The sequence below is a fragment of the Papaver somniferum genome, unplaced genomic scaffold (assembly GCF_003573695.1).
Source record: "Papaver somniferum cultivar HN1 unplaced genomic scaffold, ASM357369v1 unplaced-scaffold_137, whole genome shotgun sequence".
NCBI lineage: Eukaryota > Viridiplantae > Streptophyta > Magnoliopsida > Ranunculales > Papaveraceae > Papaver > Papaver somniferum.
Window position 1 is genome coordinate 13,120,692 of NW_020622934.1, and position 72,089 is coordinate 13,192,780.

Below are 72,089 nucleotides of genomic sequence, written 5' to 3' on the forward strand. Positions count from 1 at the left end.
TTGAATGTAAGCAGTTTACTGTTCCGTTGGATTCGAGAATCAAGCGTATGTGTAATGAATTCTTGTAATTAGTTTATCCATATGATGTAAGAGTTTTGTCACTAAAATTGACAAAGGGGGAAATTGTTAGAGCATTGCTCGGTTGAACCCACCAAGCGTTGGTATGTCAAGTTTGGTTGTCATATTTTAGTGAATCAAAACTCATGTTAAGAGTCGCTTGATTATGTACTAGAGTCGACTTCGTATAAGTTAGCTTGAAAGTATTAAGATATGAGACATTACAAGTATTGCGAAGACTTGAAGATGTGAAGAAGCAAGGAGCTACAACGACAACAATCATCCTTCCCCTTGAGGTTAGTGATATTTGACTTGAACTGTTTCATTCCCTAACGTATCTTTCAAGTCGTGCATATTGAAAACATAACTGCGAAGCATATTTGAACTCTAGATAGACATATTATTAAGGAATACAATACGAGGTTTATTGCTTAACTATTAAACTTTGTAGATAAGACATCGCCATAATCATTTGAATGCTATTGTGATTATGTATGGGTATAAGGTGAGGATTTCATCCTAGGGAACAATGTTTACATGTGTTATAAGAAAGTAAGTTCTTAAACTTTTTTGTGAACCGAAAAGGAAATTGCCAGGTGTTATTGGTTTTGTTATTCATTGCATATCTTATGAACAACCAATATGTGTGATTGAGCATAACCGCTCACAACTTGTCTGTGTTCTTGGTAGAACTATTCACAAAGGCATGACTTATGTATTGGTATGACTTTTATTAGTGAAACTGATCTTAAGTAATCACTTGAGATGGTATGATCGGGTTTGTGTTATGTATGACCAAATTTGGGAAAGGGGAACCGATTCTAGTAAGAGGTGCAGTACATCACAAAGGGGAACCGATCCTTGTATGAGGTGCATCAAGGTTTATAACAGAAAGAGGAACCGATCCTATGGACATGTGCAACACGTTTTTAGGCAAAGGGGAACCGATCCTATGGACATGTGCAACACATATAAGTTAGATACCATATATATGTGGGGAACCGATCCTAGACCTAGTTAACCGAATTTTGGAAAGCTAGTGTGACTATACACAGTACTCACATGGAGGTAGAACCGAAACTTGTTTTGGTAGAACCGTTAAACCCATGATTGTGATCGAATGTTTGTTTGATCAATCACATAGTTCTTGAAAGTCAGATGAACCAATTCTAAACTAATTTGGAAGTGTGGAAAATCGGTTTCAAGGTTGTAAGTGTGAAATAGAACTTACAAAGTAAGGATGTCGACATACTTCTAAACTTGTTTAGAAGTATGGCAAATCGGTTTCAAGGTTGTAAGTGTGAAATAGAACTTACAAAGTAAGGATGTCGACATACTTTGAACACGTGCTGTGAATGTTTTTTTCTTTAATTGTTCAAAGTTATTCCTTAATAGCTAAAGGAAAGAAATCCCAGGATCGAAACATAAGTAAGTTAAGAATCTTTTAATTAAGGCTATTAATTTTATTTTGTAGGGAAATATAAGAATTAGTAATGTGCATTTACTAATTAGATTTTCCGAGAGATTTCGATCATTATTTTTGGACAGAGCATTTCCAGGAATTATGGAAACCGAATTTGTGCTTTAATAATATCTTGAAATATTTTCGGTTTTGGAAATTCCTTGGTGTCCAAACTTCCTTGTCTATAAGTACTTGAAGTTTGCTTTTCTAGCAAACTAATCCTTCGTAACAACAGACTTCCTCTTTTGTTGTTGTTACTGGTGTAGCCGCCTATTCGGAGAGGAGAGTAACCTAATTAGGTGAAATCTCTTACGGCCGCTCAGTTTAAAGTCTTCTTTGGGATTGAGAAGCTCTAGCGTGTACCGTTGGTGGGAAACTAGATAATTGTGGTTTATCTTTTGTTTTTTATTGATTTGATTGACTAACGGTGGTTGAAATCTGATTGCACCTAGTTTGTTTATGCTTGAGGATCTTCTATTCTGATATAAGATTCACTCAAACTAGTTCAGAGTTTCGGCCGGGATCTTTAGACTGTTGTTAGTTCTAAAGACGATCTTGTGATAATCCATTGTTAACAGACTACGTTTTGTGCGTGATTGATCACGAGAGATTCAAGTGATTGTGTGCAAGTTTTTATTGAAGATTTAAGAAGATTTGAAGACAAAGAAGATATTGAAGATCTGACTTGGGTTTATAATCTTTGGTGTGCATAATACTTTTTTTGGTAAAAGAGGATCCAATTAAGAATCGGTTTATCCTTGTGGTAGATTGGATTGATTAATTGAGTAGATCGGCATCAACATAATTCTTTGGATTAAGAGTGTTGTTGGCTTAATCTTAAACGATTACTTCGGTAATTGAACATAAGATATATCTAAGGACCTGACGAAGGAGTTTATGTTAAGATAAACGGAAGAGCCTTTGTCCGACTCATATCACTTGGTTGAATAGAGTTGATACCAAACTGATTTGTTGTTCCTTTACTGTTTGGAATACGAACCAAAGGAATTTTTCCAAGTACGTGACTTATTTATAAATTGGACGCGTGGGAATACAGACGGAACTAGGTGAACTATAGGTTTAGTTGCTTGGTCTCAACTATACGAAGTTAGGTGTAATTTTTTGTAGCGGCTTAATCCTGAAAGTATTCAATTATGGACAAGGTCCCGGGGTTTTTATCCATTTGAGGTTTCCTCGTTAACAAAATCTTGATGTGTCATTTACTTTATATTTCCACATTATAATTCTTTTATTATAATTAAAGTAAATTACACAAATGTTAATTCCTATTTACTTGATAAGCAATCCTATTGTGTTTGGTTAAGTCCGAACCTTTGTATCAAGTAAACATACTTCGTTGTTGTATTGTCTCGATCTTGTATCCATAGACGATCACATGAAGTGTGAACCGATTAGTTGTATTGTCTCGACTCAATCCGTAGACAATCATTTTCAGAAAAAGGACTTATAGGTATGAAAAGTTTAAGCTTGTGGTATATTTGGGTACCCTCGCCTTTTCACGGTTGTATAAATTCCAACTAATATCCAACTGTATAACCGAAATCTTCATGAAACTCAATATTAGCTGGCACTAAACTAATATATATTTACAGACATATGTTTTGGTTGCTGATAAAACAAAACATATTAACTTCGAAAATCTCAAAAAGATTTTTTACTATTTTGGTTTGGGATCTCACCTTTAGTATCAAGGAATATCTTTGGACAATTAAGAAACAAGATTTCAGAACATGTTCAAATTACTCACTATGTCGACATATTTGCAAACACAGTTTCCAAATCACACAAACCCTAAAGTGTACGTGACTCATAGAAATTGGTTTTTCCTACTGGGACCAGTTCTACCATGATAAGTAAATCAAGTTAGGACTCGCTCTACCTTGACTCCCAATATAGGTAGGGATTGGTTCTACCTTGAATCCCAACCTAAGCTAGGATTGGTTCTACCTTGATTCCCTATATAGGTTAGGATCGTTCCATACTTAAGATCTTCAATAAAAACCGAACCATCAATCCTTTTGATTTCCTTTTGACTACGAAACAAGTTCTTATGTCTACTTCCTTAAACTTGTGTAATTAAACATAGTTTTCTAGTTATGAAATCAAACCTATGTTCATTACACAATCTAGTAACGAGTTACAAAGATTACAAAGTCCAAAAGATAAGCATTATACTTCTAAATCAATATACCAATGTAAAACACTTAACAATATTGATATATTATTCCTTGACACTTTGATCATAATATGATGATCAAGTCTATTATACTAGAGTTTCACATATATAATTTTTCATGTTATGTTCTCATTCAGAAGCATCTTGAAAGCTTATGGTATAGAAATGGAAACAAGTCAAGTCATGTATTACTAACCTCAGGAGGAAGGATGATGTTATCGTTGTTGTTGATACGTCGGAATCTTCAGGTCTTCAGAGTAATACTTGTATGTCTCAATACTTCTAGACTTCCTAGTCTAACCTGACGAAGTTGACTCTAGTAATGTAATTAACCGACTTATGAGTTTTGATACTAAAATAGGACAACTAACCTTGACATACCAACGCTTGGTGGGTTCCACTAAGCAATGCTCTAACAGGGTGGACACCTAATATGTCTCTCTGCGGATTGGACACATGTGTATTTTTAAAACACGCAGTATTAAAGGTTGGACGCGGGTGGGTTGGATACCCAACCCTAAGAATAACATATGAAGGTTATTGTACGAACTTGGTAGATAATATATATAGTTTTCAAATCGAGATGCATTGAAGGTTCTCAAGATTTCCAGAATTGAAATATCAATTTTGGATTGATCGGAGATCCTCATATCAATTTTTAATTTTGGTTGTTTAAAATGTTATACTACTCTTGTTATGTTGTAGTTAATAAGATTCCAAAAATATAAGTTTTGGAATATAATCAGACTATTCTTGATGTAGATAGATCATTTAACAATTTCAAACAAATCTTAAATGTTCCTTTGTACTATTTGAGAACTTCCTCATTTATTCGAGATTGAGCACATTTATGAGAAAGTCCCAATCAACAATGCTTGTTGTTGAAATGAGCTTTTAATAGATCAATATTGAAACGGAACAAGATCATCAAATCAATCAATAACTTTAACAAGATATGATTGATGTTTTCGAACATTCCCTTTTCTGGAGGGATTCCAAGAATAGGTTTCACAATCCTGTAGATTACAACTTGATGAATCTGGTTATTTATGTATGGGTATATTAATTATATGTCCCTACTTTTGACACCCAATAAATATATCCTTATACAACAATAAATATGTCCCTACTTTTTAATAACCTTGTCCATTTAAAATTTATTTCCCTTAATACCCTCACCCATATAATATTTTTCTTTATTTTAAAATGCAACAAATTTCTTCCTCTACCACTTCACCACCACCACTAGCACCACCACCACCAATATTCAATTACCATTCCACCACCACCGTTCAACAACCACCACCTACCAACCGCCACCACCACTAATATTCTACCACCACTCCTTCACCACCACCATTACAGCACCAGTTCGTCGTCGCCACCACCACTAGTACGCCGCCGCCGCCACCGCCGCCACTGGTTCAGATATTTTTATATCAACAACAGTAGCTGATCCAAATAAAAATAGAACCAACAGTAGAAGTTGATCCAATTTAGGGGGTCAATAATGGTAGTTGATCCAAAAAAAAAAGTATCAACAGTAGAAATTGATCCAATTTAGGGGATTAACAATGGTAGTTGATCCCCTAAATTGGATCAACAATGAAAGTTGATCCATGTAAATAGAGTGAACTTGGCGTGAGTCGAACACGCACCATCTGACATGGAGTCAGTCATGCTACCATTGCACCACAAGTTCAACATTGGAAGAAATTTACATGATTTAAACTACAAGCATGATTGTACTTATCCAAGGAATATTGTCAACAATAGGAGTTGAAAGGATCAACAACAGTAGTTGATCCCATAAAAAATTGGGTCAACAATAGAAGTTGATCCCATAGATGGATCAACAACCATAGTTGATCCCATAAAATGGATCAACAACAACAATTAATCCCATAAAAACATAAACACCATTCAAACAAACATTTATCACTGCCCTAACATCCACCACCACTGCCGCAAAACACAAACAACAACCACTAAAACTATACCTTCCACCACCATCAAAAACATCCAACACAAATACAAGTATAATACTGTCATTACGACCAACCTAAAAAAAGGCGTCAACAACAGTAGTTGATCTCATCTAGGGGATCAACAACAGTAGTTGATCCAATAAAAATTGGGTCAACAATAGGAGTTGATCCAATAAACGGGATCAACAACAGTAGTTGATCCACTAAAAACTGAAGTAATTAGGTTACTGAAAGGACAATTGCTATACCTGGAACACCATCAACATATTGAACTCGAACACAGATTCAAACCTCCATTAAAATAGCACCAATAGTTCTCATCACCAACTGTGACCCAAATCAAACAGAAACTTCATCTTCTTTGCTAATCTAACTCAATCTCAATCTTAATTTCATCTTATGAACCCTAATTTCACATTCTGTTCTTCAATCTCTCTGTTTAGATTTCACAACAGCAGAACATATTAACCTTAATAGATCTGTAGATAGCGGTTGCGGAGGTAACAGAGGTGATGGTGCTGGTTTGGTGGAGGAACTCGAGATTTTTCGTGACGGAAGTAGATGGAGATGGTGATAGCGTCGACAGAGATGATGGTGGTGGGTTTGGTTTGATTATCAATTGAAGATATCTCTCTCAATCTCGCATCTCTATTGAATCTCTTTTTCTGACTCTGAAATGATGGTGGCGGTGCTGGTTATGATATTGACGGCGGAGATAACGTTGGCGGTGATAGTGGTGGGATCGATGATGAAGACAATGGTGGTGGCGTTGTCTGGAAAGAGAGAACAAATAATAGTTTTGGATCTGGAATGAAAGGGAAGATATTGATATTTGATAGACAATAGGGTACGTTTGGAAGAAATAAAAGCTTTAATGGACCCCTGATGGGCTTGTGGTTAGAGAGGGATATATTTATTATGTGATAAGGATATTTGTGAAGTCCATCAAAACAAGGGACAATAATTCAATTTACGCTTTATGTATTTGTAGGTGTTTTAGGAGAAAATAACTTTTGCAGTAAAATTTGTTGGATAAGTGGTATCCAACCCCCCCACCCCCCACCCCCGGAGGCACATCGAAGAAATGTTAATGTTGAAAACATCCCAGAGAAATTACATACGGAACTCTCTATTTGGATAAGGGACACCTAAATTACTATTGGCACCTCAGTAGTTGATCAAAGGCACACTTCTTCTTCACTAATTCAAACCTGTTTTTTTGTGGGAAAAGTTAGCAGCAAAGGTTGAAATTTAGGGTTGGAGTTTTGAAGCTGTTTTAACAAGATTCAATCACAGATTTTGATTGCTTTGGGCATGTTAAGGCTAAACGGGACTGATAACACGTTTTGATTCAATCAACTTGGGTTGGATCATCGAGATGATGCAAAACAGGGGTGAGGATATTCCGTAATTTTCTGGATCGGATTTGGGAGTGATTCAACTGAATTTTTTCATGGGAAATGAGATTGAATGGCCATGTATTATTGAAACAGGAGTGGTAATGTTTCCGTAAAAAAAAAGATTCCATATATTTTCGAAACAGGGAAACAGAGCATTATTCTGCGAGTTTTACTAGATTTATTTCGTGGATCTGGACATATATGGGCCTATTATGGTAAACCAGGGTTGGTAATTGGTTTTAAGTCGAAAGAAAATGAAGTTTTCACGTAGTCTCTATGCAGGGAAGAGTTGCGGGATTTGTTTGCCAAGGCAGAGAATCTCGGGTATTTGAGATGAAAGGAGAAGTTACATAACGAAATTGAGAATAATATCTTCCCTGTTTTGTTCAACTATATCTTTGGAAAGGTTACCACAACTCAGCAGACGTGTTAAAAAGGATGAAAAGTCTGAGACTTTTGGTGGAGGAAAGTAGAAGATTTTATCAGTATTTTTGGTTGCTTTGTATAAATAGGACATTAGAATACCTAAACAAGGGATGTAGAGAGTCTAGGGGTTAGTTGGGAAGCTACGGAGCTAAGGAGGAAGTTACAGAGAAATCTCTCTATTGGTACAATGGAGAAGAAGAAGAACAATAAGTTGCAGAACAGTATGGTTGCAATAGGTTTCCAGCGACATGCATAATCTTTTAGCCACTATTAACCATATTTAGCGACTATTCCCTTGTAACAATCACGTCTGTAACACGAGTACATCGTTGCGAATTCCTGTATTATATTATTTCTTAAATAAAAACACCTATTGAGCCATGAGTTATTATTTTGAGCGTGTTTTCACCATGAAGAGCTAAACCCCAACACTGGGACGACGGAGGAAGCTGTGTGTCACATTTGATTGGTAACTATAATTGATTCTTTTGACTTTTTGCATTGTTTTTAATTGATTTATGATTTCTATTAATTAGTTATGATTTTGTTCGATGATGTATGCTTAGACTTAGAGCTTTTGATTTTCTATGCTTGTGATTTAATTAATGTTTTACAAAATCTATTTTTGGCAAGGAAATAGAGTATACAAAAAGTTATAATTGTTATCAATCATTATATGAATTAATTTATTTTGCTTAATGGTGGAACTCTTAGTCTCAGTATCGTGACAATCTTGTGTGTATATATATATATATATATATATATTTTTATTTTTAGCGTTTTCTATTTTTAAATCTTAAAATCAATTTTCACAAGTCCGGGTGAACGACAATCTTATTTACCACTATTACAACACATCACAAACAATTCTATTCGAAAATGAATAGAATATGATTAGTGGATTTGAAAACCTTTGATTAGTGGATCGGGTAGAACTCTCAGGTTGACCTTTTTTTTCTTGGAATATGATGACATCTTTTGATGAGATTGTTTCCTTGATCTTGAATTGGACATACGATGAACAACAAATCTTTAGAAATCATTAGTTTGCTTGTATTTAAGATGATCTTTGTCTCTTCCAGATACATAATCCTTTGTGCTACTGTTAAAACTAATTTTAATTAACTGTGTATCAATCAATAGATTACGTTTTGAAACAAAACTCTTTTGATTCTTGTAGGTGGTTAAGCAGTTTGAATCGGGATGTCGTCTATTAGTCAAGAGATCCTGGATACTAGGATTGCACACCCTTGTCTTACTCTTAGATGTCTTGACTAATAAATCTTTTCTGATATTTGAACAGTTATCAAAATTCTTAGACTCAGACTCAAAAAGAGACATACGTGAAAGCTCATCTTGAAATTGACCAGTTTAGATAGATGAGATTATCATCCTTTCAGAAGGTTCATGAATTTCAAGAATTTCTTAAAGCACAGTTTTTTCATGAGACATGGATTTTATCAATGAATCTTTGATAAACTTCTTGAAAAATGGATTCTTAGATTATATTTTCAGCAAGTTTTATGAAAAATTTAATCTCGTCAATGTCATCTGTATCTGAATTGTGCACCACACGTGTTTGTTTTCTTATTAACTCATCATATGGTTAATATTCCCTGAGTTGTGTTCAATGGATGAACTAACAATACCAATCTGTTTATCAGGGTTTGAAAACAGATCGGCTCTCTGCAGAGTATACTGTGAATATAGTATATCAACTTCTTATGGTATGTTATTAATTGAATTATTCATTTGATTCAAATCTAATAGGTCGGATCGCACCAAACACAGATTGTTGGATCTTTTCGTGTTTGCCTGATATGATACCAATCGAAATGACGAGGGTACCCAAGTATACCAAAATCTTTTCATTTCAACCTATAAGTCTGATACCAAGTGTGATCGTCTATGGAAATATTCGAGAGAATACAAAAACAAGGTATTCGCTTGATAAAAGTTACGGTCCTAAACCTATTAACGTACAAGTATATTTACTTTTAATTATAATAAAATATTATAATTGCGGAATGTAAAAGTAAATAACACAACAAGATTTTGTTAACGAGGAAACCGCAAATGCAGAAAACCCCGGGATCTAGTACAGTTCTGAATACTCTCAGATATAAGACGATATACAAAGAACAAAACAAACTTCGTATATTTGAGACCAAGTAATATACCCATAGTTACCTAGCTCCCTCAGTATCCACGCGTCTACGACCGTCTGGTCACGCATGTGAATCCCAAGAAAGAAATCACTATCTTGAGTTGCTTCACCGATGTAAAGTCTAAAGCAATCAACTCCTTTTGATCATCTTCCAAACAATAAAGGAACAAAGTTGTTTGATTACTACTCCAATAATCTTTTAAGAAAAGATTCATTGAGTTTTGATAAAGGCTCTTCCGTTTAAACTAGTAAACTCTTTTGGGCAAGATCAATCCAATTCAATAACTTAGATTTAGATTCACAACTATCATATTCGGATATTGAAGAATGCCACCAAATGATAGTTTCCGATATGAACGACTATATGATCAAATATATAAAAGATAAATCATATGTAAGTGAGATCCCAGTCGATCAATATGTGTGCACAAATCACGAGATACGAAAACCAATAAGAAAAGTCTTCTTGTCTTTAAATATTCAGTTTCCTTATATTGTACCTGCACACACAAACTTGAATCCACGTATAATCAATCACACACGCGAAGAAGTCTATTAACAGTGGATGATCACAAGTTGTATTTAGATCTAAAAACAATTCTAAAGATCCTGTCAATACTTTGATCTAGTTTGAGTGACCCTTATGTCAAAAGAGAAGGTTATCAAGAATTATCAAACTAGGTGCAAGCAAAGTTCCAACAAATGTTAGCCAATCATATCAATTATCGAAAACTAAAATAACAATGCAATTATCTAGTTTCCCACCAGAGGTACTCGTGGAGATTCTTGATGCCACCGAAGTCTCTTTAAACGAGTGGTCGTAAGAGATTTCGCCTAATTAGGGTATTTTTCTCTCTAGATAGACGGCTCCACCAGAAACAACATGAATGAAGTTTCCCTGGATCTTAGGATAGTTTGCAAGAAATGCAAACTCAACTATTTATAGACCAAGGTTGTTTGGACAACAAGGAAATAGCAAAACCGAAAATATTCACAAGATAAGCAAGAAGTACCTAATTTTGGTCTTCATATTTCCAACTAATATCCAACCTGTAATTCTGAAATCTCTCATTAGAAAATTTCTAATATTAGTTTAGCACTTGACTATTATAACTTTCTAAGAGATACGTTTTGATTGCTGGAAAATCAAAAACACATAATCGAAAATCTTATTTAAAATATTCTTAATATTTCGGTTTGGGATCATCTTGAGTATCAAGGAATATCTTTAAACAATAAAATATAAAAATTATACACATGTTCAAATTATGTCGATATTTGGAACTTCCTATTTTAGCAAACCCTAATTCCAAACTCACACAAAACCGTAAGTAATATGTGAGTTTTGGAAATCGGTTTTGCTCTTGGGACCGGTTCTACCATGACTCCTAACATGGGTTAAGATCGGTTCTACCAAGTTTCAAAATAAAGGTAGGGATCGGTTTGAATAAAGGTAAGGATCGGTTCTACCAAGACTACCAACAAAAGCTAGGATTGGTTCTACCATGTATCCGAGTATATGTAAGGATTGGTTCTACCAAGACTCTGAACATAAGTTAAGGTCAGTTTTACCATATATCCCAAACTAGGTAAAGATCGGTTCTACCATAACTCTCAGCATAAGTCAGGATCGGTTCTACCGAAGTTCTTACCTAGGTTCGAATTGGTCATCCAATAGATCTTCACTGAAAAGTGGACCAAAATGCTTATTCATTTCTTTTTGATTAAGAAACAAGTTTCGTATATGTATATCCTTTAAACATATGTGATCAAATATAATTTCCTAGGATAAAATCAAACCTATATCCAATACACATTCAAGTAACGAGTTACATAGATTATGTCGACGTCGCATTTACGAAGTTCAAAAGATAAACGTTATACTTCGTAATCAAATTCTTCCTTGACACTTTGATAATAATAAAATGACCAAGTCTAATACTAGAGTATTAAATATAACCTCGCATGTTATGTTTTCAATCTTAAACGACTTGAAAGTAACGATAGGAATGGAAACAAGTTAAGTCTGTATCACTAACCTCAAGTTGAAGGATGATGTTTTCATTATAGTCGATACGTCTTCACGATCTTCAGGTATTTAAGGTAATACTTGTATGTCTCAACATTCCTAGACTTTTTAGTCTAAGCAAAACGAAGTTGGTCTCTAGTACATTTAATCAAGAGATCACTCTAATTAAGTTTTGATACTAAAATATGACAACCAAACTTGACATACCAACGCTTGGTGGGTTTAACCGAGCAATACTCTAACAGGTATAAAAAAAATCTTCACTTCAGCTGAAGCAACTCTTTGGCTGTAAAGGACGTCAGCTAAGGGAATGATAATTCTGAGAAGAGGAAGGTGTTAACATGGTGGATGTAATCCCATCAAATGAGGAAGACATGGTTCCAGAATCCAGGAAAAGAGTATATAATAACCAATAGCAGATTTTTTGCCTATTTCTAAGGGGTCTAAGACTCTTGAAAAACCTCCAGAAATTCAATCAGTTATACATACAAAAAATTCTTTTGATGTCTTAATGAAGGCCACTAATGCTACTTAGGAAATCAAGAAGAATATGAGACAGTCTGGTATTAACTCCAAGTCGCTGAAAATATTGATCCCAATTTGGAAAGTAACGATAAATATGTTTTTTCTGTTATTGGAGGGAGCACTACTAGGACTAAATCAATTGCGTAGAGCCTTCCGAGGTTCAAGAGACGTAAGGAACATGACTGTAACTGAATCGCTTGAAGAAAGGATTCGGTCTCAACTACATTACAGTCTGAATCCTGATAGTAGGATAATGCATGTAGCGGCTTAATACAGTTTGGTTTTCAAATCTGGACGAGGTCCCGGGGTTTTTCTACAGTTGGTTTGCTCATTAACACAACTTATGGTGTCTTGTTTTTTTCCTTTTCCGCATTACATTATTTATCTTTATCGTTGGATTTATGTAAGTTGTACGTATTCAATCTTAGTAGATACGTCCGTCTAATTGTAATTGATTACGAGACTCGTCGTTGTAGAATTCGTATCTTGAAAGATACATAACAAGTTAAATTACTTGGAAAAATTTCGATTGGATTATTTGGATATGACAAGATTGATCTTGGATATTGGTTTTTGAGATCTTCCAAGTACTTTTCTTAACAATCAGGTTCATAGACTCTTTGTTTAAATACATATTGATTGGGAAGAGGTAGAGATATAAACTTTGTATAATGTTTTCAAGAATCATTCAGTTGGTCTACTTGCGATTGTATTAAGTTTTGTTATACAGATTGTCGAACGAAAAAATTGGTGGTGTACTTGGTACCCCTGCGTTTGCATTCTTCATAAATAAAATCTCTCATAATTGGAGTGATTTGCATTCTCCACTAAAAGATTTCTTCGTCAGAAATATCATTGATGAAGATTTTAATAAAGACACTTACATTGTTGGAAAGTATATCCAAGAACAACCATTAAAGCCGAGATAAACATCTTTAATAAATAAATAAAAACAAAAGGATATTTTGATTTTGGGTCTCATAAAAACGACCAGATTTGTATTTGGATCACGAGAAAATTTTAATTCGAGTTTGGGTCACAGAACCACGGTTGACCGTGTTGACAGTTATGAAATTGGTTAAGTGAGTAAATGATCAATATAATATTAAAGTTTGATTTATTTACTAACCTATCCCGTCCTCTTATGTTAGTCCTGGTCGCTTCAATCCAACCAAACTGTCAAGTCTTTCTGCGCCTCTTTTTCTATCAATCTTCCTTATACTTCTCAATTCCATAGGTACCAGATTCAATTTAGTAGAAACCTTCAGTAACTTTGTTAGGAAACCCCGATTGGAAGCATAATCAGAGCTCAAGAAAAAAAGAGCAACATGATTTTTTATATATCAACATCATATTTGGAAGAAGAAAACAATGAATGGATGACTCATGTTGGTTTGAATTTACAAATTCTTTCAATTTTACGAAAGGTTTTGTGTTAATTAATTTGATGCAGGTTGGTTTGAACTTAATTGTTCAATTAAAGTTTTTCTATGTTAATTTGGGGATGATTTCTTCTAATTAGAGTTCTTAAGAAATTTGGTGGTTTTATCATATTCCATTTCTTTTGCTAATTCAAGAAGTGGGCTGTTGTTTATTCATCGGTTTTGACGATTCCTCAGCCGGTAAAATTGAACGGTATCAACCATGTGTTCTTCACTGTGTACGGCAAACAACAACATGTCTTCACTTATATACTCTTCTTTGTTCTTAGTTTCTGTAGTGTTTGTCCTAACCCTACCTTTTCAATGCACCTGTTCATCTTACCAACAACATGATCAGATCAAGATAAAATTTTGGAGTTTAGTTGGATTGAAGCAACGACATCTTTCCCTTCTTCGTTCTCCTGATATGTGTGTTCTTGAGTTCATGAATGATTTATGATTAGGAGTGTTGGATAGTTGTTGAATGTTGAAATTCTTACAGGGAAGGAGGTGGAGGAGGGTGGTGGTGGTGTTGCTGCTAGAAGTGAAGAAGGTCGAGGTTGTACCGGTTATACTGGTGGCGATGATTATGTTAGCGGCGACTAACGGAGTTAAATAAATTGAAATTGGTTTTGAAAAATAAATAATTAGCTAACTGCCAAGTCGGTCAACTACGGTCCTATGATCCACACTCTAATTAAAAAAAATTTGTGACCGAAAGGTAAATTTGGTCACTTTTGAGTGACCCAAAATCAAAATATCCCAAAAAAAAAACCCACCATAATGGTGTACAAAATATATCAAATTGCCAGAGAAAAACATAACTAAACCTAGGTAAAATTAAGAACAAGTAAAAACGTGGGGATACCAAAATTCACCACCAACTTTTCTTAGGCAACATGTATGGACTAAACCGAATACGTGAATCCCAATCAGGAATTATATGAAGAGCTTATATCTCTTTCTTTCACAATCGAAATTTTTATAGAAGCAAGTCCGTGAACCTGATTATGTGTGAGAGTACTTGGACGATTCCAAAAATCAATCAAGTCGTATCCAACAAACAAGGATGAATATATCTACTTTGATTTGTTTACATACAACTTGTGATATTTCAATTATAAAGATAAACAATATAATGCGGAAAAAAAATAACACAGATACCAGAATTTTTGTTAACGAGAAAACTGCAAATGCAGAAAAACCTCGGGACTTAGTCCAGATTTGGACACCAAATTGTATTAAGCCGCTACGAACACTAGCTAGCCTACTATCAGAACATCTGAATGGAATATAGTTGAGACCGAATTAAACCATCATAGCAATTCAGTTACAGCCACGCTCCTTACGCCTTTTAAATCCCAGCAGGACTCCGCGCAATTGATTCCCTTAGATGAATCCTTATAGCCTAAGAGTTGCTTCAACTCAATTAAAGACTTTAAACCAATCTGACTCCCACGGGTAATCATATATGTGATTTTCGTTCTGATCAAAGATCAAGGTGAGGTATGAAATCGATTGTAATAGAAAAAGTCTAGCAAACCTCAAAATCCTGTCTTATGACTCCCGAAGAGCAGCCTAGATTATTATTCACCTCACAAGTATAAACTTGTGGAACCACAAAGTCTAAGACGAAGAAACTTTGTGATTTATATCTATCTTGTTTGTTGGAGCAAGCTCAACAATCAAAACAAGATCAAGATATACGAACTATCAATGAAAAGATAGTTCGACCTGGCTTTCATCAATCCATTGGTGAAGTCTTTTTAGTCGCTAAACCCTAAAAGGGTTTGAAGGAGAGGACGACTCTAGTTTACAACTAGGACACACAAGAATAGTGTCAAGGATTCAGAAATCCCAGTTGTTAGAGGTTCTCCTTATATAGACTTTCAAGGTCAAGGTTGCTTTGGATTTAAGCCAAGGTAGCTTTTGAATCAAGCAATCAATAATCACCGTTAGTTGAAAAACTTAACTTTGATATTAACATAACAGAATATACACTCTGGTTATGGTGGACCATAATCGAAATGTGTACAATGACTTGTTCTTGAAAGGTTAGTGAAAAAGCGGGGGTATAACAACCACAGCCTATAATTCGTTCAGAAATCTGTATGGACTAAACTCTAATATATTTACGAGAACACCAACTTAATAGCGAGCTCTATCAAGAGATATATCAAAGATCTTTATCTTTATTTCTCAAGGCAACCAGCAAAACGAATAGATAGAAATCTGTGAGCCTGATTGATATGAGAAATAACTTGGACGGTACCAAATACCAATGCCCAAGTGTCAATCAAGTTATATCCAACGAAAAAGGTAGGATTTATCAACTGATTGAACTACGCGCAACCTGTGATATTTCAATTATATAAAAATATAATGCTGAAAATAAATAACACAGACACCAGAAATTTAGTTAACAAAGAAACCGCAAATGCAGAAAAACCCCGGGACCTATTCCAGATTTGAACACCACACTTCATTAAGCCGCTACAGACACTAGCCTACTACAACTCAAATTCGGACTGGAATGTAGTTGAGCCATAACCAAGTCTCACACCGATTAAGGCACAGTCACGTTCCTTACGCCTCTATAACCACGTCGGATTTTTTGCACTTGATTCTGTTAGAGCATTGCTCGGTTGAACCCACCAAGCGTTCGTATGTCAAGTTTGGTTGTCATATTTTAGTGAATCAAAACTCATGTTAAGAGTCGCTTGATTATGTACTAGAGTCAACTTCGTATAGGTTAGCTTGAAAGTATTAGGATAAGGAGACATTACAAGTATTGCGAAGACTTGAAGATGTGAAGAATAAAGGAGCTACAACGACAACAATCATCCTTACACTTGAGGTTAGTGATATTTGACTTGAACTGTTTCATTCCCTAACGTATCTTTCAAGTCGTGCATATTGAAAACAAAACTGCGAAGCATATTTGAACTCTATATAGACATAATATTGAGGAATACAATACGAGGTTTATTGCTTAACCATTAAACTTTGTAGATAAGACATCGCCATAATCATTTGAATGCTATTGTGATTATGTATGGGCATGAGGTGAGGATTTCATCCTAGGGAACAATGTTTTACATGTGTTCTAAGGAAGTAAGTTCATAAACTTGTTTGTGAATCGAAAAGGAAATCACCAGGCGTTATTGGTTTTGTTATTCATTGCATATCTTATGAACAACCAATATGTGTGATTGAGTATAACCGTTCACGACTTGTTTGTGTTCTATAGAACTATTCACAAAGGCCTGACTTATGTATTGGTATGACTTTTATTAGTGAAAACGATCTTAAGTAATCACCTGAGATGGTATGATCGGGTTTGTGATTTTATGTCTAACCAAATATGGGAAAGGGTAACCTATCTTAGTAAGAGATGCAGTACATCACAAAGGGGAACCGGTCCTTGTATGAGGTGCAGCAAGGTTTATAGCAGAAAGGGGAACCGATCCTATGAACATGTGCAACACGTTTCTAGGCAAAGGGAAACCGATCCTATGGACATGTGCAACACATATAAGTTAGATACCGTATATATGTAGGGAACCGATCCTAGAACCTAGTAAACCAAATTCTGGAAAGCTAGCGTGACTATGCACAGTACTCACATGGAAGGTAGAACCGAAACTTGTTTTGGTAGAACCGTTAAACCCATGATTGTGATTGAATGTTATTTGATCAATCACATAGTTCTTGAAAGTCAGATGAACCAATTCTAAACTTGTTTGGAAGTGTGGAAAATCGGTTTCAAGGTTGTAAGTGTGAAAGAGAACTTACGACATAAGAGCAACTGCAATGGTGCGATCAAAACCAAAGATCAAAGATCAAAAAATACGATCAAATTTGAGTTTAGTATGCGGTGTCACACTATGGTGATCGACTATATTTGATCGAGCGGATTTGAAATGTTCGCCCCACTTTTTCTGTTTTTTTCTTATTCATGGGGCGGTTGATGAAATGTCCGCCCCATTATATTTTTTTTTTGTTTGTTTGTTCAGGCGGATTTGAAATGTTCGCCCAATTTTTATTTTTATTTCTTATTCATGGGGCGGTTGATGAATTGTTCGCCCCACTCCATACGAACATTATAACTCCGCCCCATTCCAAACGGACATTATAACTCCGCTCGACCAAATTTGGTTTTGGTCTTGGTCCCAGACCAAATATAGTCCGAAATTTGGGTTTAGTCTGGAATTTGATCTTTAGTCTGTTCCACTGCGTCATGTTTTTTGACCAAAAATTTGGGTTTGGTCGCCCACTGTGGACGCTCTAAGGATGTCGACATACTTTGAACACGTGTTGTGAATGTTTATTTCTTTAATTGTTCAAAGTTATTCCTTAATAGCTAAGGAAAGAGAATCCCAGGATCGAAACATAAATAAGTTAATAATCTTTTAATTAAGGTAATTAACTTCATTTTTGGGAAAATAAGAATTAGTAATGTGCATTTACTAATTAGATATTTTCGAGAGATTTCGATCATTATTTTTGGACAGAGCATTTCCAGGAATTATGGAAACCGAAGTTGTGCTTTAATGAATATCTTGAGAATATTTTCGGTTTTGGAAATTCCTTGGTGTCCAAATTTCCTTGTCTATAAATACTTGAATTTTTCCTTTCTAGCAAACTAATCCTTCGTAACAACAAGCTTCCTCTTTATTGTGTTGTTACTGGTGTAGCCGCCTATTCGGAGAGGAGAGTAACCTAATTAGGCGAAATCTCTTACGGCCGCTCAGTTTAAAGTCTTATTTGGGATTGAGAAGCTCTAGCGTGTACCATTGGTGGGAAACTAGATAATTGCGGTTTATCTTTTGTTTTCATTGATTTGATTGACTAACGGTGGTTGAACTTTGATTATACCTAGTTTGTTTATGCTTGAGAATCTTCTCTTCTGATATGAGATTCACTCAAACTAGTTCAGAATTTCGACAGGGATCTTTAGACTGTTGTTAGTTCTAAAGACGATCTTGTGATAATCCATCGTTAACAGACTCCGTTCTGTGCGTGATTGATCACAAGAGATTCAAGTGATTGTGTGCAGGTTATTATTGAAGATCTAAGAAGATTTGAAGACGAAGAAGATATTGAATATTTCTGATTTTTGGGTTCATAATCTTTGGTGTGCATAATACTTTTTTCGGTAAAATAGGATCCAATTAATAATCGATTTATCCTTGTGATAGATTGGATTGATTGATTGAGTATATCGGCATCAACACAATTCTTTGGATTAATAGTGTTGTTGGCTTAATCTTAAACGATTACTTCGGTAATTGAACATATAATAGATCTAAGGACCTGACTAAGGAGTTTATGTTAAGATAAACAGAAGAGCCTTTGTCCGACTCATATCACTTGGTTGAATAGAGTTGATACCAAACAGATTTGTTGTTCCTTTACAGTTTGGAATACGAACCAAATGAATTTTTCCAAGTACGTGACTTATTCATAAGTTGGAGGCATGGGAATACAGACGGAACTAGGTGAACTATAGGTTTAGTTGCTTGGTCTCAACTATACGAAGTTAGGTGTAATTTTGTGTAGCGGCTTAATCCTGAGAGTATTGAATTCTGGACAAGGTCCCGTGGTTTTTCTGCATTTGCAGTTTCCTCGTTAACAAAATATTTCTGTGTCATTTACTTTATATTTCCGCATTATAATTGTTTTATTATAATTAATAAATCGCACAAACGTTAATTCCTATTTACTTGATAAGTGAATCCTATTGTGTTTGGTTAAGTCTGAACCTTTTTATCAAGTAACATACTTCGTTGTTGTATTGTCTCAATCTCGTATCCATATACGATCACACGAAGTGTGAACCGATTAGTTGTATTGTCTCGACTCAGTCCATAGACAATCACTTTCGGAGAAAGAACTTATAGGTAGGAAAAGTTTTATCTTGCGGTATATTTGGGTAATCTCTACTTTTCAATTGGTATCAGAGCAGGCAAACACGAAAAGATCTAACAATCTGTGTTTGGTGTGATCCAAACTATAAGAATTGAATCTAATGGTTGATTCAGTTAACGTTTTGCCAATATTAGATGACTCAAAATGGTTTGAAGGTATGTCAAACACTAAAATTATAGAGTCACTTCGATCTAAAGAATTTTGGACTATGACTCGGCTAATTGAATAAAGTCTTTGGTTTTCAGTCTTTTCTTTTCCTTTAAACTATAAGTCTTGATTTCGATTAGCAATCTGTATGGACTAACTTCAATATACTTTCAAGAGAATCAACTATACTCAATCTCACTAAAGTATATCAAAGAGTTATATCTCTCTTTCTCGATTCAATTCTTACTCAAGAAAATAGTAATCTACGAGTCTAATTGAATACAAGAGAAATCACTTGAACGGTAAGTCATACTATAAGATGATTCAAGGAAAAGAAAATTTCCAAGTTCAGTTATTTCGGTCAGTCTCTCTATGTCAACACATCTAGTATCATGGTAGTGACTCTAAGATCTCTAAAAGTTGGAGGTTTTATGCAAGTATTTACAAAAATTTTGAATTTTTGGTTGTTTTTTTTTTATAAATAAAAGGAAAAGAAAATACTGAAAACTCTATATGCATAACACTCCCCCACACCTAAATCTAACATTGTCTTCAATCTTTCAAAAGATAATAAGAATTTAAAGAGCAACATACCATGAGAACCATGCTGAGTAGAGAAAAGGGTAGAGATTACCGGTACGTCGGCGAAAGCAAGATTAGAGCTTCATTATTCAAGGATAGAATCCAAAGATAACTCAGTTGATGTCACACTGCATTAGCACACATATATACAAGAAGATCTTAGAGAATATAATTACCTATTGGATTATACAATGATGATTCACCATATACCAGTAATCGAAAGAGTTGAGGATCAACCCAAAAGACGGAGTGCATAAATTTTAACAGCTTCACACAATTATAATAGGACAGAAATGAAAGTGAGACTGCAAAACAAAATGAGCTACCCCCAAACCTGGATTTTTCAATGGATATACTTTTGGACACAAAATCTCTCAGATTTGGGGGTTCATCATGCACAAGGTCTAGTTCAAAATGAATTGTGTTAGGAACGGGCAGAGAAACAAAAGTGTATTCCAACTGTGGCTCCTTAAAGGTGTTATACTTTGATGCAAAATAGTCCAAGAGGACTTGGGAGGAACACAGTTCCAATCCTAGATTAGGTCCTCTTAGAAAAGTTGGTTTTACAATGTTGTTACAAACCAAATCTAGGTTGGATGCAAGATTACCAGTTTGTGAGATGGGCAGGGAAGTTGGCACATTTAAGTTGTTGTCGTGTGTAAGATCGTTAGTACGATCATACACTCTCCCTAAGTCAAAAACAGGTAAATCATGCTCACATTCAAAGAAAAAAACATCAAATCCCACTTCAGAATCATCATTATCCAAAACTTCTGCGTCATGCATAAGAAAATCAGATTGAGAAATATACTGTGTTCTAGGCAGGGAATCAGATGCATTTAACTTACATTCATTTCTAGGCTCAAAATATCACTATGCAGTCTAGTTTTTCCCAAGGAAGAAGCAAGTAGTACTCTATCATGCTCACAGTCATTGAATAAATCAGCGAATCCCAATTCAGAAGCATGGTCATCCAAAATTTTCATGTCAAGCATAGGATCGACTCATACATAGAATTATTAATGTCTACAGAAAATTCAACCTTTCCTAAGTCATACACAAGTTGTGTGTTATGCTCCTCTTCACAAGAAAACTGCACATGCTCAAAATGAGTAACCATATAACCCAAAAAATTCAGTGTTACAAATAAGAAAATCGACAGAAGCATCAACAGAATCTAATGTCTCAGAAACAGGGGATTTCGTAAGAACGTTGTCAGAGTGTACATGCTCTTCCAACATTAAATCGTTATCATCATCATCGTAACAAAGATGCACTTCCCTATTCAAAACTATAGTGTCTCTAGCCGACTCGATTACCTCTGGATTAGGTTCATATTCATTATCAGTTGCATGAGTGGGACTAAACATACTATTTTCATAATTTAATTCATTATCAGTATCATTGAAACAGATATTTTTCCATGCTGAATTGCAAGTCTGCGAGTAGGAATGGTTCTGATAGGGAGCATCAATATGACGTGTTCTGGACTGCCTAAAGTCATGCAAAACAGGGCAGTTCTCAACAAGATGACCTAATCTACCACACAAGGTACAATCATATATTTCAGTTTGGGTACATGAGTTAGGGAGAACAACATCTTCATTTGTGCCCTCTCTAGAGCTTCAACTCTCTTAGCCATACATGTCATGTTTATATCAGAGTCAAAATCAGACTCCCTCCCATGAAGATCACTCCTAGCATATGACACTGTCTTAGTTTCCCTAACGGATCATCCACAGTTTTATCGATAAATTCACCATTACACATAGATTCAACCATGGATCGAGAATTAAAGTCTAGTCCCTCATAGAGGATAACGACCAGTCTCCATTTCTCAAATCCATGTTGAGGGAATTCACTTAACAAATCATTAAACTGTTCAAAATAATGAAAAAGAGTCTCCTCATCTAACTGGAAAAAACAATTAATATTTTGACGAATAGCAATTGTCCTATGATGTGGAAAAAAATTTCTGAAAAATTGACTTGTAAGTTGGTTCCAAGTGGTGATTGTCTGTGGTCTCAAATTATAAAACCATTTTTTAGCCATTTCCTTTAAAGAAAATGTAAACAAACGCAATTTCAGAGAGTCTTCGGACATATGATCAGGCTGCATAGTGCGAAAAATTTGTTCAAACTCTCTTACATGATGATAGGGGTTTTCAGAATCAACCCCTTGATAGATCAGAAGTATTTGTATCATGCTTTCATTCAATTCAAATGGGCCATCAGTCTGGGGTAAAACGATACATGATAACTGACTTGTTCTTTTGGGGTACATGTGATCATGGAGACTGTGATGTCTATTTGTAACATCACCCATTGTCTCAACTGGGACGGGTGTGTCAACAACAGTGGGACTGTTACAAGGTAATTTTTCTTTTAGGTTAATCTTGTTAAGCTATTCATTCTGATTATTGGGTGTATGTGGTTAATGAAGCTAGTATTAAATGTTTAGTGATGAAACTGTAATGGTGGTGGTGATATGAGTTGAACGGAAATGGGGGAGTTATTATTTTGCAGGTGCAAGAGAACTGAGGTGATGAGTTTTGTTTTAGAAAGTGGAATTGAGATATGTTCAACTGAAATTGGTGGTAGTGATGAAGTGGAATTGAAGTTGTTGATGTGGTGAATATGATTAAACTGAATTGCAGGTTTGATTGTGAAGATTTGATAGTGTGGAGATTATGAAGAAGTTTATTAGTTTCTTGAGATGAAGTTAGTGAAGTGGTAGTAATCGAACTAAGTTTGAGTCAGATGGAGTGAGTGTGTTAAATTGTCTTTAGTAATGGTGAAGTTGTTATTGAGATGTAGATGAGAGTTCTAAGGAGTTAGTGGTGGTTTCTGTGAAATTGCAGGTGTTTTGAAGTGAATTGATAGTGAACTATGATATCTGCAGGTGGAGATGCCAGTTGAACTCAATTGAGTTGGTAGAGATTTAGGATTGAAAATTAAGTATTGCCTGAGATGAAGTGTTGAATGTTTTACCATGATAATAGTGATGATGCCATGAGAATTGTAGATGAGTTGTAGTGAAGTAAGAATGGTTTGTATATATAGGTTTGTATTGGATTGTGGTGGATTGGTTTAGTTGTGGTGGTGCTGTAATATGCAGGGAAGGGTCAAATTGGTGATGAAAAGGTGGAAATGTTGAAATTAGAACTAAATGAGAACCTGATGTTACGTGACTGAGTTATAGGAATGAAGGTTAGATGAATGAGCTTAGTTGAATCTCCTCAGTGAAAGCTTGCAACTGCATTTGCAGGTAAAGCTAAGATTGTTTTTGAAGTTGATTTATGAAGTTTGTTTATGAATGAATGAACTGATGTAATGTATAGTTTGAGGTTGAACTGGAATTTGAGTTGTAGTTGCGTGAGAACCTTTAGCTTGTCTGACTGAACTTAGTTAGTCTGACTCGTTTTCTTTTAGATGACTTAGATAACTGACTGAGTCGAGTTAACCCTATTATCTGAGTTGAATCGGTTTGACACAATGGACCATTGACCGAGTTAACCTTTGACCTTTGACTGGCGTTGACTGTTAGCTTGACAGTTAAGTTTGGCTGTTAATTGACTCGGATGGACTGGACCTTAGTTAATGGGATTATTTAGTTAACTTGGGCTTATATCCAGTTTTCCTAATAAATATGAATCGGACCCTTAAAATCCGATTTAGATTTTGGTTTTTATACATAATTGTATATCTTCTTAAGACTATTCAAATGGACTATAGAATCAACCCAATTGGACTAATAAACCCTTAGACATGCTAAAGTTAGAGAATAGGAAGGTGTAAAGTCATAAATGGTCTTAAAACCATTAGTTAGACTTGCATGTTTCTTGTGTGAGCCATTTTGGCTAGATTCTTAGAGTGCTTATATGATTAACATTTAGTTCTTTAACAACGATCGTTCAAAGGATGAACCAGTGGAACGTGGATCTCGAGATAGGCATGGCTTCTCATTAAAAGAGGTGGGAATACATTTAACTCTTTTGTGATCATTGATGTTTTATTTTACAAAGATTTATGTTTAACAAACTCATGCATTGTTCGTTTATGCATTCCATGCATTGTTTAATTTGATTTCCGAAAGTTCTGTTATTTCTTTTAATCTTTCCATTTCTTGGAAAGGAACGGTAATGTTTGATCCGTCTTTATGAATTGATATGGGAAATAAGAATTTCCTTATGTGGTACATAGGATACGCTCCTTCATTTATACTTCCATGCACATTTGGGTGTATAATTGTCACCCAGAATATCTAGGTGTGTAATTGTCACCAATATTACGGATGTGTACATTCACCCACATACTATCTAGGTGTGTAATTGTCACCAGTATTACGGTGTGTAAATGTCACCACAGAAATAATGGTTGGTGTGTAATTGTCACCAATCCGGTGTGTAAATGTCATCACAGAAATAAAGAAGGAGTTTCATATACATGTTGGTTAATTCAGTGACTTGATTGTCTTTTAATGTTTAGGAAAACATGTATTGTTTTCCAAATCATGTCGATGTTTACTTAAAAGTAAAATGTTATTTCCAGTGGGCACTCTTTTTAGGGATGATGTTCTCACCCGTTCCCATTTTCAGTTTCAGAGACAGATCAAGATGTGCACGTGGCGACGAAAGCTTTGAGGATTTAATTAGATAACTTCCCCTATTTTTGATTTGTGTTTATATTCTATTTGTAAACCAGAACACTAATGTATATGTATCATTTGAAAGAAGTTCTTGTATATATTTTCTGAGTGGGGCAACAGATTTCTTAATTGATTGCTTAAGTATATGCTTTAGATCCTTAACGCCTCTTTATTTAGTTAATCTCTTGGATTAGATAGCTGTTAGCTTTGGGAGCGCTACACGATCCTATGGACATGTGCGACAAAAATAAGTTAGATACCATATATATGTGGGGAACCGATCCTAGTACCTAGTCAACCGAATTTTGGAAATATAGCGTGACTATGCACAGTACTCACATGGAAGGTAGAACCGAAACTTGTTTTGGTAGAACCGTTAAACCCATGATTGTGATTGAATGTTATTTGATCAATCACATAGTTCTTGAAAGTCAGATGAACCAATTCTAAACTTGTTTGGAAGTGTGGAAAATCGATTTCAAGGTTGTAAGTGTGAAAGAGAACTTACAAAGTAAGGATGTTGATATACTTTGAACACGTGCTGTGAATGTTTATTTCTTTAATTGTTCAAAGCTATTCCTTAATAGCTAAGGGAAGAGAATCCCAGGATCGAAACATAAATAAGTTAAGAATCTTTTAATTAAGGTAATTAACTTCATTTTTGGGAAAATAAGAATTAATAATGTGTATTTACTAATTAGAGATTTTCTGAGAAATTTCGATCATTAATTTTGGACAGAGCATTTCCAGGAATTATGGAACCCAAATTTTTGCTTTAATGAATATCTTGAGAATATTTTCGGTTTTGGAAATTCCTTGGTGTCCAAACTTCCTTGTCTATAAATACTTGAAGTTTGCCTTTCTACCAAACTAATCCTTCGTAACAACAAGCTTCCTCTTTGTTGTGTTTTTACTGGTGTAGCCGCCTATTCGGAGAGGAGAGTAACCTAATTAGGCGAAATCTCTTGCGGCCGCTCAGTTTAAAGTCTTCTTTGGGATGAAAAGCTCTAGCGTGTACCGTTGGTGGGAAACTAGATAATTGCGGTTTATATTTTGTTTTCATTGATTTGATTGACTAACGGTGGTTGAACTTTGATTGCACCTAGTTTGTTTATGCTTGAGAATCTTCTCTTCTGATATAAGATTCACTCAAACTAGTTCAGAGTTTCGACAGGGATCTTTAGACTGTTGTTAGTTCTAAAGACGATCTTGTGATAATCCATTATTAACAGACTCCGTTCTGTGCGTGATTGATCACAAGAGATTCAAGTGATTGTGTGCAGGTTATTATTGAAGATCTAAGAAGATTTGAAGACGAAGAAGATATTGAATATTTCTGATTTGTGGGTTCATAATCTTTGGTGTGCATAATACTTGTTTCGGTAAAATTGGATACAATTAATAATCGGTTTATCCTTGTGATAGATTGGATTGATAAATTGAGTAGATCGGCATCAACACAATTCTTTGGATTAATAGTGTTGTTGGTTTAATCTTAAACGATTACTTCGGTAATTGAACATTAGATATATCTAAGGATTTGACGAAGGAGTTTATCCAAAAGAATGGTCAAGCTTCTAAGGGAGTTAAAAGTATCCACCAAACGGGGTCAGATTTAAAAGAAATCTGCTAGAGGGTCTTCAAGAAAAAAACTCTAGTCAGTAATGAAGTTTAAAATTGGTTGTTGGAACATAAGGGGATTGGATGATCCTCTTAAGCAAGTAAACATTAGGAATTTTATTAGGACTAATAATTTATTTATCCTGGGTATCATTGAGACTCATTTTCAGAGTCATAATAAATATAAAATAAGAAGGGCTATTAGGCCTGATTGGCATTTTAAGGATAATTACTTGAATAATGATTCTGGTAGGATAAGGATTGGATGGGACCCCTTGGAGGTGCATATGTCTATTGTTCATACTTCAGAACAATTGGTGTTGGTTGAAGTAACTATTAGTAGGAGCTTGAACTTTTTTGTTTGCTTTGTTTATGGAAGTAATGATGCAGTGGTGAGACAACAACCGTAGGTTTATATTCAAGGTTATACTTCTTCTAGTTCCCTCCCTTCGTTAGTGGTTGGTGACTTCAATTTTTTCTTATTTCCTCATGAGAAAATGGGAGGTGATGTGACTCCCCAGAATTATCTTGAGTTTTGGAATTGTACCCAGGATAGTCATATTTTTGATCTAGCTTTTTCCGGTAGTTTATATACTTGGACTAATGGGTATACTGATGAGAGTAGAATCATATCTAAGTTAGAGAGATCTTGTTAACATGGAATGGGTTAGTGATTTTCCTGATTCCAAGGCTGATTTCTTTGAAGCTGGTATCTCTGATCATTCTTCTATTGTGGTTTCTATTTATGAAGATCTACATCATGGTCTTCCTCCCTTTAAGTTCTTTAATTTTATGCCTGGGGAAGATGACTTTTTGGAGCAGTTTAAGAGTGCTTGGTCTACTTCAGTTAGAGGTAACTCAATGTTTATTTTTGTTACTAAAGTCAAGAGAGTTAAAGCTGTTACAATTCATCGGAAGAATGAGAGATTTACAAATGTATTTACTCAAGTGGAAAGTGCTATGCTGGAGTTGAGAGATATTCAGAAGCATATTCAATACCATCCTCTCTATGTTGAATCTTCCATCAAGGAGAAATTTGTTATTCAACAGTTTGCTAAGGCCACAAGATATGAAGAATCCATTGCTAAGCAAAAATTTAGAGTGAAATGGATGAGTCTTGGGGATTCCAATACTCATTTATTCAACAATTCTTTGAGAAAACAGTACAATAGAAATAACATTCTTATTTTAATGTTTAGAGATAATGTATTATTGCAAGAAGATGATGAAATTGCTTTAAAATGCATTGATTTTTATTCTTCCTTGTTTGATGATACTTCTAGTACTTTTATTGAAGATACTTAAACTTTCAAACTATTCAGTTTGATGATATTCTTAAGGATGAAGATAGAAATAATCTTGTTAGGCATGTCATTAGAGATGAAATTTTCGTGAGTCTATCTTCCATTGATTCTACCAAGAGTCCAGGCCCTGATGGTTTCTCTAGTTGGTTTTCCAAATTCTGTTGGAGTATTGTGGGAGATGACTTCACTGCAGCTGTTCAAAAAATTTTCAAGAGTGATAAACTATTAAGGAGGTAAATAGTACTTTCTTGACCCTTGTTGCTAAAAAGGATAACCCAAATTCTGTTCTGGATTCTAGACTTATAGCTTGGTGTAATTTTTTGTATAAATTCTTTAGTAAGATCATTTATTTAAGAATAAAGCATGTGCTAGGAATTTTAATCAATGCTAATCAGTCAGCTTTTAATTCTGGGAGACCCATTCAAGATAATGTTTTGCTAGCTCGTGATATTTTGAGGAACTATCATAGACCTAAAGGAGCATCTAGGTGTGGTTTGAAAATAGATTTATGATACCGTGAGTTAGAGGGCCGTTATTATTTCTCTACAAAATTTTGGTTTTCCTCATTTGTTAATTGAATGGATAAATTGTTGTATTTCTACTTCTAGATTCTCAATTATGATTAATGGTTTTTTGGGACTAAGCGTGGTCTTAGAAAAGGGTGTCCTTTATCCCCTTACTTGTTTGTTATGGTGATGGAGATATTAAGTGTATGCCTTCAACAACAAGTGAATAATAGAGAATTTTCTCTTCATCTTAAATGCTATTCTCCCTATATTACTTATCTTTGTTTTGCTGATGACATTTTAATATTTTTCAAAGGTGAGCTGAAGTCTTCTTCTTCTCTTCATACTGCTCTTATGAGATTCAATGCTTGTACTGGGCTTGAGGTGAGTCAAGAAAAAATTTCTCTTTTCCATTCTTCAGTGAATGAGGTTAATTTGAATAACATTGTTTCTTGCCTTGGTTGTGTAGTTGGTGATCTCCCTGTGCGTTATCTTGGTATACCTTTATTATCTTCTAGACTTTCGTTTCAGGATTGTATACCTCTTATTGATAATGTTACTAACAAGGTCAAATCTTGGAAGTTTAAATCCCTCACTTATGGTGGTAGGTTACTTCTTATTAAGATTGTTCTTAATGGCATGGTATTTTATTGGCTATCCATCTTTATTCTTCCTAAGAAAGTTATCAAATGCTTGAACTCTATATTTAAAAGGCTTTTGTGGGGTAATGCTGATCTTAAAAACAAAACTAGTATACCTATCAGTTGGAACCAAATTTTTTCTTCTTATGAATAAAAAGGGAGGTCTAGATGTTAGAGACTTGCAGACTTGCTGCTATCATGAGACATGTTTGGAAGTTAGTCTCTAATAAGAAATCCTTGTGGACTGACTTGGTTCAACTTGATAAAAGATAAATGTTTCTGGACTATGAAGTGTCCTCAAGATGCTTCTTGGAGTTGGAGAAATATTCTTGGTCAAAGGGAGGAGGTTGCTAAATTGTTAAAAACGAATATTGGTAATGGAGTTGCTACTTCTTTTCTCACTGGCAATTGGAAACCTAATGGTAGATTGGTGGACTGGATCTCAGGTGATGTTATTAACAATGTGTTTCTTGATAGAGATCGTAGATCCTATGAATATAGTGAGAATGATGAGTAGAAATTGCCTCATAGTAATGACTTGTTTACAGCTGAAATGGTTAATCAAATTAGAATTGTATGTGTTAATTATGGGGAAGGGGATCAGGTTATTTGGACTCCTAGCTCATCTGGTAAGTTTACTATCGTGGTTCTCGGGACTATCCTGAGTAGAAAGGTCTTATGTGGTTCAAGTTACACATTCCTAAACATTCCTTCATCACTTGGGTAGTTCTTCATCATAGACTTACGGTTAAAGCTACACTTATTCAGTGGGGGTTGAAGGTATCTCTTACTTGTGTCCTTTGTGACCAGAGTATTGAGAATGAGGACTTTTTTTTTTTTTTTTTTTGCAACGTCCCTTTTCTTGTCAGATTTGGCAACGTCTTCTTATCAAGCTAGGTTGTGCCACTGGGCTAAGAGCTAACTAGAAGGAGGAGATTAATTGGTGCTTTTGTGGGTAAGTATGTTATTACTTATGTTAGAAACCTCACCTTTAATACATGATTTATAAAGGGGGATACCAGTTCTACTAAGTGCTGATACCGTTTCATATAGGAGAAAAAGATCCCACCGATCCTGGTCGTTGGATCGATGAAATAGTATCACCACTTAGTAGGACTGGTATCCCCTTTTATAAATCGTGCTTTAATAATTATGTTTATCATATTTGGAGGGAAAGAAATGCCAGAGTATTCAGACAGCAGAACAACTCTACTGACCTGGTAAGTTGGATGATCATTCAAGATGTGAAAGTGAAATTAGCTGCTCAAGATATCAGGTTGATGATAACCCTCAGACAAAATATTTTTTCTGCAATTGGAATGTGCCTTGTCAGTTCTAGCTTAGAGTGGAATTGAGATGTACTTGGTTAAGACCTGGTTTATATACTGTTATGATAAACATAGATGGTTCTTTAGGTGATGTCTTGGGTGGTTTTGGAGCTATAATTAGAGATAACCCTGGCGCTTGTCTGTTTGCTGTTGCAGGGTGTGGTCATGTCATTTCTGTTCTGGGTCATGAGCTGTAAGGTGTTGAAGCATGTATGAAGGCGGCTATTTATATGAGATTTAGAAGAGTTCATTTTGGTATGGATTCCATGACAGCTGTGGTTACTGACCGCGTCCCACCTTCTTCATCTGAGGTGTTAGACTGAACGCAGTTAGGAGATGAGTTTACAGGCATCCTTCATGAGGATAGTAGCCAAAAAAATCTACCATAGGTTGTGATTTGTTTCCTGATTTTGGCTACGTTTCTGTTTTCTTTGTTCTTTTCTTCTTCTCTGCTGATCGTGTCAAAAAAAAAAAAAAAAAAAAAGGTAAAAATTTGACAGTAGAGCTAGAGCTGGCAATTTATAACTCGCAGGCTAACCCTAACTTGTCAGGTAGTTAATTTTATATCAGTTGTCTATATTTAAACCAAGGAAAAGTCGTAATCAGTTCGCATTTCGGTTCCAACAGAAACCAGCAATCACAAGAGCAAATAAAAAGATAAACCAGATGAGATGAAGGCCATGTTCAAGCAAACAATGCCTTAACAAAAGGCCGTGGTATTGCAAGTCCTTCAATTTTGTCATAATCCATATAAATCAAATTTCTCTATGGAAACATACATATATCCATCAGTTACACAAGTAACATAACTCGCTAGGGTTGTACAGTTACATAACTCACTAGAAAAATTGTACCAAGGCGGCAGCTGCATAGCAACACCTGCATGTGTGGGAAATTTTCATCATGACATCCCTCTATGGATTAATTTCAAGTCTTAATAGACAATAACCCATGCTTCTCACCTAAGAATACAGTCTAATTTAGGTTGAGCAACGCTGAGTGGAGTGGCACCACCATGAAAGATTCAAGAACATAAAACATGGCAATGAAAATCTAACTTTTTCCTCGAAGAGATATTCCTGAGATTCTTATCGAGTTGGTACTTGAGCAATGAAAACCTAACTTTCTTCGAGTTGGTTACCTTTCTCAGGATTGCTTCCTTATGTGACCTGCCAAGCCTTTAGCTATGACAGACCATTTTGTGGGTGACCAGTTCCATGATTTTACCATTTTCCTGAAAAGAAACATGAGAAAGTGTAAGTTTTAATTGGAAACTCTGTAAGAACAGTCAGAACCAAAGAAAGGACTTGGTGTAAAACCTCTACGGCCCATGGTTTCTTATCCAGGTCTGGATGAAGAACCTTTTACCATCGATGCAGACATTGTGCTTTTATTCTGTGAGGTTAACCTGTAGCTGCACAGATACATGATCAATATATCTAAACCATATGCTAGCAATTTAGGGTCTACAACTGCCTTATTGGAAATAATCCATCAAGGTAATATTAGACCATTTTTATATGGTAAAAAATTGCATACAACAGCAAGATGTGGTTGTTGCTCCTTCTGCGCTGATACAGAACCCCACCTCCAACGACTTTAATCTCTACCTTGCAAATAACCACAATCCACATTGTCAAAATGATACTTGATTCCACGTCAAACTACTACACAGTGAAGTGATTTGTATTGTCGAATCTCATATATTGATTTCAAAACAACTAAACCACCTATAAATTGTAGCATACTATGCCAAGAGAATCGGCTCCAAGGGTAAAAACCTTTGGGAGTCAGGATGAGGTCAGTCTCGGGAGACAGCACCAGTTGGTTAATCGCTAACTCACAAACTTTTTGTACTGTCAATTGATGCAGTTGTTTACAACAAACTCTCTAGTGCACAAAAGTTACTCAACCACATCGGTTTTGAAGGCCTGTCAGTAGCCCCTGAAGAAGAAAGCAATCTTTTGACAACAATGTAAAACATGATAACTGACCTACATGCATACCCTTCAAATGTGAAAATCATGGCAATTACTTGGAACCTGCAGTTCTTTTCTCGGCGCTATCAGTGAGAAAATCGTTTAGTTGTGTACTCACACATGGTTCAATTTTGAAAATTACAAAGTTGAGATGTAAACAGAAAGTGCAAAACAGCATGGTGATAAACAGTAAGATAGTAGGCACATATGATAACGACTGATGTAGATATATGGCTCAGAAAACACCTTATGAAAGTTTTGTATCATTCTACTACCAAATTGGGATTAAACCCAAGGCAGCTGTAAGACCGGCCTTTTTTTCATCACTGCCATTCACGACTGCAAATTCAATCTATATAATATAGAGAGAAAACAATGAAGCTGAAGAAGATAAATCAACTGATTACCATCTAACGACTAATTGTTGCTAGATGCAACATTGAGAGAACTGAATACAAATCAAAGAAATCAACAAACAATACCAGTTGCTTACTCACAATATCACAAACTGTTTGTACCGTCAATTAATGCATTAGTATTAACGCTTATGTTTAGTACAACAAACACTCTAGTATACTGCACAGAAATTACTCGGCCGACATTGGGTTAAGGCCTGTGAGTAGCCTATGTAAAACAAAATAATGGAACTCATTATGCCTGCATCCATATTCTTCAAATGTGAAAATCATGGCACTTGCTCAGAACCTGCAGTCCTTTTCTCAGCGCTATCAGTGAGAAAAGTGTTTAATTACTCACAGATGGTTCATTCTTGCAAATGACTAAGTTGGGATGTAAATTGAAAGTGCAAAACAGCATGAAAAGTAGTGATAAACAAGAAGATAGTTAGAAAGTGAATCGTAGAACTAGGCATATATATACGATAGATAAAGACAAGTGCATATAATATATGGCTCTGAAAACACCTTCTGAAAGTTTTGTATCATTCTACTACCAAATTGGGATTAAACCCAAGGCAGCTGTAAGACCGGCCTTTTTTTCATCATTGCCATTCATGACTGTAAATTCAATCTTTTATGATGCAGAGAAAGAAAATAATGAAATTCAGGAAGGTAAATCAACTGATTAGCATCTAAGAAGATGAGATGAAGCATACCCCTAATTGATGTATGATGCAACATGGAAATACAAATCAAACAATATAAGAAACTGTTCGAAAGTAAAACAACAAATCTTGGTTCCTTAAAAATCCAAATTATATGCAGATCTAACCAGCCTCTATAAAACCCTAGCTTGAAAACGAACAGGACTGTAGAAAGGGTGGAGGAGGTAGTGAATATATTTAACATGACCTCCCGAGAAAGGGGTTTTGATAGGGTTTGTGTATTTTTGTTACCCATAACCCCACAATTTTTATGGACCACACATGTTCTTTTTTTTTTTTTTTATGGAAAAAGGTAATATATTCGATCAAGCAACGGAATACAAAAGACCGGCCTTTGACTTCAGACCATGTACCAATTAGATTAAACACTTACAATCACTGGAATGAAGGGGCTACTCCTTTCAGATACTTTGGAGAGTGGATGAAACATGAGAATTGTAAACCTCTGATTCAAAAGAACTGGAATCTTAGTGTGCAGGGTTCACCGGCACATAAAACAAACAGAAATCTTGCTACTGTCAAACACATACTAAAGCTTTGGAATAAACATACTTTTGGTGACATATATAGCAACATTGAGAATATCAAGAAAGAATTAGATAAAACTAATAAAAGGATTAGATACCCCAACAAAGTACTGATTTATGTAAACTTAAAAAGGAATTAGCAATGTGGTATGTCATAAAAGAAAAGTTCTGGAAGGACAAAAGTAGGGATCAAACATGACCATAGGAGATAGAAACACGAAATATTTTCATAACAAAGCGAAACAAAGGTTTCGTAGGAACAGAATTGAAACCCTTAAGACTGATACCAATGAATGGCTTGATAACAGAACTGATATAGCAGATTGTATAACAAACCATTTTCAACAAATAGCTACCACTGTAAAACCTGACATAGATCAAAATATGATAAATCGTATCCCTACTTGTATAAATCAGAGTGATAATGATATGCTATGTATTACTCCTCTAGAGCCTGAAATAAAACATGTTCTTTATTCGATGGATCCTGACAAAAGTCCAGGCCCGGATGGATCCCGCCAAAAATTTTCCAACAAAATTGGGACATCATTGGGCCGGACTTAGTCAAAATGATTCAAACTTTTTTTTTTTCTCTGGGAATATCTCTAAGGAGATGAATGCCTCTTTCATCTCCTTAATCCCAAAAACTCTAAATCCTACCACTCCGGTAAAGTTCAGACCCATAGCTTTGGCTAATACCACTTATAAAATAATCTCTAAACTCATGGCAGGGAGAATGAAAAAGCTTCTTGAAAAAATGATTTCACCTTATCAATCTGCCTTTATTCCTGAAAGGAAGATTTCAGAAAATATAACCATAGCTCACAAAATTATTCATAAGATGCAAAAATCCAAATCAAAAAAAGGCTTTATGGGGTTAAAAATTGATATGTCGAAGGCATTCGATAGAGTAGAATGGACTTTCTTGCTTCAAATAATGTCTAAATTTATTCGGCACCACCATGAAAGATTCAAGAACATAAAACATGGCAATGAAAATCTAACTTTTTCCTCGAAGAGATATTCCTGAGATTCTTATCGAGTTGGTTACTTGAGCAATGAAAACCTAACTTTCTTCGAGTTGGTTACCTCTCTCAGGATTGCTTCCTTATGTGACCTGCCAAGCCTTTAGCTATGACAGATCATTTTGTGGGTGACCAGCTCCATGATTTTACCATCTTCCTGAAAAGAAACATGATAAAGTGTAAGTTTTAATGGGAAACTCTATAAGAACAGTCAGAACCAAAGAAGGGATTTAGTGTCAAACCTCTGCGGCCCATGGTTTCTTATCCAGGTCTGGATGAAGAACCTTTTACCATCGATGCATACATTGCGCTTTTATTCTGTGAGGTTAACCTGTAGCTGCACAGGTACATGATAAATATATCTAAACCATATGCTAGCAATTTAGGGTATACAACTGCCTAATTGGAAATAATCCATCAAGGTAATTAAATATTAGATCATTTTTATATGACAAGTGAAGATACGGTACAAAAAGCATAATCCTACACACAAGTGAAAACTTATCTTACAAGAGCAAAGAAAACAGAAAAATATGAGAATTAATGAAGATAATATAGGTTGTGAAGAATTTAGTGATAAAGTCCTTCATCCATGGCTTTAGTAGTTTCATTATTATTTTGTTATTTTCAGTTTAATGCAAAAAATAAATAAATAAATAAATATTACACTTTGTTTTTACTTTTGTTTAATAAATACCAGGGTAAAGAAGAATTTTAGAAGAAATTTCAAGCAACAAGGAAATTGAAGAGAACAATTAGAAATTGTCAAAATTCTGCGAAATTCAGAAGTTCATCATCAACAGTTGAAGACCAAAGACTTAAGACGTTTTTATGGATGTTGTGAGAGTGGTGTTGATTTCCGATCAGATGTGAAGGTAAGTGAGTACTCCTATCCTTACTAATGATTGATTTCCTTTCTTAGAGATCAACAGAAAAAGATTCTTTTTGTCCACAATTTTGTGGAGTCTCCAGAAACTATCTCGGAAGGTTCTCCTTCCCACCATTCAATGTGTGCGGGATTTTTCTCTTTATTCCTTCTTGCACACATGAGAGACTAGAAAAGCGGTCTTTTTGAGTGCAATTATCATAAAACCATATTGGTGAGGCAGAAGCCGAGGCTTGTGATCACTCTCGAACCCGAATTCTTTCATATGATATGGTTATGTCTCGCTCATTTAAAACCTCCTCAACTAACCCTTCCACTGGATATAACTTATCCTCTATACTGGAAGCCTTTTTAAAAGTTTTTACAACCCATTCACTTCTTTAAGGCTTCATCCCTCCATGAATTTTCTTACCCACCACCTCAGTGTGCTGAACTTTAGGACATTTAACTTTAGTATGTCAAAAAAATTTGTATTCACAACATTTTGGAGGTTTCCAAGGATATACACCTTGACTCTGAATGCTTCCTTCCCATCAATGAACACTTGTGTCTCATCAGGAAATTTACATGAAGTATCAACCTCTACATAAATTCTAGAAAAGTTCATTCTAGATCTGTCATAAGTCTTCTTATCTGTCATCAAGGGCTTACCTAGAAAACTAGCAATAATACCAATTCCTTTTTGATTCCACATAAACATATGAATCTTCCTCAATCTTAACCACACGGGGAAAATTTTCAAATCCTCCACCATTTGCTCAACCAGAGGAGACCACGGTATACCAGAAATAATCTATTAGCAATACAAACATGACATCTTTCAAGAACAGTTTATCTTCATCATTATTAAACTCAAAAGTAAAAGTAGCATCACTATGCAATATTAAGATAAACAGAAGAGCCTTTGTCCGACTCATATCACTTGGTTGAATAGAGTTGATACCAAACATATTTGTTGTTCCTTTAGTGTTTGGAATACGAACCAAAGGAATTGTTCCAAGTACGTGACTTATTCATAAGTTGGAGGCGTGGGAATACAGACGGACCTAGTATAGGTTTAGTTTCTTGGTCTCAATTATACGAAGTTAGGTGTAATTTAGTGTAGCGCTTAATCCTGAGAGTATTCAATTCTGTACAAGGTCCCAGGGTTTTTCTGCATTTGCGGTTTCCTCGTTAACAAAATATTGCTGTGTCATTTACTTTATATTTTCGCATTATAATTTTTTATTATAACTAAAGTATATCGCACAAACGTTAATTCCTATTTACTTGATAAGTGAATCCTATTGTGTTTGGTTAAGTCCGAATCTTTTTATCAAGTAACATACTTCGTTGTTGTATTGTCTCGATCTCCTATCCATGGTCGATCACACGAAGTGTGAACCGATTAGTTGTATTTTATCGATTCAGTCCATAGACAATCACTTTCGGAGAAAGGACTTATAGGTAGGAAAAGTTTTAGCTTGAGGTATATTTGGGTACCCTCACCTTTTCAGATTCCCTTAGCTTATCTCACCCACAATTAAGAGTTGCTACGACCCAAAGTGGAAGACTTATAAAAAAATCTGTCTCCCACAGATAAGTCTATTCTGATAGATAAATCTGTCTTCCACAGAAGTACCTATGAATTTTTGTTTCGTCTTATGATAAATCAATATGAGCAGGAACCAATTTATAATCCAGTCTTATACTCCCGAAGAACAGCCTAGAAATATCAACCACCTCACAATAACTTAACTACATGGTAGTAAAGAAGTTACCGCGGAACCACAAAGTCTAAGAGGAAGAACTTTGTGATTACATTTTATATCTTACCTATCGGAGATAAATCTCGAGCAAATCTTAGAGAAGATAGTACTCAATACGATAGAATAAGTAAGATCAGAATACACAACTACAAAGAAAATAGTTGTATCTGGCTTTACGAATGCAAAATGAAGTCTTCAAGTCGCTAACCTAATATGGTTTTGGAAAAACCTAGGTTAAAGGAGAAGCAAATCTAGTACGCAACTAGGACACAAGAAAGTGTCAGTATTAGGTTTTCCAGTTGTTAGAGTTATCCTTATATAGCCTTTCAAATCAGGTTGCTTACAATCAAATTTAAGATAACTTAGTAACAAAGCATTCAATATTCACCGTTAGATGAAGTCCTGATTTAAGATTCAAGCTAAGTATGCTTAGAAATAAAGCAATTAATCTCCACCGTTAAATGGCCTTAGCTTGTTACACACAAATGAAATAATATACCTTCATTTAGATATGGGTAACCGTACCTAAACGTGTATATTGAGTTGGCTCAATAACAGTTAACCGAAGTTAGCCATATGAACACTTTTGTCTTAACCATATTCATCTAATACTTATAGATCTAATATGATGATCAATCAAACATGAAATATAATTAAATGAATCTAATTGTGTATCACATAGAGTTCTTCATTTGTTCACTATCTCATAAAAACATATATGAACAAATTGAAACAAAATCGGATTGATTTGTAATCCGTACAAAATACTTATACAAGAATCAATTCATGCACATGAAGCCACGGTTTGAAAATTGCATTCCTTAATTCATAAATGTTTTAGTTTATGAGTATGAGAAACATACTTAACCGATTTTAGAACTTAAACCATTGTGTTCGCTAACCAGGTACACAAATAACAGCTCCAGACCTTGGCCTTGTCCAGCCGTTCGCATACCAGGTACGTGACCATCCGTCCCGGACCCAACTCAGGTAGAACTATTCACATACTAGGTACGCAAACAAGGTTCACGGACTTTTAAAGTTAAACTGTTCGCATACTAGGTACTCAAACAAGGTTCCCGGACCTGAATCACTACAAAACAGTTTGCATACTAGTTATGCATACCGTGTTGTACATGTTTAATTGTTCTAAACTCTCATTTCAATCATATAAATATACTTAGAAGACGACAATATATGTCTCACACGAACTATTATATTCAAGTAATTTTCAAGTGATCGGATGATCAATACGAAACTTACCAAGTCGATATCAAATGTGTTTCACACAAATCATGTAAGATGTTTCAAGGAAATTTTCACATGATCATCTTTTGACTTGTTATTTAGTTTCCAAAAAATAAATTGTCTCCAACTAAACCCGTCAAGAATAATGATGAACATAGTTAAAGCAAAAAGCTTCCAATACATATTTCGAGAAATAGATAAGCGAGATAAACTCAGCTCGAAATATCAAATGTGTATAAGTTTTAGTCTCAACATACCTTTTGTTGATGAAGTTCCTCCAAGCTCTCCTCAGTAGATCTTCGTCTTCAATCGATGAACGTCGTGAAGTCTAAAGATCAATTACACATTCTATCTTAATCCGATACATAGCTATAAGTATACTATAAATCAAGACTATAGTTTTGATCAACTAAACTTGACAAACAAGCTTGAGATAGAAACACTTGCGAGTTCGACGGAGCAATGCTCTAACAGTTAGCCGAAACTAGCCAATCAAACTATAAACTTAACCATTTTCATATAACATTTTAAGAATTTTCTTGAGTCACACATATGATCAAAAAATGTCTAGATAAAGTTTTTTTAGAGAGTTGTTCAAATGCCGATCATCTCATAAAAATAATTATGATGCATCTGAAAATGTTCGACAGGGTAAGTACGTGTACCTGGTATGTGTAATGTACATGTTCGTGAATATCTTTGTCATAGTACGTGTACCCTTAATCAAGACAAAAACAAGTTAAGGAACTATAAGATATTTTATGGTTTGCATACTTGGTATTCGTGCCTTTTCGGCTTTAAAACCAACATATATTTTCCGGTTTGCATATTAGGTATGCTTACCTTTCCTGATTCACGAGTCAATATACTTTTTGTGATATGAATACCGGGTATATGTACCAGAAAGTCGTTGCTGAACTACAATAATGTCGGTATGTGTACTGGGTATATGTACTGCGGCTCCGTACTGATAACAGTTCTCCTAGTATGTGAACTGGTATGCATAATGTCTTGTATCCAGATTAACAGTAGTTCTATATATCTCTAATAATCAATCGAAACATTCCCGAGTAACATCAATGATACATATTGCTGTTCCAGACTATTTTCAAATGATTAAATCTTGAATCATAATTTAGGTCATAAACAATAAATTTTTCTGAAAAAACATCAAGTATGAACAAATGTTCTTATGCTTAATTATTCATATTTCGAGAACGATATTCAAGATAAACTTGACTCTAAATTTATATTATGCATGAGTGTCTAGTTTAGTCAAGCGACAATATCTCATAGATAGAAAGGTGAAAACTTGAGAAATATATGGTTTAGTCTTCACAACTCCAAAACTCCTGTTGATCTTTGCCTTCAAACGGTAGAACGCAGTGATATCCAATTCTCAACTACACACTTTTATCCTAATCCGAGACTTGACTAAATGTGGACTAGAAATCAAGATATAGTTTTTATCAATTAAATTTGACAACATGCTTGAGATAGTAACACTTGTGAGTTCGACCGAGCAATGCTCTAAAAACAAGTTATAAACAAAAAACGAAATGAAAATCCCTCTTAGATCCAGCCCAAAGAAGACTAGATCTGAGTAGGAAATGTTATCACAATTGGTTTTTCCTTTTTTCCACTGTTGAGAGGAAGTGAGAGAGGAGAGCTTTTTTAATTTGGTATTTTTGTGTGTGAATTGGATGTAAAGTAAAAAAAAAAAGTGAACCAAGAAACTAACCCATGACAGAAAACGATTAAGTTCTACTGATTGCATGTATCACAAAAACATACTCCGTGATATCGGTAGCAGCCAACAGAGCATTTTCTTCCCCCGAAGCAGAATTCTGATTTACCAAACTATTAGGATTGGACAAATTACGTTTAAGTTTATCTAAAATTGAAACAGGATATAAGGAATTTGGCATCGTTTAACCACAAATTTGGTGAGGAGGAGATTTGGTAGCTTCCTTAGCCAACTTATACGCCACGTGATAACTATTCGTCTGAGAAAGGTAAACCAAAAAACTTATCATAATATTTCAGCAAATTCATCGCTTCTTTTAGGATAGATTCATTTTACCATTTTACTAAACTTTATTTCCCTTGAGTGCAAGTCAATATTTTTTCGCAATCTCATTCGATCTAAAAAAAAAATTTAACTTTAGTTCCTTTACCCATTTAGCTCCTTATAAGAGAGCTAGTGCTCCTACCTTTCCTGGACAAGAAGATTTAAAGAAACCAGATTTTGCTCTTACATAATCTTTTGTGCAGTTTCTTAAAGTTAGGCCAAAACTAGATTCAAGATTTTAGAATTCCAAGCGGCATCGAAGTTTATTTTGGCTTCTCTTAAATGTATCTTTTTTTTATGTAGAAAATACCATATGCTCCTAGAAATAATATATTAGAAGGAGTTTGGTCCATTTGACCCACTCAACTGTCTGTTTGGTCCTCTTTGGAAAAATATATTATTGTTTGGTCCTAGAAATTATGGTTTGGTCATAGGATGACGTCATTGATGATGTAATTTTCATCTTGTAGTGACAGAAATACCCTTTTAGATTTGGACCATATATATAGTAAAAAAGTAAGAGAGAAGAAATCATTTTCAGATTTACTTTCTCTCTCATCTTTTTTTTTCTAAATCTGAAATGATGTTCATTAGTTCAGATGAACCAACAGTTCAATGTCAAGAATGAACAGAGATGATGAAGATTTAAAGACGACGACGAATCTTTTTTGAAGATGAATATGAAGATTTGCAGAGATGATGTGACCATTTTTTGCTGAGATGATGCGACGATTTACAAAGAAATAAGAAACAAAGTTTGTCTTGATGATGAAGATTTCAAATCAAGATGTTGCAGTCGTTGTCTTGAAGATGATGAAGAAGATCAAGAAGATGAAGATTTCAAATCAAGATGTTGTTGTTGCTGCTCGTGTTGAAGATGAAGATGAAGATTATTTAATGCTCGTGATGCTGTTGCTGCTAGTGTTGATAATGAATATGATGTTTTTGATGCTCGTGTTCGGTGATCAAATATGTTGAAGAATCTTTTCGATCTTGATATTTTGTTGTTTGTTAATGATGAAGATGATGTTGCTGTTGATGATGAACGAGGTTGAATACATTCTCTGAAAACGATGACGACGATGACAAAGAAGAAGAAAACGATGACGACGATGTTCTGCTGCTGCTGAGATGAACTCGTGTTTGAAGACATGTTTATGAAATCGTGTTGATGACGATGATGTTTGTTGTTGCTGCTGTTTTGATGGCGATGTTGCTGCTGCTGCTGTTGAAGATGATGAATATGTTGAAGATGATGATGTTGAGATGAAGAAGACGATGGAGATGATGAGTTATGTGTGTTTTGATTAGGTGTTCATTCAATAGATGAACTCTGTTTTTTTTTTTATGTTTTTTGACTAGGTGTTCATTCGACAGATGAACTCTGTTTTGAATAGTTGTTTATTTCGATAGATGAACTTTGTTTCTTTGTGTTTTTGATTAGGTTTTCTTTCGATGGGTAACTCTATTTTTTTGTGCTTTTTGGTTAGGAGTTAATTTGGAAGAATGAACTCGGTTTTTATATAGGTTTTATTATGAGTTCATTAGGAACAATGAACTCGGTTTTCATATAGGTTTTATTAGGAGTTCATTAGGAAGAATGAACTCCGGAGTTCATCAGACAGAATGAACTGCTACAAAAACAAGTAAACAGAAGTTTTTAGATTTTTATTAGGAGTTCATTCGAAAGAATGAACTCCGGAGTTCATCAAACAGAATGAACTGCTACAAAAAATAAGATGAAATTAACATGGGAGGGTACTTTGGTCCATTTAATATTTTTAAATAATTATGGACCAAACAGTAAAGGCATTTTTCCAAAGGACCAAACAGACATGGGACCACCTAAAAAAGGACCAAACGATATTTTCTCCTTTTTTTATCACCCATAACCCATTTAAATAAGTTAATCCCTCCGTCCCACTATAATTTAGTTATAAAGAAGGTCAACTAATAGTGAGACGGAGGTAGTATTAAACTAACAAAACAAACCTTTATAATCATTTTGCATAGCTCACAAAATTATACATGATTCTTATATATAGACTAAAATAATAAGATAATCATTAAGTCATTAAATCAATAATAAAAAAAGGTTAAATAATTTTTATAATTAAATTTATGTTAGATATTTAATATAATTAATGTTTGATGTAGATCGGAAGCGTTTTAAAGATGATAATCGTCGCAGCGAATAATAAATTGAAAGGAACTGATATATGTGTTAGAGCATTGCTCGGTCGAATTCAGAATTGGTTCTATCTCAAGCTTGTAGTCAAAATTATATCTTGATTTCTAGACTACAACTAGTTAAGTCTCGGACTAGGATAAAAACGTAGTTGAGAAACAGTGGATCACGGCATTCATCATTGCGTTCTACCGTTTGAAGGCGAAGATCGACCGAAGCTTTTGGAGAACTTCATCAACAAAAGGTAAGTGAAGACTGAACCATCTATATCTCAAGTTATATTCACTTTCTATCATTTGAGACGACGTCGCATAACTAATTAAACTATTATGCATAGACAAGAATTTCGAGTCGAGAACTAATTATCTAGTTAACGAATTTCTCGAAATATAATGACTAACCTTAATGAACATTTGTTCACACTTGATGAATTTCAGTAGGACAATTTATTGTTCGAAATCAAAATCATGATTCAAGTTTATCATTCGAAAATATCCTCAAACAATGATATGTGTCATTGATGTTATTCAGGAATGTTTCGAATCGATTTAGAGAAATATAGAATTACTATTGATTCAGATACAAGATAATGGTATCAGTTTTACTGGGAAAAATGTTAGATATCTGAACTTGTATTACATGTACTTGTACACGTAGCGGAGTAGCTATATATCGACTTACATATTAGTGGTACACACATTCTCATGTATATCATATGAAAATCTGTGTGACTCGTGAACCGGATCGGTGTGCGTACAAGTATGCATATCGTTTTTGAACTGTGGTTACGAAACCAGGTTTGTTTCCAAACAGGTACACAAACTTAAACAGTTATGTGTTCCTGAACTCGGAAGTGTTTTCAAACTGGTACGCAAACCGATTTAGTTAAATGAACTCTAGAACCGATGACAGCCTTAAGGTTTCCAAACCGGTACGCAAACTTAAATTTTTTTGTGAACTCCGGATCTCGGTTTGGTTAAATGTTTACAAACCGGTAAGTGTATTATGACTGAACCGACTCACTATGTATTTGTACCTTGTACATCTACTAATCATGTCGATTAAATTTTCAAGTGTGTTTAAATAATTTCTACGAAATAATTAGCATTTGATTAATTCTCTTAAACACTAGACTTATTTGATCACATGTTTGTGACTCAGAATTAATGTCTTATGTGTTCATGAAAATGAAGATTAAGCTTTAGTTTCGTCTAACCATGTTGAACATAGTATTTATACACGGTTTGGTTACGATTTTACCTAAGCAGAATGTATAACTTGTTTATGTGAATCAGATTCAAAGATTCATCTAAAGGTGAATATTGTTCGCTTGGTTCCAAAGCTATCTTGGCCTAAACCGAAAGCAATCTACGCTTTGAATGTCTATAAAGGGGAAATTCAAGCAACTGGGATCTTTGAATCCCGACACTACTTTTTGGTGTGTCCTAGTTGTATCTAGAGTCGTCCTCTTCCTAACCCTTTAGGGCTTAGTGATTACAAAGTCTTCATAGGGATTCGTGAAGCCATGTCTAATTATCTGTCCTTGATAACTCGTGTATCCTGATCTTTCTCGACTGTTAATTTATCACTTAAACAAGATTGATAGAAATCACAAAGTTCTCTTCGTCTCAAACTTTGTGATTCCACAGGTTTTATACTTGTGAGGTGAATAATAATCTAGGCTGCACTTCTGGTTGCATAAGTCCGGATTTTGAGGTTAGCTAGACTTTGCCTATTGCTATCGATTTCCACATCTTTGATCATACTATTTGATTGTAAAAGAAAATAATATATATGCTTAATATGTGGGAGGAAGATTTGGTTTAAAGTATTCAATTGAGTTGAAGCAACTCTTAGTTGGTGTGACGTCCGCTAAGGGAATCAATTGCACAGAGTTCTGCTGGGATTGCTTAAGGAGAGCGAATGTACCTTAATAGGTGGGATACATTTTAGGGCTCCACTATATTCCAGTCCGAATTTAATTGGTAGTAGGCTAGTGTATGTAGCGGCTTAATACAATTTGGTGTTCAATCTGGAGTAGGTCCCAGGGTTTTTCTGCATTAGCGGTTTCCTTGTTAACAAAACTTCTGGTGTCTGTGTTATTTTTTTTTCCGCATTATATTGTTTATCTTTATAATTGAAATATCAAAGGTTGTGCATTAATCAATCATAGAAGAGACATCCGACCTAGTTTGTTGGATACGACTTGATTGATTTTTTGACATTGGTCTTTGGTACCGTCCAAGTTATCTTTTTGTGATTAGGTTCACGGATTTGTTTCTTTAAACATTCTAATCGCAAGAGAGATATATATAACTCTAAGATATTGTTCCTTGATTGAGTTTAACTCTCAGAGTTGTATTGAGTTTGTCCATACAGATTTCCTGAGAAAAAAGTGGCGGTGTATTTGGTACCCCGCGCTTTCAATATGAATAGAAATTGATAGAAAATAGTTGATCTTCAAGGAGATATCCTAAGATCTACGGGTTTATCTAGACCTCGTTATTCACAAAGAATAACGACTATGGATATTGTTTATCTGCATCTCGTTAATTCCATACGAGTAACGACTATAGATATATCTAGACCTCGTTAATTCAATAGAATAACGACTATGGATAAGATAATTATTTAGACCTCAGGATGAACAGACTATAAATAAAAATAAAAATATAGTTAAACAGAGCTTAACATCAAAAACACAGTTTAATTAATCAAAAAAGTCTTCGTTTTTCATTTTTGGAGTTCCTTATATAGATAACTCCTTCTAAACAAGCCATAAACTTAACAAAAGTATCAAAAACTTATTTCCCATTGTATTTACTACCATTAAACAACTTTCCTAACTTATTAAAACTCATAAAATAAACTTCATAGAGTATTCTAAAATTACCCTAATTAATAAATCCGAAAATTATTTATTTTTCTACCAAAAAGATAATAATTTATTTATCTACTAATAAAATAATCAGCCCCCTATCCGCTTGGGCTCCCTTGGTTGGTTCCCCATAAGGCTCGCTTGTAGACTAGCATGACAACCTGTTCAACTAATGTAGTAGTACACTGTTGGGGCTTAGCTTGTTAGGCTTCCAACTAGTTTTTGGTAACAATACTCTTTATTCAATAATAAAATAATAATTTATATAAGAAAATAATAGATTTATTTTCCATAAATATCACTTCATCAATGTTTTTGAAGAATAATCAATACCCTCAAATTAATTTTCGTATAATCATGATTGAGAAAAAAATCATATTTGACATTTTTTTTAATTATATATATTATGTTTATGGAGTTTTAGGAAAATGGTCCTAGGAAGAGAATCAAAACCTTAATTAATTACGTTTCGGTTGATGTTGTTGTAGACATTTTTGAATGGAACAATTATAACATACACCTCGATCAATCTTAGTGTGATCGTGATTGAGAAAAGAAAACAATCAAGAGTTGGGATTTATTTTGTTATCGGGAAAAAAATTAAAAATTAAGGTTTATTTTGATTTTGAAGTATGAAATATGATTAAATAAAAGATGGAGTTTATTTTGATTTTGAATAAAAGGAGAAATTTAGTTAATTGTTAGTATAAAGTTAACACTTGTTTGGATTTCATTTTAACTTAAATTTTTTTTGGGTTGTGGTTAAGGACCCTGTGGTTAATAAACCTGGCTAAATTGGCCTATGGTACTTAATTGGGGCTTATATATACATGAAAAAATAGGATCATTAAGAAGTAATTCATAGAAACCCGTTAACCAACTATTTTCTTAATGGCTAGTTTATCCTTGATTACTTAGTGTTAATTCGGGTTACTAGTGGTAAAGTATAGTGTTAGATGTGAAATTAACTTGTGTTAATTAACCATTTGAACATGAAAAAATTTGAAATTTGAAATCTTTTGAAGAACGCCAACTCAGAATCGGTATATGACAACATATACCAATTGTAACCTCAAAAACATTCAGAGATTTTTTGAAACTAGCTTCTACCCAGAATCGGTTTATATGGACATGAAAATCAACCGATTATCCATAATTGGTTTATATTGGCATGAACGTAAACCGATTGTGGGTAAAATTTCTCTTTTTTATCTGTGAATTATGTGTTGTTAAACATCAAATAAAATTAAAATTCATTCTATACCCGAGTTAATGAAATGAAATCGAGTATGATTTCATACTCATTTTATGATCTAGTATTAACTGGAAAAAAAAATGGGATAACCAAAATCGGTTTACACGATACATATGTAAAAACGATTCCTGACATTGCACAACAGGAATCGGTTTATAATAATGCTCATGTAATCCGATTCGAGCAAAAAAAAAGATACAGAAAAATTGAGAACAACAATCGGTTTACTCGACACACATATAAAATCTGATTCTAACATTATACATCAACAATCGTTTTTTATAAGTGCTAATGTAATCCGATTCTGGTTCAAATTTCTCGAACCAAAAAACATATCAAGGACAATCGATCTTTGTGGGCATGAACATAAACCGTTTCTATTTGCAATCGGATCACATATACATTAACATTAACCGATTCTGATAAACCAGGAAAAATTTGATTTCAAAATTTTCAATTTTTGAGCAATTTTATGTTACTAAAACCTAGTTATAGGATTGGGTTGAGAAGAAAAGAAGAAGAATCAGTTTAAGTGGAGATGGAAATGAATTTGATTTTGATTTTAGTTTTTAATTTTATGATTTTAGTTTTATGATTTTGATTTCAGTTTTTAAATTTTATGATTTTAGTTTTATGATTTTGATTTTAGTTTTTAATTTTATGATTAGGATTTGATGGGGACAAATTAGTAGTATTAATATTTGATAGAGGGTAAAATGGTAGTTTCATTAAACTTAGACATCCCTTGTCATTCTTTATGTGGTGGATGAAAAAATCCATAAACCCTGATTAAATAGCATAGGCCCCAATTTAGCCAGGTTAATAAATATGAATACTTTTAAGAGAGGCCTTTATTTTTGATTGGTGCGAGACACCTTCCAAGAAACCCTGGTCTGCCGGAAACAGGGTCGATCCTGCCATATAAACCACACAAGCCGCGCAAAGAAAGAGGCCACAAAACTAAAAATATTCCCTTCCGATTTCAGTCTTTCAGTTGTTAGAATAAGGATGTCTTATAAAATTGATAATATTTGTGGGGCATAACTAAAAAAGTAGATTTGCAAGGCATCACTAATATGATTTATGAGGGACCAAAAAAGAAATGATTTATAATGTTTTTTACTTGATAGGGGGGCCACCAAATCTTTTTGGACTTTAGGCCACTTAGAAACGTAGGACCGGGCCTGGCCAGAAACAAGGTGATGGTCTAATCTTAGTCTGCTAATTTTTATTCCCAAAGACCACTTATTTTCTTTCTCTTTAGTCTCTTGCTTTCCAAAATTTTCAAATTCGTTTGAAAGATTTTGACTTGGACACCCAGGGGTGACATTTTTTTGGACAATCACTGAAATGTGACGCGCTATCCTAACATGCAAAGAAAAAAAAAACAACGAAAAAATTAAAAAATTATATGCATGGAGAAGGAAACTGCATGGGATATTAATATTGTTGTACACCGTATGATCTTAATACACGTGTACTGGCAGACCAAAAAAACCAACAGACTGCTCATGAAAAGATTCCGCGGCATACAACATAACTAACCAAATGATATTGTGTCTTACACCACCAATAGGAAACAGTAGAAAAAGTTGCAACAAAAATAGAAAGGTTATCCATAGGTTGTAAATATAAAAGAAGAAAAGAAACCTGTATTATACACAAATACTGTAGACCTGCTCCTTCTTTACCTTCTTCTTCTTCTTGACGCTGCCGTGAGATTTGTTGTTGTTCATCATGACAGGTACTACTGAGTACTGATGTCTTGTCATCTTATGCGTAGCTTTTATCATATAGCATATGATTTATTGTTGAAACTTGCAATAGTTAAGGTTTTCCAAAACTTTTTTTTATTTCATTGTTTAATACAGTGTATTAGTACTGTTCTTCCCTTCTTTATTTTTTTGCTTAAATTTCTAGTTTATTTAATAGATCTCTTTTTTCAAGTGAGGGTCTGTACATAAAAATGTTTAGTATTAATAGTTTTTATTTCTTGGTTCATGAAAGTCACACATCAGAAGATGAAAAATCTGATCAAAAACAAATCACATATATTAAACAAAAGAGAAACGAGGTTTTTCTGAATAAAAAAAAAGGAGAAAAGGTTTTAGGATCAATTTTTTTGTTATGGATTATGTTGTTTGGTGCTTCTTCTTTCTTTCCCCTGTATATAGTCTGTCACTTGGTGCTTTGGTGGTGGTGTCTTGATCTACAATTGATAAGTGATTTTATGCCAAATCAACTATGAAGAAGACCCTATATCATGTGTGTATCATTTTTTATACCTTTTATGTGATGCTGATATTATATATTCTACTTGGAGATTTTGACAATGCTTTGACTCTTGTGATCTTAGAAATTAAAACTTAGTTGTCATACTAATAGGTGAAATATAGATGAACTGTTCTGAGTCTGCTAGGTTTTGTTTCGTTTTTTGTTTTTTTTTTGGCCAAACGTTATTTAAAAATAAAAATAATCAAGAACTGTCCCCCATTATTATTTTTTTTTTGCCATATTTTGACTCTGCTAGGGCAAAACTCAGACCAAATATATGACTCAAACCCATTATTTGAGATCAAATTATCAAATGAGGAAATTAATTGTTGTTTAATATGAACCAAAAATGGATTTCCCCCCATTGGCATTAATAGATCATTATCACCATCTCTTTCTCTCTGCTTCTTTTGTTGGTCATGTTAATAAGCTAGTTTCAAGTATTGCTTTATTTGATTTCTTCTTTTGATTCGTTTGATTATTTTTTTATACATTATTATGATTTTAGTACCTACTAATGGATATCAACTTGAATCTTTTTTTTTTCTTTTTTTTACCGACAGTTCGGATTTTAAGAAGTAGGAATTACTGTTTAGTCCAGTTTTTCATGACCCAGTTAATGGCTAGTCCACCCGTGAAAAACATTTACTCGCTAGTCCAAAAACTTTGTGAAGATTATAAAGTGTGTTTTCTAAATGCCTAAAACACCCTTCCAGATCTAGTTAGTACCAACACATGTAAATGTTACTAGTAGTATGTTACTACATACTACTAGTATCAGTACGGTAATACTACATATTAATATGTACTGTACTAGTAATAACAAAAATATGTTATTAGTAAATTAGGTAACTACTTTACTATACTAGTAGTAATATATGTACTAGTTTACTAGTACTAGTATACTAGTAATAATATGTACCACTAATTTTAATATGTAGTAGTATACTAGTATAACATAACAGTATTAATATGTAGTATCAATACATAACTTAACAGTTTTGATATGTAGTATAATACATATTAATACTACATATTAATATGTAGTATCAATACATAACATTTATTTATATGTAGTACGTAACATATTGATACTACATATTGATATAATATAACTGCACTTATTTATATGTAGTACATAAATATTGATACTACATATTGATATGTAGTAACATACTAGTATGTAGTATTTATATGTAGTAACATATGTTAATGTTACTAGTAACATATGTAGTAACATATACTACTAGTATGTAGTAACATACTAGTATACTAGTTACTATGTTAATGTTAATGTTACTAGTATACTAGTACTATACTAGTAACATATACTACTAGTATGTAGTAACATACTAGTATACTAGTAGTAACATATGTTACTAGTAACAAATGTAGTATGTAGTAATATATATGTAGTAACATACGTAGTATTACATGTTAGGGTTAGTAGAGTAATTTTACTCTTTTAAAAACTTTTTTGGACTAGCGAGTAAATATGTTTTCCCGATGGACTAGCCATTAACCCGGCCGGATTTAGTGGACTAAACAGCAAAGTTCCCTTTTAAGAAGTGTAGATTGTGTGGACAGATTATGGTCGGGTCTGACATTCCCAGCCATAATGCAACTGAACATGGTCTAGGGATACCGTCCGATTATCTACAACGAAAGGAGGAAATTCGTCAGCGTCTTGCTCTGGAGATACAGAGAAGGCGTGAAGCGGAAGGTATGTCATCTCTGCTGTGATATTACACAATTTATCGTATTTTATTAACTTATGCTGACAATTTAGAATAAAATTTAAGAAAACCACAAATGCTTATGTTCGTATACACGGAAGAAAGGGATGGGTGAACTAGGAGGGTGTGGGGAGTACTCTTAGCCAATGATGTTAAATAAAAAGGTACACATTAACCTAAACAAATGAATTCATTTGAGTTGAATTGAATTAGCACATATAACATTAAATTGTTTTTTAGCTTTACTGATTGCCTTTATTGGTGTTGCAGATACATTTTCCAGCCTCTGGAAGCTATGTTGTTGGCAGAGACACTCTTTCTCGACTCCTACACATGTTACTTTGTACTAAAGCGTTTTATTACTTCTGGTTATTAGACAACTTATTATTGGATATGTACTAGCTTAAATTTTTTGCTATTTGTAAGTGGAGATTGACAAAGGGGGAGATTGTTAGAGCATTTCTCGGTCGAACTTTCATGCGTTTCTATCTCAATCATGTTTTTCAATGTTAGTGATCAAAAATATAAGTCTTGATTTCTAGTCTATTATAGCTAAGTCTCGGACTAGGATAGAAAGTGTAGTTGATCTCAAGGACTTCATGGCGATTCATCATACAAGTAGAAGAACTACTCAAGGAACCGGTGGAAATTCTCGTCAAAAAGGTGTGCGAAGAATTGAACTTATGTATCACTCAAATGTCTATATACTTTATCTCATACTCTTTAAGACAATAAGTCGTATGATATATATATTAGACTTTGATTATACACATTTGGTATTTCGAGCCGAGTATACCTCGCCTATCTATATCTCAAAATATGTGTTGGTAAGCTTTTCGCTTCGATCAAGTTTATCTTTACCATGTGAAGAAAGTCATGATATGTTTCAATCATCTTGAAAATTTCTTTGACGAGAAATGGTGTAACAACTGTATAACGTCCTCTAAGAATGTTTCAATGATTGAAATGGGAGTTTAGATTACATAACTAATGATGGACATAAGCATTGTTGTGGAAAAACATTTATGTATAAGTCCTATTCCTTGAACTAAAGTTTGCAAACTTTGTTGATCAAGAGAACCGGAAGAATGGCATAAGCCAAGTCCGCGAACTGCCGAAGTTCTCAAACCCGAGAATTTCTGCTGGAGTTGATAAACTACTTGCGTGAATCTAAGTCCGCTAAATCAGTCCGCGAACCCAGTCCGCGAACCGGCTAACTTCTCATACCCGAGAACTTCTGCTGGAGTTTGGAAACTCTGGCCGGTAACTTAAGTCCGCGAACCTAGTCTGCGAACTTGAGAAGGTTATATATCTGAAGATGATTTATGAACTTAAACTTAAAAAGACTAAGGAATGCAGTTTGCAAACCGTGACTATAAAAGTTCATGAACCGATTCAAGCGAATCAAATCATCCTTGCTTCAATTGTGTCTTGTGTAGTACATAATATTTTCTTGCAATTGAACAAATCTATAACTAGTTCATTTGAAGTCATTTGAACTAGTTACGGTGAAGTCGAACGTGGTTGATATGAAATGCTCATATGGCTAACCTTTTGGTTAACTATTGTTGAACTAACAAGTGCATACGTTTGGGTATGGTTAACAAACCTAGAAGCGTGCATTATCAAGTGTGTGTAACAATCTAAGTTTTTGATCTAATGGTTGAGAAATATTACCTTGAATCTAAATCAGGTTTTCATCTAACGGTGAATATTGAATGCTTTGTTACTAAGCTAAAACTGATTGCAAACCCTGATTTGAAAGACTATATAAAGGAATCTAGTATTGTGCAAAACTAATCCCCAAACCTTACGTGTGATACTAGTTTGCGTGCTAGAGTCGATTCTCCTTTAACCTTTGGTTTTCTTCTTCTAAAACCAGGTTAACGACTTAAAGACTTCATTGGGATTGTGAAGCCAGACCGATACTAATTTTATCGTAGTTGTGTGATCTGATCTTGCATCTTCTGTCGTAAGAGTACAATCAAATTGATTGGCTTGAGATTGATATCTCCGATAGGCAAGATATAAAAAGTAATCACAAACATCTTCGTCTCATTGTTTGTGATTCCGCAACATCTTGTTTCGCTATCATACAATTAAGATTGTTGTGAGGTGATTGATAACTCTAGGCTGTTCTTCGGAAATATAAGACCATATTATCAATTGGTTCCTGTTCACCTTGATTATTATCAAAAGAAGGAACAAAACCTTTAGGGATTATCTGTGGGAGACAGATTGATCCTTTGATAGACTTGTTTGTGTGAGACAGATTTGTTTATTGTCAAAGCATGCGATTTTGGGTCGTAGCAACTCTTAGCTGTGGGTGAGATCAGCTAAGAGAATCAAGTGCTGGGATCAGAGGCGTAGGAGCATAACTGTACCTTGGATCAGTAGGAGATTGGTTGGGGTTCAACTACAGTACAGTCCGAAGTTAGCTTGGAGTAGGCTAGTGTCTGTAGCGGCTTAATACAGTGTGTGTGTTCAATCTGGACTAGGTTCCGGGGTTTTTCTCCATTTGCGGTTTCCTCGTTAACAAAATTTCTGGTGTCTGTGTTATTTAAATTTCCGCATTATATTGTTTTATCTTGATAATTGAAATAATACATGTTGTGCGTCAGATCATCAATTAGAGTAATCCAACCTTAGGTTGTTGATTGTCATTGATTGATCCTCGGATATTGTTCTTTGGTACCATCCAAGTTATTCCTTGCATTTGGTTAGAACTCGCAGTTCTTGCTTGAGTAAATCAAATCAAAAGAAAAATATAAACTCGTTGAAATACTTTTAATTGATTGAGTCTTGTTGATTCTCTTAAAAGTATGTTCGAGTTTGTCCATACAGATTGCTAAGCGAAATATTGGGTGTTGTTGTTAGACCCTCGCTTTTTCAATTGGTATCAGAGCAGGCAAACACGTTCAAGACCTGACAAGTCTGTGTTTGTATCAATCTGAGTCTGAGGACAGAATCTCTTACGCATACCAAGATGCCTCCTAAAGATTTTAACTATGTCAGCGGTCTCGGGAATACCTCAAAGAATTGTTCCTTAGTTGATTCTTCCGAATCCCGAGGTAGGAAGATTGTCTCATCTTGTGTTGATCACTCTTCCTCCAATGAGACATTGGACACAATGGCAAAAGCTGAAATGGAGCTCACCAGAATCGCAAAAAATTCTACTGAGTTTGTTGATCTTCATAATCATGATCAACTCATCGATGAATTTGAAAAGTCTATTGATCAAGAACGTGTACTCTATAACATTATTGAGTCCTTCTCTAAGGATATTGAGAAACTTCTTCAAGAAAATAATCTACAGCGTGAAAAGATTTGCGATCTTGAGAATATTGTCAAAGAAGGGTCAATTAGAGAAAAACGTTTGATCAAGATGCATTCATTTGATCTTGACAGACTTCATGTTAAAAAAGAGAAACTAGAAGCATCCATTTCACTATCCCATGAACAGTGCAAGTCCTTGGAAAAGGATAACTATGTCTTAAGGAAAAATTCTTCAGTTCCAACTGTTCCTGACACACAGTACATGAAGAAATATCCTCCAAGAGAAGATTGTGTCAAGAAAAGTTTACATAACTTACCATCTTTTCACATGTATGTGAAGTTAAAACAGATGCCGTTCTTTGCTTCTCCTCCACGACTCTGTACTTTCTGTGGAAAAGGGAACCACTATTCTATACATTGTTTTGCCAGGAGGAAACAAATTGCTAATCTTCACAATTTGCTTCACTTTGTTGTCAATGGAACAAATACTCAGTCGACTACGGCAGTGAACCTTATGTCCACAGGAAACCAGACAACTTATAAGAATGATCTCTTCCCTAGAAATCATTACAGGACCTTTGTGCATTCTAGTGGTACAAATTCTTATGATGCTAATAAAAGAATGTCCCGTACTTATAAGAACAACTCTGGTAAATCTAAGTCTAGAGTATGGAGGAGACCCATTTCGGAAAATCCTTTAGAACTGATCTCTAGAGATCCTAGACTCAGTAATCAGAAAGCTTCTTCTCTTGAGCTTTCAGGAAGGGTTGTGAGAAATTTCTCTAAATTTGAAAACAACCAAGGGAAGACAAGAAATACTGAGGTCAGACACCGAGGTGAAAAACACAACTATTCTCTCAATACCTATGGTGAGACTATGTCTCCCTATGCTACCTAGTTGTGAAAAGTTCCATTCTTGTATCTAACTTGAGAGATACAAGGATGATGATTGAGATATGCTCAAGTATTTAGTTGATTTTCATATGTCTGATTGATAGCTTCTTTGTGAGTTTTTAGTATTTCTTCATTGTGACTCTTCTAACCTGTTCATAAGCATTGAAAATGTCACAATATGCAGTTTTGCCTGTTTGGTCCATCCTTTTTGTTCTTACGTTCGGGTTAGCCCACGGATGTCCATATCTCCTCAAGGAACTCTAGGGTTTCTGTCTAGGGTGTACTACTTAACATATATATATCTCATATATGTGTTCTTAATCTTCAAAAAAGATGTCTATGGAAACTGTTCCTAAAGAGTAAGTAAACCCTGCAATGGAGGAAGACCTAAAAGGATGTGATCCAGCTCAAGATTTTGTTCTGAATAAGATGCTCGAAAGAAAAGAGTATAACTCTTGGATTGGAGAATCTGTCAAGGATTTAATTCTCATTCAAAGTGAGGTTAAGAACGAACTTGCTAACCTTTAATTACAGATAAACCATCTCATTGATGGATAGGCAAAAATCCTTGGTAATCATAATATCTTAATCAGGAATAAGAAGAAAGTTATCCTTGACTGCGCCAAAGCTAGACATCTTGCTCGCATTGTTGACCGAAAGAATAATGTTTTAACACTTGAACATGGTGTTTCGACTGTCAAGAAGATCAAGGATATCAGCGATACTTACTTTGATGGTCCGTTTCAAAGGTACGAAGTGGTCAAAGAAATCTGATTCAATTGTTGCATAGTATGTCTTCTTTTTGGTTTAGTTGGAAGAATAACTAGTGCTTGAATAGCAATGATTGTGACTACACATAGCTATTATGTTTCATCTGCTTGTTCTTTTTTTTTAGGTTTATTGGTTTAAATTCTAAAAATATTTGGAGGATGATGTTTTTGCAGTATTAATCTTTATGATTTGATATATTGCAATTTGTTATGGGATGTTGGTGTTTACGTCCGTGAACTATGTTTGTCCCATACTTTGTCAAAAGTAAAGTCGTTCGTGTTCGGTTTTCACGTACTGGTAAAAGAATGAATAGACTGTTGACAAATACAAAAGTTAAGGCCTATATTGTCAAATATTTGATGGAAGATAGGTTAAAATCTTTTGTTTTCAAGGATTATGTCTATTAATTGTCGTTATGCAAATAGTGATTGAAGATAGAATGAATCCTTGTGTATTCTGCAGTATTGATCATCCCTGATCCATATTTTATGTATTATTGTGAGTCTCTGTAGTGTATCTTATGTTGAGCACTATACAACCAAGTTGATCTTTTAGCTTAGTTGGTGTTCCGTGTGATATGTAATGTCGAGCATATTGAACTAAATTAATCACCTTATTTGGTTATTTAGTTATTGCTCCGTAAGTTTTCATATGTCGATCAAAACAAATGACAATTAAATTGATTACTTTTGTGATTAGTTTGGTTGTGTATTCCAATTAGATTAATTATGGGTTCTCTTGTAATTAATCTAGTTGAGTATTTTCGTGTCTCCATAAGTTCTCTTATGTTGAGCATAATGAATTGAATTGATCACCTCTTGTGTTTAATTTGATTGTGTATTCCGATTAAATTAATCATGGGTTTACTTGTGATTAATTTGATTGAGTTCTTTGTATATAGAAAATCATTCTCATGGTTTTTGGTATCAAATAAAATCCTTCTTTTCTTTTGAAATTAAGGTCACTCTTGTTGTTCTTTCGGGAATGACATCAAATAGGGGAGAGTTCTTTTGAACTTGTGCTTAATGGTCATATCTTGAGGGGTGTGCGGCTGTGGAATTTTAGAGGGGTTATCTTGTATCTTTAAACTCCTTGATGAATGCATTTAGCTTCGGCTTTATGATTGCATCTAAATTAGTTGGTATGTATTTTTTTCCTTTTGTCATGAAATGTCTCTCTCGGAAATTTCATTACGATCCCGTTCTTGTACCTTTGCCAATTTTATTGACAAAAAGTGGGAGAATTAATATGTAGTTCATACTACAAATACATATGGTTTTCGGATCATTATGTAAGGAGGAGTGGTTTCCATGTGAGATGGAGTATTGACTAAGAGGGAGTGATACATACCACCATAGTATTATTGTTGAAGTTGTGATACAATTGAACTTTGACGCCGTGTAATAATACTATGACACTGTATAACAATGATCGAGAACTATGTTTTTTCATTGTTATAGCTACGGATCTTCAATAGCGGTGATGCTAAACTTACAACCTTTGGGATCATTGGAGTACTTGGAAGTGACGAAGATTTCGAGGAATGTTGAAGATTAGACATGTGGAATAGGAGCTACTAAAGTTTCTTTATCTTTTTTGTATTCCATATGTATTAATAGTTTTGTCACTAAAATTGACAAAGGGGGAGATTGTTAGAGAATTGCTCGGTCTAACTCGCATGCGTTGCTATCTCAAGCATGTTTGTCAATGTTAGTGATCAAAACTATAAGTCTTGATTTATAGTCTATTATCGCTAAGTCTCGGACTAGGATAAAAAGTGTAGTTGAGCTCAAGGACTTCATGGCGATTCATCATACAAGTAGAAGAACTACTCAAGGAACCGGTGGAACTTCTCGACAAAAAGGTATGTGAAGACTTGAACTTATCTATCACTCAAAAGTCTATCTACTTTATCTCCTACTCTTTGAGACAAGAAGTCGTATGCTATATATATAGACTTTGATTATACACATTTGGTATTTCGAGCCGAGTATACCTCGCCTATCTATATCTCGAAATATGTGTTGGTAAGCTTTTCGTTTCGATCAAGTTTATCTTTACCATGTGACGAAAGTCATGATATGTTTTAATCATCTTGATAATTCCTTTAACGAGAAATGGTGTAACAACTATATAACGTCCTCTAAGAACGTTCCAATGATTGAAATAAGAGTTTAGATTACATAACCAATGGTGGACATAAGCATTTTTGTGGAAACACATTTAGGTATAAGTCTTATTCCTTGAACCAAAGTTTGCGAACTTTGTTGATCAAGAGAACCAGAAGAATGGCGTGAGCCAAGTCCGCGAACTGCCGAAGTTCTCAAACCCGAGAATTTCTGCTGGAGTTGACAAACTACTTGCGTGAAGCTAAGTCCGCGAACTCAGTCCGCGAACCCAGTCCGCGAACCGGCGAAGTTATCATACCCGAGAACTTCTGCTGGAGTTTGGAAACTCTGCCCGGTAACTTAAGTCCGCGAACTTAGTCCGCGAACTTGAGAAGGTTATATATCTGAAAATGATTTCTGAACTTAAACTTAAAAAGACTAAGGAATGCAGTTTGCAGACCGTGGATATAAAAGTTCATGAACCGATTCAAGCGAATCAAATCATCATTGCTTCAATTGTGTCTTGTGTAGTACATAATATTTTCTTGCAATTGAAAAACTCTCTAACTAGTTCATTTGAAGTCATTTGAACTAGTTATGGTGAAGAAGAACGTGGTTGATATGAAATGCTCATATGGCTAACCTTTTGTTTAACTATTGTTGAACCAACAAGTGCATGCGTTTGGGTACGGTTAACAAACCTATAAGCATGTATTGTCAAGTGTGTATAACAAGCTAAGTTTTCGATCTAATGGTTGAGAAATATTAGCTTGAATCTAAATCATGTTTTCATCTAACGGTGAATATTGAATGCTTTGTTACTAAGCTAACATTGATTGCAAACCCTGATTTGAAAGACTATATAAAGGAGACATCTAGTATTGTGCGAAACTAATCCCCACACCTTACGTGTGATACTAGTTTGCGTGCTAGAGTCGATTCTCCTTTAACCTTTGATTTTCTTCTTCTAAAACCAGGTTATCGACTTAAAGACTTCATTGGAATTGTGAAGCCAGACCGATACTACTTTTATCGTAGTTGTGTGATCTGATCTTGCATCTTCTATCGTACGAGTACAATCATATTGATTGGCTTCATATTGATATCTCCGAAAGGCAAGATATAAAAAGTAATCACAAACATCTTCGTCTCATTTTTTGTGATTCCGCAACATCTTGTTTCGCTACCATACGATTAAGATTGTTGTGAGGTTATTCATAACTCTAGGCTGTTTTTCGGGAATATGAGACCGGATTATCAATTGGTTCCTGTTCACCTTGATTATTATCAAAAGACGGAAAAAAACCTTTAGGATTTATCTGTGGGAGACAGATTAATCCTTTGATATACTTGTATGTGTGAGACAGATTTGTTTATTGTCAAAGCCTGCGATTTTGGGTCGTAGCAACTCTTAGCTGTGGGTGAGATCAGCTAAGGGAATCAAGTGCGTAGTATCCTGCTGGGATCAGAGGCGTAGAAGCATAAATGTACCTTGGATCAGTAGGATATTGATTGGGGTTCATCTACAGTCCATTCCGAAGTTAGCTTGGAGTAGGTTAGTGTCTGTAGCGGATTAATACAGTGTGTGTTCAATCTGGACTAGGTCCCGGAGTTTTTCTGCATTTGTGATTTCCTCGTTAACAAAATTTCTGGTGTCTGTGTTATTTCAATTTCCGCATTATATTGTTTTATCTTTATACTTGAAATAATACAGGTTGTGCGTTAGATCATCAATTAGAGTAACCCAACCTTCGGTTGTTGATTGTCATTGATTGATCCTTGGATATTGGTCTTTGGTACCATCCAAGTTATTCCTTGCATTTGGTTAGAACTCGCAGTTCCTGCTTGAGAAAATCAAATCAAGAGAGAGATATAAACTCGTTGATATACTTTTAATTGATTGAGTCTTGTTGATTATCTTAAAAGTATATTCGAGTTTTTTCATACAGATTGCTAAGCGAAATGGGTGGTGTTGTTAGACCCCCGCTTTTTCAATCTACTCTATCTCCTACTCTTTGAGACAAGAAGTCGTATTCTATATATATATATACTTTGATTACACACATTTGGTATTCCGAGTCTAGTATACCTCGTCTATCTATATCTCGAAATATGAGTTTTTAAGCTTTTCGCTTTAACCAAGTTTATCTTTACCATGTGACGAAAGTAATGATATGTTTCAATCATCTTGAAAATTGCTTTGACGAGAAATGGTGTAACAACTATATAACGTCCTCTAAGAATGTTTCAATGATTGAAATGAGAGTTTAGATTACATAACCAATGGTGGACATAAGCATTATTGTGGAAACACATTTATGTATAAGTCCTATTCCTTGAACCAAAGTTTGCGAACTTTGTTGATCAAGAGAACCGGAAGAATGGCGTGAGCCAAGTACGCGAACTGCCGAAGTTCTCAAACCCGAGAATTTCTGCTGGAGTTGACAAACTACTTGCATGAAGCTAAGTCCGCGAACTCAGTCCGCGAACCCAGTCCGCGAACCATCGAAGTTCTCATACCGGGAATTTCTGCTGGAGTTTGTAAACTCTGCACGTTAACTTAAGTCCGCGAACCTAGTTTGCGAACTTGAAAAGGTTATGTATCTGAAGATGATTTCTGAACTTAAACTTAAAAAGACTAAGAAATGCAGTTTGCAAACCGTGGCTATAAAAGTTCATGAACCGATTCAAGTGAATCAAATCATCTTTGTTTCAATTGTGTCTTGTGTAGTACATGAGATTTCCTTACAATTTAACAACTCTCTAACTAGTTCACTTAAAATCATTTGAACTAGTTATAGTGAAGAAGAATGAGGTTGATATGGAATATGGCTAACCTTTTGGTTAACTATTGTTGAACCAACAAGTGCATACGTTTGGGTACCGTTAAAAAACCTAGAAGCGTGCATTGTCAAGTGTGTGTAACAAGCTAAGTTTTCGATCTAACGGTTGAGAAATATTAGCTTGAATCTAAATCAGGTTTTCATCTAACGGTGGATATTGATTGCTTTGTTACCAAGGTAACTTAATTGCAAACCCTGATTTGAAATACTACATAAGGGGAATTCTAGTATCTGTGCAAAACTAATCCCTACACCTAATGTGTGATACTAGTTTGCATACTAGAGTCGGTTCTCCTTTAACCTTTGGTTTTCTTCTTCTAAAACCAGGTTAACGACTTAAAGACTTGATTGGGATTGTGAAGCCAGACCGATACTACTTTTATCGTAGTTGTGTGATCTTATCTTGCATCTTCTATCGTATGAGTACTATCAGATTGATTGGCTTGAGATTGATATCTCCGATAGGAAAGATATAAAAAGTAATCACAAACATCTTTGTCTCATTGTTTGTGATTCCGCAACATCTTGTTTCGTTACCATACGATTATGATTGTTTTGAGGTGATTGATAACTCTAGGTTGTTCTTCGGGAATATAAGACCGGATTATCAATTGGTTCCTATTCACCTTGATTATTATCAAAAGACGGAACAAAACCTTTTTGGGTTTATATGTTGGAGACAGATTGATCCTTTGATAGACTTGTCTGTGTGACAAATTTGTTTATTGTCAAGTCTTTGACTTTGGATCGTAGCAACTCTTAGTTGTGGGTGAGATCATCTAAGGGAATCAAGTGCGTAGTATCCTGTTGGGATCAGAGGCATAGGGAGTACAACTGTACCTTGGATCAGTGGGAGACTAATTGGGGTTCAACTACAGTTCAGTCCGAAGTTAGCTTGGAGTAGGCTAGTGTCTGTAGCGGATTAATACAGTGTGTGTTCAATCTGGACTAGGTCCCGGGGTTTTTCTGCATTTGCGGTATCCTCGTTAAAAAAAATTCTGGTGTCTATGTTATTTCTATTTCCGCATTATATTTTTTTATATAATTGAAATAATACAGGTTGTGCGTTTGTATCAATCAATTGGAAATCCGACCTTTGGTTGTTGATTGATATTGATTGATCCTTGGATATTGGTCTTTGGTACCATCGAAGTTATTCCTTGTATTTGATTTGAACTCGCAGTTCTTTCTTGAGTAAATCAAATCAAGAAGAGAGATATAAACTCGTTGATATACTTTTAATTGATTGAGTCTTGTTGATTATCTTAAAAGTATATTTGATTTTGTCCATACAGATTGCTAAGAGAAATATTGGGTGGTGTTGTTAGACCCCCACTTTTTCACTTTACATCATGTGCCGACAGAGAAATTTAAGCAACATACTAGGCCGGTAGCAGTACCGGCATGCTCGATAATTAATTAACTTTGCCGGAAGACTGGTTAAAACCATAAAAAATTCAAAACGGAATAAGTCGAACACAGCTGGGAGGGGCTATGCTCCCCCGGACCCCCTGGATAACGTTCTGAAAAAAACAACTTTTGTACCGGCATAGTTTTTTGGTATGATTACCATGCCGGTATGGCTGCTTCCGGCATTGTATTCATACCACATCCATGCCAGCACCGAGATTTTTCATCTGCAAAAATGGTGGATTCAAAGAAAAAAAATCAAATTTTCAACCTCTTAGCAGCAATCTCTCTTCACAATCATCCTCCATTTTCACCAAAAAAAAAGTTCCCTCTCAAATACTTTTTCCCTCTCTCTACTCTCACCTCACTCACCTAAATACAAATAAAAATACACACTAATCATTTAACAAATACTTAAGATTTTTTCTAATTATAATTAATCACTAAACCTGATTAGTGAGGGGTAGATTAAGTATTAGGTAAAATACTTAGATAAGGGGTGACCCTGATTTGATATTTGTATCCCGCTTTTATCATTTTCCCCTATCCCCAATTAGTTTCAATATCCCCCAATCACGCGTTCAACAATAGAGAGAGTAACAATGGATTTGTTTTTATTTTATTTTTGGTAAGGAGAGTTTATTGGAACAAAAAATAAGCTAGCCTTATAAGCCTGGGGAAAGCTCTCCCCGTTACATCACCAAATAAAATATTGTTCAAAAAAGGAGGAACATCTACCTATATATCAGTTAGACCATCGTAAGGAACGCGTGGAAAAAAATAAAAAGGGATATAAATAGTAAATCAGAGTCACCCCTATCCGGGTGTTTAGATAATTCTTAATCTACTTCTCACTAATCATGTTTAGTAGTTAATTATAATTAGCTAAGTTAATAGATTATAATGATAAGTATAAATCATAATCACTTCACTTAGGTGAGAGTAGAAGGAAATTTTTTGAGGTACAATAATAGGAATTTGGTTAAAATGAGTGCTGAAAGTGAACAAAGAAATGTCTCTGAGTCTTCTGAGCAAGGGTTGTATGTTGAATCTTCGGCTGATCTTGCATTCACCATTGTCACACCTGAAAAATAGAGTGTCGGCATATATGAAGTATGAATACCATGCCGACAACCTTATTAACGGAAGGGTCTTCATAATTTTATCCATGCCGACAAATGTTACAAAATGTACTGAAAATGGGTACTTGCAACTTACCGTGCCGGCTTGCAAGTTATTTATCGAGCACGCCTGTACTATTTTCCATTAAATAATTTTCAACTAAAAATACACCGGCACAATTTTCTGTCATGGTCTTCATCGTTAATACAATGCGGACGATGTATCAAAGTAACACTCTCACTTCCGGTGTGGTCTTCACCACTTGCAGAGAAGAAGAAGAGAATTTGAAAGGGAATGGGGAATATTTAAGTTTGATTTAGTTTTTATTTGTTTTAAATGGTAATTTAATATTTTCGCTCCTAAAAAACGCCCCCTAGCAAAAACTATTGGATGGGGATATTAATTCATATCCTCCGATTAGTTTCCATATCCCCAATTGCACGTTCATCATAAGCTGCTTTTTGTTTTCACATTCGTTTCTCTTAGGTTTTGCACTGGATTATGGTGCAAAATCAAACAAAACCTCCTGATCCTCGTGATCAACCCTACCTTGATCATGTTCCTCTACCACCTACGAATAGAAATCATGATCAAAATCAAGAACAAGATACGTGTACAAACCAAAAAAATAATGGAAATCCCCGTGACTATGAAACCAGATGTTTCTGTCGCTGTTGAAGGTGAATCAAACAAGAACAAGGAAGGTGCAACAAGCCAGAATAAGGAAGGTGGATCATATGCTCTTCCACCAGTTCGTACCTCAACACATGAGGTTGTGTTAACGCTCCCACGAGCTACCCATCTTCAGGCTCGTGAACCTAGGAAGTTTAGCTTGGTGGGACGCCTGGATTTTAAGAAGATTACATTTGATGATGCTAAGAATGATTTGTTGAAACAATGGAGATTAATGGGTTTGGTTTAGTTCATCCCGTGGATCAAAGGATATTTCATTATCAAATTACAAAACAATGTGGACAAGAAGCGTGTGAATTATGGTGGTCCTTGGAAAGCTAAAAATCAACAATCGAAGGTGCAGGAATGGACGCCTATGTTTGATCAAGAAAGTGAGACAATCACTAGGGCTACGGTATGGTGTAGGTTTCCTTTTTTGCCGATTGAATTTTGGGATGAATAATGTTTATTTTGCTAGTTTTCTGATTGATATTAATTTTGCTGAGCCTATCAAATATGAATTTGTTATTGAACCGGAGTGAGAAGATGGTTTTTACCAAGGTGTTGATATTTTGAATGAGCCAAGTTTCTGTGATTATTGCAAACCTATTGGCCATGATAAGGAGGATTTAGAACTAAGAAATATAATGAATTGAAGAAGAAAGCTGAAATTGAAACAAATCCTATTGATCAACAAGCTCTTGATAGACGTACTTATGTGTCTATTTTGATCTCTATTATGTGTATTGTTAATGCTTGATTTTGCACTTATTTGGTTATTTATGTATTTGTAGGTGCTTTTGGAGAAATAAGCTTTTGCGGCAAAATTGGCTCGAAAAGTGGTGCTTGGACTCCCCGGAGAATATTACTAAAGACACCCGGAAGAAGTGTTAAAGGCATCCTGGAAGTATGTTCAGAGACGCCCCAGAAAAGTTGTATTTACACCCCGGAGGAATTGCTATTTACACCTTCCAAATGGATAAGGGGCGCTTCAGTTAATAAGAGGCACCATAATTGCTATTTACACACTCTGTTTGGTTAGGGGGACACCAACTTCATCGTTTGAAAGAAGATTTTGGCAGAAAAATTAATTTGCAGCTGTGTGATTCTCTGGAACAATTTTGGACGAGTTCCATTGAGATTCAATCTCGGATTTGGACTGCTTTGGGCCTATCAAGGGTAAAAAAGGTTTGTATATCTTTCATATTCGAAAAAACTTGGGCAAAGTACGTGGATTTATAAAACAGAGGAAGTGGGTTAAACATGGATTCTATTGTGGAAGTTACGCGAAATATCTTCCTTGCACGAGTTTGAATCGATTCTAGACGAGTTTCTCGCCAGTTTGGAGTGTGGAAAAAGCAGCAAAACGCATGAGATAATAAAACAGGAAAAAAATATTCCCGAGTTATTTGTTTGGAAACGAGAAGATGTGGGATTTATTACGAAGATATTCTTAGCCCTATGACTATAAAAAGGCTGTAGTAGAATCATAGTGGGAATTATCGAGAGTTAGGGGTAGTGCAGAGCATCAAAAAATTGTTGCAGAGCGATTCTGTAGCAGCAACAGAGAAGAAGAAGGAGAAGTTGCAGACGACACCATAGAAGTGTCATTCTGAAGAACACAAAGAACAAACACAAAAGTAATGTCGCTGATGAACAGTGTCTGCGATAGTATCTTTATAACAGTTAGGTTTAAATGCAACACCTGACTTGTAACAATAACGTCTGTAACATCATCACAGCATTGAAATCTCTGCTTTATACAATTTCTTCAATAAAAACACCTTTTGAACAATGAGTTATTGTTTTGAGCGTGTTTTCACCATGAAGAGCTAAACCCCATCACTGGGACAACGGAAGAAGCTGGATTTCATCTACGTGGTAACTTGAATTAATTCTTATTTACTTTTTGCACTGTTTATTAATTGTTTTGTGATTTTTATTGAATGATTGTTATTTCAATTGATGGGTCATGCTTAGCTTAAATGATTTGATGTCCCATGCTTTAGATTTATAGTCATTACTTTCAAAAATCTATATTGGCAAATATTAAGAGTTAATAAATTTTATTATTTGAGGCATATTATCCTAGGATTAATTTCTGAACCACTTGAATTAACTCTTACTCTTGTTACCTTCTTTTCCGTATTTTTGCTAGTTTTAGTATTTTCCTTAATTAAATCTAAAATCAACAACTTCACAAGTGTGAGAATCAAACCCTTTTCTTACCGCTGTAAAAACTACATCATCTCTTTTTGATCAAATGGAAGAACTGAAAAATGAATGGCGTAAGAAGACAGTTCCCAAAAAATCAATTGATGATCCAAAGAAGCAAGATGATACTAAAAATACTGAAGTTAACAAACCTAATGATATTGTTGGCAAAGGAAAATGAGTTGAATTTGATGGTAATCACACTGTTCTCAGCCATGATGGCGCTGCAACTGATGAACCCGGTGCTGAAGAATTGGAAGATGAGGAAATTTTGGCTTTCAAGGACTATGAAGAGTTGAGAAGACAGACCAATGAAGTTGATGAACTAGCTGAATTGGCTATACTTGAACAAGAAAAGGCGTTGGATAATTTACAAACGAAGAGGAGATTGATCATGGAGAAGGAAAAACAGGGCTAAGAGGATGCTAGAAAAAAACAGGCCGAAGAGGATGCTAGAAAAATTAACACTCCAGATATACAATTTGAATCCATTGGCTCGGGTTCTATTCAGACTAATCATGTGATAGAAAAAATTATTGATGATGGTTTTAGCTCGCCAACTAGAACTACTAGAAGGGTTTCACCAACTAAATCACATGAAACCCTTGTGTTTTCCAATAGATTTGAGTCTGGGACTGAGGAAATTGATGAAGAAGTGGAAGTGGTTTATTCTGACAAGCCACCTAAAACTGAACAACCAATTAATTCAAGCGTTGCAGCTGCGGAAAAGGAAGCGGAGAAATTGGATTGGAGTGCAGCTGCTGATCAAGCTGTTCGTGAAAAAAAAAGAGTTAGCTGAAAATAAGAAATTAGATGCTTTGGCTAAGAAGGTTGGTGCCTCTAAACCAAAGGAACTTGTTAGGACGAAGAAGAAGCCAGGTGAAGCCGGGTCTTCAAAAACAAATGATGGTGAGGATCAGATTGATCAAAGAAGAGGAAGAAGTAGAACAAAAAAGGGTTCGACAAGCCTTTCTAGTAATGCTCAAGGCTTGGACAAGGATGGTATAAAGGCCAATTTGAAAGAGCTCTATAATTTGCACAAACCGGAAATTATTTGTATTGCTGAGCCTAAGGTTTTTTGCACTACACATTTTGTTCGAAATCTGAGGTTGGATGATTTTAGTGAGGATGTTATTACTAATGAAGTTGATTGTGAAAAAGGTAATATTTGGGTTTTGTGGAGATTTTCTTTTGCTCGGCCAGGTGTTTTATATTGCTCTAGTCAAGCTATCTCTTTGGATTTTGATAGTGATTATATTACGGATTTCCACGCTTCTTTTTATTCAGTTATTAGCTAGAAAATTGTTATGGCAACAGTTGGGGTTGGGTTTTATATATATTCTTTTATATCCATTCCTTAGTTGGTGCTTGGGGATTTTAACTGTATTTTGCGCTTAGATGAAAAGAAGAGTGGTAAGGTTCCTTTGGCTGTTTATATGAATGAATTTAGAAGTTCGGTATCTGATAGTGGACTTGTGGAGGCGGATTCTATTGCTAAAAATTATACTTGGTCTAATTGTCAGAGTGGTAGACGAAGAATTGTTTATAAACATGATATAGTTGTTGTTAGTGATGTTTGGCTCTATAAATATGAAAAATTTTGTTGCAAGGCTTTACCTAGGATTGCTTCAGATCATTCCCTCTATTTGGATATATATTTGAAAATCCGAGGCTTGTCAGGGCTCCTTTTCGAATACAAAAGATGTAGTTATCTCATCCAGGTTTTATGAAGCTGGTTGATGATAATTGGAAACTGAGGCTTGATAGGGCTCCACCTTTTTTTTTTGCTAGCAAATTAAAGAGGTTGAAGGAGACTTTGAAATTTTGGAACATAACTGTTTACGGAGATTTGCAGTTTCGGTTGAAGCAGACTGAACTTAAGCTTGAGGCGGAGAATGATCTTTTGGATTATGATGCGAATAATGAGCTTCAGTTTAACAAGGTGATGGATGCAAAAAAAAAATCGTTGATGATGTGAGAAATGATTTGGCAGTTCAACTCAAGATGAAGTAGAGAGTTTCTTGGTTGGAGGATGGTGACCAAAACACACGGTTTTTTCACAATAGCATTCGAATACGGAGGAGCCAAAATACAATCTCAAAAATTAATATTTCCACTAGGTCTACTTTGTTTTTGCAGGATGAAATAAATGATTGTATTGTCAACTATTACAAGGACAAGTTCAATGGTGGCGCCACTAATATTGATCCAAAATTGTTCGAAATTGATTATGAAAGTATATCGGCCTTTGAGAGTGCTTTTATGGGTGCTATGCCAACTCTGGAGGAGATTAAAGAAGCCGTTTTTTATTTGGAAGATGACTTTGCGCCTGGTCCGGATGGTTTCTCAGGTTGCTTTTATAGATAATGCTGGGATATTATTTCTGGCGATTTTGAAGAAAAAATTGCTCAAACCAATGCATTATTTTTAGGAATGAGCACAATAATAAAGCTATAATTAATGCCATTAGGAATCTATGCCAACTCTGGAGGAGATTAAAGAAGCCGTTTTTGATTTGGAAGCCGACTCTGGGCCTGGTCCGGATGGTTTCTCAAGTTGCTTTTACAGATAATGCTGGGATATTATTCCTGGTGATCTTTTTAGTTCCATTACAAATTGTTGGGCGATGCGGGAAATTCCTAATGGAATTAATTCTAGCTTTATTATTGTGCTCATTCCTAAAAATAATGCATTGGTTTGAGCAATTTTTTCTTCAAAATCATTACTAAGATCTTGGCTACCAGACTTGGTACGGTGCTGAACAAGTTGATTTCTGAAGAGCAAGTTGCGTTTATGAAGGGAAAAAACATTCATGAGAATATTTCTTTGGTGTCTGAGCTAATCAATGAGCTTGTTGTGACAAGGAAACATGAGAATGTTGGCCTTAAATTAGACATTTCCCGAGCTTTTGATACGGTTAGTTGGGATTTTGTAGATGAAGATTTTCGTCAATATGGCTTTTCAGAGAATTGATGCTCTTGAATACTTAGTATTCTTCACTCTGATCGGATTTCTATTTTGATCAATGGCAGCCCTGAAGGTTTCTTTAGCATCACCAGAGGTTTGCGATAACATGACCCTATTTCACCTTTGATTTTTGTGCTTATTAAAGATAGTTTAAGTCGTAATCTCACTAAATTATTTGCAAGAAAGAGCATGAATTTTATGGTCAGTAAGAAGGGTGTGGCTTCTACACATCTTATCTTTGCGGATGACATTCTAATTTTTTGCATAGTCTGCAGAATTTAATGGATATGCTTAGTATTTACCAAAGGGCCTCTGGCCAGTACGTAAACCGTACCAAAAGAAAATTCTATCATGGGGGTGGCACTGGTTCACGGGATATTGCTATCTCTAATTTTTTGGGCATGGGAAAAGCTTTATTTCCAGATAGATATTTGGCTATGCAACTGAAGCCTGGTATTATGCACCACATGAACGTTATACATGTGGTTGAGAATATTATGGATAAACTAGCCGTCTGGAAGGGTAAACTTTTATCTTTTCAAGCTAGATTGGTGTTGATTCGTTCAATGATTTATAGTTATGTTATTCACTCAATGGTTGTTTACAAATGGCCAAGAACGATTACTGAGCAAGTTGAAAGAGCCACTTGGAATTTTTTTTGGTCTGGAGATTCAGAAAAACGTAAATACTTTACGGTACTTTACGATAGCTTATGTTGTCCGAGAAGAGAAGGTGACCTAGAAAATAAAATACTGCTTGTGGTGAATAAGGCCATGCTTATGAAGTTGTGGGGTACTATATGCAACTCTAACAAGATATGGGCGAGATTTTTGAAGGCCAAATATTTCAAAATAAATTGCAACTTGATTGATTACAAATTGAGTTCAACTGTATTTCCTGGAATAAGGTGGGTATATAATTTTGTTCAATGACATACGCGATCAGTTATTGGTGATGGAGATAATACTTCTTTATTCTTTAATAATTGTTGTGGTGATTTTTCAATTGTAAAGCGGCTTAGGATTACTTCTTTGGGCCCAAATGATATTAAGTCCAAGGTAAGTGATCTCATTATTGATGGTTCTTGGGTGATTCCACCTAGAACTCGAGATTTGATGGAGAGGTGTAATATTGATGTTGACAACTTACCGCTTATTGCTGGTGGAAATGATTACAAAATTTGGGATTTGGATAACAAAGGAGTTTTTTCTGTTAAGTATGCCAAGGATGCAGTTAGAACAACTTATGAAGATCAGCCGGCTGCGATGCTATTTTGTCTTTCCATTATTCACCCAACTTTGGTTGTGCAGTATTGGAAGATTTGGAGAAAGGAGTTTCTGAAAATAATGTTATTAAGAAGACAGGAAGGCATATGCCAACTCGATGTAAAATTTGCAAGAAATATTCAGAATCTATCAACCATATTTTTTTGCATTGCCGATTTGCTAAACGTATTTGGGTTTGGGCTACTGGAATTTTAATATTCGTCCAAGTGAAGATTTGGTGGACTCTTATAAATTTTCCAAAGGGCGCATCATGATGATCAAAGACCTGTGGCTAGTTGCAAATCTTGCAATTAACATGGAATTATGGAAGTTGCGCAATAAAACTCACTATGAAGGTGTTGTTGTTAATTGACTTGGCTTTAAGGGCCGAGTCTATCAGGTGATCCGTTGATAACTCAGACTAAAGGGACATATGTTTAACACTCTTGAAGATTTGCGCATCATGAATTACTTCAAAGTGCAGCATAGGTCATGTAAAATTTCAATGCCTCTTGAAGTTTTTTGGTCGCCAACTGAAGTTGGAGAAATTATGATTTGCTGTGATGGTGCCTCTCTTGGTAACCCAGACCAAGCTGGTGCGGGAGTTTGTTTTATAGATTCTAATTCCACCGTGCTTGGTTCTCTTTGTGTTGGCCTTGGATGTAAGACAAATTATTATTCAGAAGTTTACGCTATTATTTATGGCCTAATGTTGCCTAAGAAATGGAATATTTCGAGGATTTGCATTAGGTTAGATTCGATAAGCTGCATACAATCCTTGCAAAAAGGGGAAGTCCCATGGGAGTTGGCTCAGAAATGGAAGACGGCGCGTGCCTTTTATTGTAGCATTCGTTACATCCATTGTTCTAGAGAAGCTAACTTTGTTGGTGATGCCTTAGCCAAACAAGCTTGTTTGTTGGCTGAGGATATTTTTGAATTTTTTGAAGGTTGGTCAGCGTTCATTCAGGATGTTGAATGGTCTGACAAGGTTTATTTAGGTTTTAAATAGGCTTTGCCCTTCTAGGTGGCCATTGTGGCTAGTTATATAGGCATGGTCTAACCTGCTTGTACATTCTTTTGCTTTTTATGAATTTTATTGACCGAGTAAAAAAAAATTAGACAAAAGATCGGCAGTAGAGGAACAATGGATAAAAATGTAGTATTGATGTATATATATATATATATATAATTTCTAGTTTGAGGCATATAGTTTCTATTTGAGGCTAGCCAC

General features: G+C 34.9%; 1 protein-coding gene, 1 long non-coding RNA gene and 2 other non-coding genes across 4 annotated transcripts; 1 reads left to right on the forward strand and 3 right to left on the reverse strand.

Annotated features, from left to right (window-relative positions):
• Positions 1-27,256: 27,256 nt before the first annotated feature.
• LOC113334596 lies at positions 27,257-29,567 on the forward strand. The gene is made up of 7 exons (XM_026580814.1): positions 27,257-27,805; positions 27,922-28,136; positions 28,241-28,390; positions 28,512-28,585; positions 28,726-28,793; positions 28,941-29,051; positions 29,343-29,567. The coding sequence occupies exons 1-7, from the start codon at positions 27,257-27,259 to the stop codon at positions 29,565-29,567; spliced, it is 1,392 nt and encodes a 463-aa protein (XP_026436599.1).
• A 1,533-nt stretch (positions 29,568-31,100) lies between these two features.
• Positions 31,101-33,673, reverse strand: LOC113334362. The gene is made up of 2 exons (XR_003352728.1): positions 31,698-33,673; positions 31,101-31,612 (listed from the first exon to the last, which is right to left on the reverse strand). It is a non-coding gene; the product is annotated as an uncharacterized LOC113334362 (long non-coding RNA).
• LOC113335093 lies at positions 32,588-32,689 on the reverse strand. Its single transcript, XR_003353157.1, has one exon. It is a non-coding gene; the product is annotated as a small nucleolar RNA snoR113 (small nucleolar RNA).
• LOC113335097 lies at positions 33,265-33,366 on the reverse strand. Its single transcript, XR_003353159.1, has one exon. It is a non-coding gene; the product is annotated as a small nucleolar RNA snoR113 (small nucleolar RNA).
• Positions 33,674-72,089: the final 38,416 nt, after the last annotated feature.

Excerpts from the sequence above, each read along its gene's own strand:
- LOC113334596 (XM_026580814.1), top strand. The coding sequence starts at position 27,257 with ATGGAATGGGTTAGTGATTTTCCTGATTCCAAGGCTGATTTCTTTGAA. Across the intron at positions 28,137-28,240 it reads AGTGATAAACTATTAAGGAG|TAAGATCATTTATTTAAGAA; the intron begins GTAAATAGTACT and ends TAAATTCTTTAG. Across the intron at positions 28,391-28,511 it reads AGACCTAAAGGAGCATCTAG|ATTCTCAATTATGATTAATG; the intron begins GTGTGGTTTGAA and ends TTCTACTTCTAG.